The sequence below is a fragment of the Bombina bombina genome, chromosome 1 (genome assembly GCF_027579735.1).
Source record: "Bombina bombina isolate aBomBom1 chromosome 1, aBomBom1.pri, whole genome shotgun sequence".
Classification (NCBI taxonomy): Eukaryota; Metazoa; Chordata; class Amphibia; order Anura; family Bombinatoridae; genus Bombina; species Bombina bombina.
Genome location: NC_069499.1, coordinates 1,560,315,267 through 1,560,387,355, shown reverse-complemented (window position 1 = coordinate 1,560,387,355; position 72,089 = coordinate 1,560,315,267).

The window sequence follows — 72,089 nt, the reverse complement described above, 5'->3', positions numbered from 1 at the left end:
CCTCTTATAGAGACAGGTGTATGTACTCACACTCACACACCTCTTATAGAGACAGATGCACGTACTCACACACCTCTTAAAGAGACAGATGCACATACTCACACTCACATACCTCTTATAGAGACAGATGCACGTACTCAAACTCACAAACCCCTTATAGAGACAGATGCACATACTCACACACCTCTTATAGAGACAGATGCACATACTCACACACCTCTTATAGAGACAGATGCATATACTCACACTCACACACCTCTTATAGTGACAGATGCACGTACTCACACACCTCTTATAGAGACAGATGCACATACTCACACACCTCTAATAAAGACAGATGCACGTACTCGCACTCACACACCTTTTATAGAGACAGATGCACATACTCACACACATCTTATAGAGACAGATGCACATACTCACACTCACACACCTCTTATAGAGACAGATGCACGTACTCACACAGAACACACCTCTTACAGAGACAGATGTACGTACTCACACTCACACACCTCTTATAGAGACAGATGCATGTACTCACACAGAACACACCTCTTATAGAGACAGATGCACGTACTCACACTCACAAACCTCTTATAGAGACAGATGCACATACTCACACATCTCTTATAGAGACAGATGCACGTACTCACACTCACACACCTCTTATAGAGACAGATGCACATACTCACACAGAACACACCTCTTATAGAGACAGATGCACGTAGTCACACTCACACACCTCTTATAGAGACAGATGCACGTACTCACACTCACACACCTCTTATAGAGACAGATGCATATACTCACACTCACACACCGCTTATAGAGACAGATGCACGTACTCACACACCTCTTATAGAGACAGATGCACGTACTCACACAAAACACACCTCTTATAGAGACAGATGCACGTACTCACACACCTCTTATAGAGACAGATGCACATACTCACACTCACACACCTCTTATAGTGACAGATGTACACACTCACACACCTCTTATAGAGACAGATGCACGTACTCACACTCACACACCTCTTATAGAGACAGATGCACGTACTCACACACCTCTTATAGAGACAGATGAACGCACTCACACACCTCTTATAGAGACAGATGCACGTACTCACACACCTCTTATAGAGACAGATGTACGTACTCACACTCACACTCCTCTAATAGAGACAGATGCACATACTCACACTCACACACCTCTTATAGAGACAGATGCACGTACTCACACACCTCTTATAGAGACATATGTACGTACTCACACTCACACTCCTCTAATAGAGACAGATGCACATACTCACACTCACACACCTCTTATAGAGACAGATGCACATACTCACACACACACACCTCTTATAGAGACAGATGCACGTACTCACACTCACACACCTCTTATAGAGACAGATGCACGTACTCACACTCAGACACCTCTTATAGAGACAGATGCATATACTCACACACCTCTTATAGAGACAGATGCACATACTCACACTCACACACCTCTTATAGAGACAGATGCACGTACTCGCACACCACTTATAGAGACAGATGCACGTACTGACACTCACACACCTCTTATAGAGACAGATGCATGTACTCACACTCACACACCTCTTATAGAGACAGATGCACATACTCACACGCCTCTTATAGAGACAGATGCATGTACTCACACTCACACACCTCTTATAGAGACAGATGCATATACTCACACACCTCTTATAGAGACAGATGCACGTACTCACACTCAGACACCTCTTATAGAGACAGATGCACATACTCACACACATCTTATAGAGACAGATGCACATACTCACACACCTCTTATAGAGTCAGATGCGCATACTCACACTCACACACCTCTTATAGAGACAGATGCACGTACTCACACTCACACACCTCTTATAGAGACAGATGCACATACTCACACACCTCTTATAGAGACAGATGCATATACTCACACACCTCTTATAGAGACAGATGCACATACTCACACTCACACACATCTTATAGAGACAGATGCACATACTCACACACCTCTTATAGAGTCAGATGCGCATACTCACACTCACACACCTCTTATAGAGACAGATGCACGTACTCACACACCTCTTATAGAGACAGATGCACGTACTCACACAAAACACACCTCTTATAGAGACAGATGCACGTACTCACACAAAACACAGCTCTTATAGAGACAGATGCACGTCCTCACACACCTCTTATAGAGACAGATGCACGTCCTCACACACCTCTTATAGAGACAGATGCACGTCCTCACACACCTCTTATAGAGACAGATGCACGTACTCTCACACCACTTATAGAGACAGATGCACGTACTGACACTCACACACCTCTTATAGAGACAGATGCACATACTCACACGCCTCAAATAGAGACAGATGCATGTACTCAGACTCACACACCTCTTATAGAGACAGATGCACATACTCACACACATCTTATAGAGACAGATGCACATACTCACACACATCTTATAGAGACAGATGCACATACTCACACACATCTTATAGAGACAGATGCACATACTCACACTCATGCACCTCTTATAGAGACAGATGCACGTACTCACACAAAACACAACTCTTATACAGACAGATGCACGTACTCACACACCTCTTATAGAGACAGATGCACATACTCACACTCACACACCTCTTATAGAGACAGATGCACGTACTTACACAAAACACACCTCTTATAGAGACAGATGCACATACTCACACTCACACACATCTTATAGAGACAGATGCACATACTCACACACCTCTTATAGAGTCAGATGCGCATACTCACACTCACACACCTCTTATAGAGACAGATGCACGTACTCACACTCACACACCTCTTATAGAGAAAGATGCACATACTCACACACCTCTTATAGAGACAGATGCACATACTCACACACATCTTATAGAGACAGATGCACATACTCACACACCTCTTATAGAGACAGATGCACATACTCACACACCTCTTATAGAGACAGATGCACATACTCACACACATCTTATAGAGACAGATGCACATACTCACACACATCTTATAGAGACAGATGCATATACTCACACACCTCTTATAGAGACAGATGCACATACTCACACACATCTTATAGAGACAGATGCACATACTCACACACATCTTATAGAGACAGATGCACATACTCACACTCATGCACCTCTTATAGAGACAGATGCACGTACTCACACAAAACACAACTCTTATACAGACAGATGCACGTACTCACACACCTCTTATAGAGACAGATGCACATACTCACACTCACACACCTCTTATAGAGACAGATGCACGTACTTACACAAAACACACCTCTTATAGAGACAGATGCACATACTCACACTCACACACATCTTATAGAGACAGATGCACATACTCACACACCTCTTATAGAGTCAGATGCGCATACTCACACTCACACACCTCTTATAGAGACAGATGCACGTACTCACACTCACACACCTCTTATAGAGACAGATGCACATACTCACACACCTCTTATAGAGTCAGATGCACATACTCACACTCACACACCTCTTATAGAGACAGATGCACGTACTCACACTCACACACCTCTTATAGAGACAGATGCATGTACTCACACAGAACACACCTCTTATAGAGACAGATGCACGTACTCACACTCACAAACCTCTTATAGAGACAGATGCACATACTCACACATCTCTTATAGAGACAGATGCACGTACTCACACTCACACACCTCTTATAGAGACAGATGCACATACTCACACAGAACACACCTCTTATAGAGACAGATGCACGTAGTCACACTCACACACCTCTTATAGAGACAGATGCACGTACTCACACTCACACACCTCTTATAGAGACAGATGCATATACTCACACTCACACACCGCTTATAGAGACAGATGCACGTACTCACACACCTCTTATAGAGACAGATGCACGTACTCACACAAAACACACCTCTTATAGAGACAGATGCACGTACTCACACACCTCTTATAGAGACAGATGCACATACTCACACTCACACACCTCTTATAGTGACAGATGTACACACTCACACACCTCTTATAGAGACAGATGCACGTACTCACACTCACACACCTCTTATAGAGACAGATGCACGTACTCACACACCTCTTATAGAGACAGATGAACGCACTCACACACCTCTTATAGAGACAGATGCACGTACTCACACACCTCTTATAGAGACAGATGTACGTACTCACACTCACACTCCTCTAATAGAGACAGATGCACATACTCACACTCACACACCTCTTATAGAGACAGATGCACGTACTCACACACCTCTTATAGAGACATATGTACGTACTCACACTCACACTCCTCTAATAGAGACAGATGCACATACTCACACTCACACACCTCTTATAGAGACAGATGCACATACTCACACACACACACCTCTTATAGAGACAGATGCACGTACTCACACTCACACACCTCTTATAGAGACAGATGCACGTACTCACACTCAGACACCTCTTATAGAGACAGATGCATATACTCACACACCTCTTATAGAGACAGATGCACATACTCACACACACACACCTCTTATAGAGACAGATGCACGTACTCGCACACCACTTATAGAGACAGATGCACGTACTGACACTCACACACCTCTTATAGAGACAGATGCATGTACTCACACTCACACACCTCTTATAGAGACAGATGCACATACTCACACGCCTCTTATAGAGACAGATGCATGTACTCACACTCACACACCTCTTATAGAGACAGATGCATATACTCACACACCTCTTATAGAGACAGATGCACGTACTCACACTCAGACACCTCTTATAGAGACAGATGCACATACTCACACACATCTTATAGAGACAGATGCACATACTCACACACCTCTTATAGAGTCAGATGCGCATACTCACACTCACACACCTCTTATAGAGACAGATGCACGTACTCACACTCACACACCTCTTATAGAGACAGATGCACATACTCACACACCTCTTATAGAGACAGATGCATATACTCACACACCTCTTATAGAGACAGATGCACATACTCACACTCACACACATCTTATAGAGACAGATGCACATACTCACACACCTCTTATAGAGTCAGATGCGCATACTCACACTCACACACCTCTTATAGAGACAGATGCACGTACTCACACTCACACACCTCTTATAGAGACAGATGCACGTACTCACACAAAACACACCTCTTATAGAGACAGATGCACGTACTCACACAAAACACAGCTCTTATAGAGACAGATGCACGTCCTCACACACCTCTTATAGAGACAGATGCACGTCCTCACACACCTCTTATAGAGACAGATGCACGTCCTCACACACCTCTTATAGAGACAGATGCACGTACTCTCACACCACTTATAGAGACAGATGCACGTACTGACACTCACACACCTCTTATAGAGACAGATGCACATACTCACACGCCTCAAATAGAGACAGATGCATGTACTCAGACTCACACACCTCTTATAGAGACAGATGCACATACTCACACACATCTTATAGAGACAGATGCACATACTCACACACATCTTATAGAGACAGATGCACATACTCACACACATCTTATAGAGACAGATGCACATACTCACACTCATGCACCTCTTATAGAGACAGATGCACGTACTCACACAAAACACAACTCTTATACAGACAGATGCACGTACTCACACACCTCTTATAGAGACAGATGCACATACTCACACTCACACACCTCTTATAGAGACAGATGCACGTACTTACACAAAACACACCTCTTATAGAGACAGATGCACATACTCACACTCACACACATCTTATAGAGACAGATGCACATACTCACACACCTCTTATAGAGTCAGATGCGCATACTCACACTCACACACCTCTTATAGAGACAGATGCACGTACTCACACTCACACACCTCTTATAGAGACAGATGCACATACTCACACACCTCTTATAGAGACAGATGCACATACTCACACACATCTTATAGAGACAGATGCACATACTCACACACCTCTTATAGAGACAGATGCACATACTCACACACCTCTTATAGAGACAGATGCACATACTCACACACATCTTATAGAGACAGATGCACATACTCACACACATCTTATAGAGACAGATGCATATACTCACACACCTCTTATAGAGACAGATGCACATACTCACACACATCTTATAGAGACAGATGCACATACTCACACACATCTTATAGAGACAGATGCACATACTCACACTCATGCACCTCTTATAGAGACAGATGCACGTACTCACACAAAACACAACTCTTATACAGACAGATGCACGTACTCACACACCTCTTATAGAGACAGATGCACATACTCACACTCACACACCTCTTATAGAGACAGATGCACGTACTTACACAAAACACACCTCTTATAGAGACAGATGCACATACTCACACTCACACACATCTTATAGAGACAGATGCACATACTCACACACCTCTTATAGAGTCAGATGCGCATACTCACACTCACACACCTCTTATAGAGACAGATGCACGTACTCACACTCACACACCTCTTATAGAGACAGATGCACATACTCACACACCTCTTATAGAGTCAGATGCACATACTCACACTCACACACCTCTTATAGAGACAGATGCACGTACTCACACTCACACACCTCTTATAGAGACAGATGCATGTACTCACACAGAACACACCTCTTATAGAGACAGATGCACGTACTCACACTCACAAACCTCTTATAGAGACAGATGCACATACTCACACATCTCTTATAGAGACAGATGCACGTACTCACACTCACACACCCTCTTATAGAGACAGATGCACATACTCACACAGAACACACCTCTTATAGAGACAGATGCACGTAGTCACACTCACACACCTCTTATAGAGACAGATGCACGTACTCACACTCACACACCTCTTATAGAGACAGATGCATATACTCACACTCACACACCGCTTATAGAGACAGATGCACGTACTCACACACCTCTTATAGAGACAGATGCACGTACTCACACAAAACACACCTCTTATAGAGACAGATGCACGTACTCACACACCTCTTATAGAGACAGATGCACATACTCACACTCACACACCTCTTATAGTGACAGATGTACACACTCACACACCTCTTATAGAGACAGATGCACGTACTCACACTCACACACCTCTTATAGAGACAGATGCACGTACTCACACACCTCTTATAGAGACAGATGAACGCACTCACACACCTCTTATAGAGACAGATGCACGTACTCACACACCTCTTATAGAGACAGATGTACGTACTCACACTCACACTCCTCTAATAGGGACAGATGCACATACTCACACTCACACACCTCTTATAGAGACAGATGCACGTACTCACACACCTCTTATAGAGACATATGTACGTACTCACACTCACACTCCTCTAATAGAGACAGATGCACATACTCACACTCACACACCTCTTATAGAGACAGATGCACATACTCACACACACACACCTCTTATAGAGACAGATGCACGTACTCACACTCACACACCTCTTATAGAGACAGATGCACGTACTCACACTCAGACACCTCTTATAGAGACAGATGCATATACTCACACACCTCTTATAGAGACAGATGCACATACTCACACTCACACACCTCTTATAGAGACAGATGCACGTACTCGCACACCACTTATAGAGACAGATGCACGTACTGACACTCACACACCTCTTATAGAGACAGATGCATGTACTCACACTCACACACCTCTTATAGAGACAGATGCACATACTCACACGCCTCTTATAGAGACAGATGCATGTACTCACACTCACACACCTCTTATAGAGACAGATGCATATACTCACACACCTCTTATAGAGACAGATGCACGTACTCACACTCAGACACCTCTTATAGAGACAGATGCACATACTCACACACATCTTATAGAGACAGATGCACATACTCACACACCTCTTATAGAGTCAGATGCGCATACTCACACTCACACACCTCTTATAGAGACAGATGCACGTACTCACACTCACACACCTCTTATAGAGACAGATGCACATACTCACACACCTCTTATAGAGACAGATGCATATACTCACACACCTCTTATAGAGACAGATGCACATACTCACACTCACACACATCTTATAGAGACAGATGCACATACTCACACACCTCTTATAGAGTCAGATGCGCATACTCACACTCACACACCTCTTATAGAGACAGATGCACGTACTCACACTCACACACCTCTTATAGAGACAGATGCACGTACTCACACAAAACACACCTCTTATAGAGACAGATGCACGTACTCACACAAAACACAGCTCTTATAGAGACAGATGCACGTCCTCACACACCTCTTATAGAGACAGATGCACGTCCTCACACACCTCTTATAGAGACAGATGCACGTCCTCACACACCTCTTATAGAGACAGATGCACGTACTCTCACACCACTTATAGAGACAGATGCACGTACTGACACTCACACACCTCTTATAGAGACAGATGCACATACTCACACGCCTCAAATAGAGACAGATGCATGTACTCACAGTCACACACCTCTTATAGAGACAGATGCATATACTCACACACCTCTTATAGAGACAGATGCACATACTCACACACATCTTATAGAGACAGATGCACATACTCACACACATCTTATAGAGACAGATGCACATACTCACACTCATGCACCTCTTATAGAGACAGATGCACGTACTCACACAAAACACAACTCTTATACAGACAGATGCACGTACTCACACACCTCTTATAGAGACAGATGCACATACTCACACTCACACACCTCTTATAGAGACAGATGCACATACTTACACAAAACACACCTCTTATAGAGACAGATGCACATACTCACACTCACACACATCTTATAGAGACAGATGCACATACTCACACACCTCTTATAGAGTCAGATGCGCATACTCACACTCACACACCTCTTATAGAGACAGATGCACGTACTCACACTCACACACCTCTTATAGAGACAGATGCACATACTCACACTCACACACCTCTTATAGAGACAGATGCACGTACTCACACTCACACACCTCTTATAGAGACAGATGCACATACTCACACTCACACACCTCTTATAGAGACAGATGCACGTACTCACACTCACACACCTCTTATAGAGACAGATGCACGTACTCACACAAAACACACCTCTTATAGAGACAGATGCACGTACTCACACAAAACACAGCTCTTATAGAGACAGATGCACGTCCTCACACACCTCTTATAGAGACAGATGCACGTACTCACACACCTCTTATAGAGACAGATGCACGTACTCACACACCTCTTATAGAGACAGATGCACGTACTCACACTCACACACCTCTTATAGAGACAGATGCACATACTCACACTCACACACCTCTTATAGAGACAGATGCACGTACTCACACAAAACACAACTCTTATACAGACAGATGCACGTACTCACACACCTCTTATAGAGACAGATGCACATACTCACACTCACACACCTCTTATAGAGACAGATGCACGTACTCACACTCACACACCTCTTATAGAGACAGATGCACATACTCACACAAAACACACCTCTTATAGAGACAGATGCACGTACTCACACTCACACACCTCTTATAGAGACAGATGCACGTACTCACACAAAACACACCTCTTATAGAGACAGATGCACGTCAGGGGTCAAGTTGAGCGGGAACGCATGGGAATGGAGTTCTTGCACTATTTTTGCAGGAGGAACTAAGTTCCCTCTGGACAGAGAACAGAAGCACTTCAGTAAACACTGCTGCTTCTGCTGCTGGTGGGAGGAGCTAGAGCACAGTCTGATTAGAGGGATAGTCAGATCCTCTAGTAATAGGCATTAACACTTCCTACAACACACTAAATGTAAGACTGTCAGAGGTCCTGCTGTGGTATCACCCCTGTTATGAATATTATCGTTATCTTTTATTACACATTGTGCTTACATGTCTGTGTGGCTTGCTCTGTTGTTATTTAGCTCCCCTCAGCAGAAATAGGACTAATGCACCTTAAATTCAATCATTCATTGGATTCAATTTGTTTTCATTAATCAATGTGTATCAACTATATACATATAAATACAGTGTGTGTGTGTATGTATATATATATATATATATATAAAATATATATATATATATATATATATATATATATATACAGGTAGCCCTCCGGTTATGCCGGGGTTAGGTTCCAGAAGGAATGGTTGTAAATCAAAACCGTTGTAAATTGAAACCCAGTTTATAATGTAAGTCAATGGGGGGAAGTGAGGGAGTTAGGTTCCAGGCCTCTCTCAAAATTGTCATAAGTAATACCTAATACATTATTTTTAAAGCTTTGAAATGAAGACTTTAAATGCTAAACAGCATTATAAACCTAATACAATAATCCCACAACACAGACTTTACTTGCATTTTTCTACAAACAGTTCTTTCTATGCATTCCAATCTGTACTGATTTATAGACAGGAAGATCTTGTTCCTTTGCAAGCTGCTCGATAGCTCAGGTCTGATTAAACTGATTAATTTCAGCTTGCTTGGCTTGCATATCTTTGTTGCAACACAAGCGGACAGCTCCACCTACTGGCTATTTTAATAAATGCACTGCTTCTCAATGCTTTTCAATAGCAGTCACATGTTATTCTGAAACGGTGCAAATTGAACCGTTGTAAACCAAGGGCCACCTGTATATATACAATTATTAATTGTATGGGAGGATGGAATTCTAGGTGAGTTCCCACACTTTTTTTTGTAGGACTTGACCCCTGATGCCCGTACTCACACTCACACACCTCTTATAGAGACAGATGCACGTACTCACACACACCTCTTACAGAGACAGATGCACATACTCACACACACCTCTTATAGAGACAGATGTACATACTCACATTCACACATCTCTTATAGAGACAGATGCACGTACTTACACAAAACACACCTCTTATAGAGACAGATGCACGTACTCACACTCATACACATCTTATAGAGACAGATGCACATACTCACACTCACACACCTCTTATAGAGACAGATGCACGTACTCACACTCACACACCTCTTATAGAGACAGATGTACATACTCACACAAAACACACCTCTTATAGAGACAGATGCACGTACTCACACAAAACACACCTCTTATAGAGACAGATGCACGTACTCACACAAAACACACCTCTTATAGAGACGGATGCACGTACTCACACTCACACACCTCTTATAGAGACAGATGCCCGTACTCACACAAAACACACCTCTTATAGAGACAGATGCACGTACTCACACTCACACACCTCTTATAGAGACAGATACACATACACTCACACACCTCTTATAGAGACAGATGCATGCACTCACACAACACACCTCTTATAGAGACAGATGCATGTACTCACACTCACACACCTCTTATAGAGACAGATGCACGAACTCACACAAAACACACCTCTTATAGAGACAGATGCACGTACTCACACTCACACACCTCTTATAGAGACAGATGCACGTACTAGAGAAAAATGGGTGGGTGTGGGGAGCGCTCAAGAGAGAGCAGTGAGTTGGACTATAAGTGAGGAATGTGATCTTTGTCTAGATTTTCTAGTATTAATTTAAAAGATGTCTAGTGAAAAATAAAGGAGAGTTATGTTGCGAGTCGAATGTATGTTAACCGATTTTAAGTATATTCGAGTGAATGTGATTCAATAGTATGGGACGAAATTCCTGGTGAGGAAAAAGTGTACTAAGGTTCTTAGCTGTGAGTGTAACACAAAATTCATAAAATTAATAAAATTAATAAATTAAGTGAAATTTCACTATACGTGTGTGAAATGAATTAGGGGATAGAGTATCTTAGATGTCTATACCTCTGTTTCTGGTGTGATGTATAGGTTTATAGGCAAGTCTTTTGAAGAGTATATATATTCCCAGTAAAGTGTAGTGGAATATAAGCAGTACGAAAGGGTGGTATTTGTACCTCCTATGTACACTATATTACGATAAGAGTATTATTTGTACCTCCTATATATATATATATATATATATATATATATACTATATTACTATCTCAGGATAATAGAATATATGTTGTATAAAATGACATGGCAAACGTTTTATATAAAAGGTATATTTTACTTTAAAAATAGACGATAAGGTTAGCAGTATAAAACAATATAGTGTGACGTTATAAAACAAACAAACAATGTTACTAGCATATATAAAATGTTGCAACATCCAGTTTATGAGTTCCGTTCAAGCATACAAATAGGAGCAATATAAAAGTCCGGATTTTGACAACTATTGTGATGTATCAATCTGTAACAATACACATTAAAGTGTTCGTAAGTTGTGGCCACAACTCTATTATTTAATTATGTCCAGAAAGTTTCAAGCTGTTAAAATTCCCAAGTAATATCGATATTGTTATTGATATTTACCTCCCCCTTACCGGACCTCCGATATCCCTTACCTCAGTGGTGCCTTGCCTCCTCGTGATTTGGTGGGTTTTGGGAAGGTTGCCTCTGTGTAGTAAGCGGAGATGTGTTTCTTCTCCGGTCGGCGTACAGCCGTTTGATTTTCTCGGCAACTACTTCCTACCCGAGTGAGGAGGGGTGGTCATATTAAACACAAAAGATTACATAATAGAAGCCAATAGAATATTAGGAGACACGGAAACATATAGAAAATTACCATTTAATCCGATTCAGAAACAAATTAAGTAATTTGAAACAATCCTAAATAATGCAAAAACAACAGAAATTATTAATAACCAAGAATATCAATTTATAAATATCATGCACCCCAAAACACCGTTTTTTTATTACCTACCAAAAATACATAAAACATTAGACCACCCGCCAGGACGTCCTATAATTTCCGGAATCGATGCTCTCACTCCAAACATGTCACAATATGTGGATACTTTTTTACAAAAATATGTACATAACTTACCATCATATTTAAAAGACACAACAGATTTTCTGAATACATTAACAAATATAACATGGCAAAATGACTATACATTAGTCACCTGTGACGTCAATTCATTATACACCAACATAAAACACAAATTAGGAATGGAAGCTTCAGAACATTTTTTAAATACAGATCATGAAATGAAAACACCTCAAATTAAATTTATCCTAGATTGTATACAATTTATATTGGAAAATAATTACTTCAATTTAAAAAAAAACATTCTATTTACAATTAAAAGGAACTGCTATGGGCACGAGGTTTGCACCCAGTTATGCCAACTTATTCATGGGGAGGTTTGAAGAAGAACATATTCTACACTCCCCATGGGGTGCAAACCTCGTGCGATATAGGAGATTCATCGATGACATATTCCTAATTTGGAAAGGAGATCAAGAACTCCTGAACTTATTTCTTGAAGATATAAATTGTAATACTTGGGGGATAAATTTTACTCATGAATATAGTAGAGTAAGTATACACTTCTTAGACGTTAAAATAAATATTATAAACAACACAATCACTACTGAGACATACTTCAAAACCACAGATACCAATAGCTATATACATTCGGACAGCTGTCATCTGGAACGATGGATCAATAATATACCCAAAGGCCAATTTTACAGAATAAGGAAAAATTGCTCAGAGGAAAACACATTTCAGAAACAAGCGAATATGCTAGAGAAAAAAATTCAAGATAAAGGATACAAAGAAACTGTAATAAAAGAAGCCAGAATACAAGCAATAAAAAAGGATAGAATAGAACTATTCAATACACAAAAAAAGACACAAATAAAACTAAAAATCCTAATAACCAAATATCTTTTATAACAGAATACAATGAGGATCATAAAACTATAAAAAAGATCCTAGACAAACACTGGCATATAAATAGAAAAGACCCGTTATTGTCAGACATTGTAGAACAACACCCAACCCTAATATTCAGAAAAACAAAAAAACCTAAGAAGTATACTAGCACCCAGTCAGTTTAATAAGAGTATAAAGTCAAGAGATCAAGATTTATTAGGTAACCCACTACATGGTTTTTTTCCCTGTACCAGCTGTAAAGCTTGCAAATATGGCAAAAAAGATAAAGAAGTAATATCTTCAAATAATAATTTCAAATATCTTATAAAAGACACTATTAGATGTTCAGACATAAACATAATTTACCTAATTCAATGCCAGTGTAAATTGCAATACCTAGGACAAACCAGTCGACCACTACATGACAGAATAAGAGAACACCTTTCCAATATAAAACGAGGTAACTGTAAACACTTACTTTCCAAACATTTCACAGAAATACACCATAAAAAACCGATAGGATTTAAATACTGGGGCATAAAAAAAAGTACATAATGATAGAGGAGGAGATATGGAAAAAATCCTGTTACTCAAAGAAGCAGAATTAATATTCAAATTCAATACACTTACCCCAAATGGCCTTAATGCAGAACTCAACCTTAATCCATTCATATAGGATGCTCTACACCTTATATACTTAAAGGGCCACTGTAAGTAAATATTTTCTATGCCTGTTACTAACTAACTACCCCAAATACGCTTTTTATCAATAGCATTTCATTAACATATCTCTACCGTATATCAGAAATCTTGTCTGCAAATGTAATTGTTTTCCAAACCCACTCCATGGGTATCCTTTGCTCTGTACCAATCCGTTTACAATACCTAGGTTTCAAAATGGCGCTTTAAACACAAAGTTATTGGTTTAAGTATTTTGAACACTCAGTGCTGAAAATAGTGGGCAGGATAACGTGACATCATCGGCGAATAAAAGATATAACTTTTAGAACGTTATGAAACTTCGTTTGGAGAAAATATAGGTCAGTAGGTTTTAATTAATGTTTATTAACTTTAATATGTTAGTTGTTTAGCTTAAAAATTATAACAGAAAGTAATCCTTTAACATTGTTCTAACTGGAACAGATATACTTACATCAACATATCACCTCTTCTATTCCATATAAAAGATATGCATGTGTATATGTATATATATAAATGTGTGGATGTTCATGCATGTGTATATATATATATCTTTAAGGTCTAATAGATGACACTGGTCAGGTTATATCATATACAGCATGCATACTACTTTAATATATCCTCTAGTATAAAATATGACATCTACTTACTCACTATCTAGTACTTTCTTACAATGGTCAGGTTACAACATATACAAATGTATACAGGGAGTGCAGAATTATTAGGCAAATGAGTATTTTGACCACATCATCCTCTTTATGCATGTTGTCTTACTCCAAGCTGTATAGGCGCGAAAGCCTACTACCAATTAAGCATATTAGGTGATGTGCATCTCTGTAATGAGAAGGGGTGTGGTCTAATGACATCAAAACCCTATATCAGGTGTGCATAATTATTAGGCAACTTCCTTTCCTTTGGCAAAATGGGTCAAAAGAAGGACTTGACAGGCTCAGAAAAGTCAAAAATAGTGAGATATCTTGCAGAGGGATGCAGCACTCTTAAAATTGCAAAGCTTCTGAAGCGTGATCATCGAACAATCAAGCGTTTCATTCAAAATAGTCAACAGGGTCGCAAGAAGTGTGTGGAAAAACAAAGGCGCAAAATAACTGCCCATGAACTGAGAAAAGTCAAGCGTGCAGCTGCCAAGATGCCACTTGCCACCAGTTTGGCCATATTTCAGAGCTGCAACATCACTGGAGTGCCCAAAAGCACAAGGTGTGCAATACTCAGAGACATGGCCAAGGTAAGAAAGGCTGAAAGACGACCACCACTGAACAAGACACACAAGCTGAAACGTCAAGACTGGGCCAAGAAATATCTCAAGACTGATTTTTCTAAGGTTTTATGGACTGATGAAATGAGAGTGAGTCTTGATGGGCCAGATGGATGGGCCCGTGGCTGGATTGGTAAAGGGCAGAGAGCTCCAGTCCGACTCAGACGCCAGCAAGGTGGAGGTGGAGTACTGGTTTGGGATGGTATCATCAAAGATGAGCTTGTGGGGCCTTTTCGGGTTGAGGATGGAGTCAAGCTCAACTCCCAGTCCTACTGCCAGTTTCTGGAAGACACCTTCTTCAAGCAGTGGTACAGGAAGAAGTCTGCATCCTTCAAGAAAAACATGATTTTCATGCAGGACAATGCTCCATCACACGTGTCCAAGTACTCCACAGCGTGGCTGGCAAGAAAGGGTATAAAAGAAGAAAATCTAATGACATGGCCTCCTTGTTCACCTGATCTGAACCCCATTGAGAACCTGTGGTCCATCATCAAATGTGAGATTTACAAGGAGGGAAAACAGTACACCTCTCTGAACAGTGTCTGGGAGGCTGTGGTTGCTGCTGCACGCAATGTTGATGGTGAACAGATCAAAACACTGACAGAATCCATGGATGGCAGGCTTTTGAGTGTCCTTGCAAAGAAAGGTGGCTATATTGGTCACTGATTTGTTTTTGTTTTGTTTTTGAATGTCAGAAATGTATATTTGTGAATGTTGAGATGTTATATTGGTTTCACTGATAAAAATAAATAATTGAAATGGGTATATATTTGTTTTTTATTAAGTTGCCTAATAATTATGCACAGTAGTAGTCACCTGCACACACAGATATCCCCCTAAAATAGCTATAACTAAAAACAAACTAAAAACTACTTCCAAAACTATTCAGCTTTGATATTAATGAGTTTTGTGGGTTCATTGAGAACATGGTTGTTGTTCAATAATAAAATTAATCCTCAAAAATACAACTTGCCTAATAATTCTACACTCCCTGTATTACACCCACTAATACACCACCCTTTATATATCCCCTAAACAATAATATAGACCAGTAGTGATTAAACAGTTAATATTTATAGGAATACGACATTACCGGTACAACTATATTTGCATTCATTTGGACCACATTTTACCTTAATCTTTCCATTAGAGATTATACATACACCCCCTCCTTTATTTACATATTCAGACCACATTTTATATTGATCTTTTCACTAGATATTATAGAGTCATCTCTCATATGAGTGTATACATACCCCGTATTCTATAGAATCTATGTATTTATTCTTCTGAAGTTAGGATTAGCACCTCATATATTTCACACTAAAATTGTCCACTCTAATGTGATAGGAGTGTAATAACTTAATATCAACATAGGTCCTCCATACTTTTGGTATGTTGAATATATACTCTTATTTTGCACTATATAACATATACATGTAAGAGCGTGTATATATATATATATATATAGAGAGATTATAGAAATCAGCGCTAGAAGTGTATGAGTATGCTGTTAATCCTAATATATCTTCCCATCCACTACTGGAAAATATATATGTGTGCACAAGACACTTGCAGGTTAAACAGAAAACAGTCTCATTCAGTCAAATGTGGCAAGTCTATGGATATGTATTGTTCATTAATATCCACAATACTGGTTCCTGTGTGCTATGAAGAAATAGGCTGCTCGTCTGAGAGAAGAAGAATGATCCCCCGCGGGGCGAGGTTCCTCTTAGAAATCTGAAAGAGTATGAGACAAGACAAGCGCCCAGGGGCACACTTCGTGTAATACGTTCAGATCATTTACTTATAATATAGCAGTGGGAAAAATCCGCTCTCACCTGGTTCAACCTCAACTTATGAGGTATACAAAAGGCACTTCTGTTAGTGTACTCTCAGCTCTTGTAGTCCTCCTGCGTGTCCTCAGGTCTCCAGTAAATCCGTGGAGTCTGCAGCGTATCCCTGGAACTCTGCAACCTTTATTTAAAGGGGACTGGCAATTGACTCTGACTGCACGCTCTCCTCATCGGCTCGGCTACAGTCCAACTGTTGAGGGAAGGCACAGCAGCACTCCACCGGTCTCTTTCGACTCCACCAACGTCCACGCCAGCAACAACTGCAGTGCAGTCAGAGTCAATCGCCAGTCCCCTTTAAATAAAGGTTGCAGAGTTCCAGGGATACGCTGCAGACTCCACGGATTTACTGGAGACTTGAGGACACGCAGGAGGACTACAAGAGCTGAGAGTACACTAACAGAAGTGCTGTTTGCATACCTCATAAGTTGAGGTTGAACCAGGTGAGAGCGGATTTTTCCCACTGCTATATTATAAGTAAATGATCTGAACGTATTACACGAAGTGTGCCCCTGGGCGCTTGTCTTGTCTCATACTCTTTCATATATATATATATATATATATATATATATATATATATATATATATATATATATATATATATATATATATATATATGTATATATATATATATAATCTCCCGTGTACTACCAGTACAATACTTTCCATGTAATAAATAAAAAAAGATTTTTTAAGTCAACAGAGTCAACAAACTACACAATACAACGTATTACAAGTGCAAAACATAATAATATGATAAACCGCTTTGTATATTAAAAAATAAATGCTTCCACACAATTGTTTATTATAAGCATACAATGAATATGAGCTGAAACATCCGGTATGAAGGAGTTAAAAATCGGGAGGAGCATCCCATTCTTACGGGACTATAAAGGAGCCTTAGGATCACACCAGATTATACAGTCTTGATAAAGGTGCATATGCATCGCTGAAACGCGTAGAATTTGACATAAAGTGTGGATACCATTGGCTCCAGTAAGGAATTACAGAAGGAACACTCCCCCCACGACCCGGCTACCCGATTGGTCCTCCGTGCACCACGTGAAACGGACATCACACTCACTCGGGTAGGAAGTAGTTGCCAAGAAAATCAAACGGCTGTACGCCGACCAGAGAAGAAACACATCTCCACTTACTACACAGAGGCAACCTTCCCAAAACCCACCTAATCACGAGGAGGCAAGGCACCACGGAGGTAAGGGATATCGGAGGTCCGGTAAGGGGGAGGTAAATATCAATAACAATATCGATATTACTTGGGAATTTTAACAGCTAGAAACTTTCTGGACATAATTAAATAATAGAGTTGTGGCCACAACTTACGAACACTTTAATGTGTATCGTTACAGATTGATACATCACAATAGTTGTCAAAATCTGGACTTTTATATTGCTCCTATTTGTATACTTGAACGGAACTCATAAACTGGATGTTTCAACATTTTATATATGCTAGTAACATTGTTTGTTTGTTTTATAACGTCACACTATATTGTTTTATACTGCTAACCTTATCGTCTATTTTTAAAGTAAAATATACCTTTTATATAAAACGTATGCCATGTCATTTTATACAACATATATTCTATTTTCTTGAGATAGTAATATAGTATATATATAGGAGGTACAAATAATAATCTTATCGTAATATAGTGTACATAGGAGGTACAAATAACACCCTTTCGTACTGCTTATATTCCACTACACTTTACTGGGAATATATATACTCGTCAGAAGACTTGCCTAAAAACCTATACATCACACCAGAAACAGAGGTATAGACATCTAAGATACTCTATCCCCTAATTCATTTCACACACGTATAGTGAAATTTCACTTAATTTATTAATTTTATTAATTTTATGAATTTTGTGATACACTCACAGCTAAGAACCTTAGAACACTTTTTCCTCACCAGGAATTTCGTCCCATACTATCGAATCACATTCACTCGAATATACTTAAAATCGGTTAACATACATTCGACTCGCAACATAACTCTCCTTTATTTTTCACAAGACATCTTTTAAATTAATACTAGAAAATCTAGACAAAGATCACATATCTACAAATTGCACATTTAATATAGAGATATTATTGAATATCCACATATGTATATATATATGTATATGTATATTTCCAACTGATTCCTCACTTATAGTCCAACTCACGGCTCTCTCTTGAGCGCTCCCCACACCCACCCATTTTTCTCTTGCACATATCTCTGATATTGGGAGTATATCCAACTTGGAGAAGCAAGTTGAGTCTGATCTAGCACCACCTCACACACCCCTAGCACAGATGCACGTACTCACACAAAACACACCTCTTATAGAGACAGATGCACATACTCACACAATACACACCTCTTATAGAGACAGATGCACATACTCACACTCAGACACTTCTTATAGAGACAGATGCACGTAACTCACACTCACACACCTCTTATAGAGACAGATGCACGTAATCATACTCCTCTTATAGAGATAGATGCATGTACTCACACTCAGACACTTCTTATAGAGACAGATGCACGTACTCACACTCACACACCTCTTATAGAGACAGATGCACATACTCACACAAAACACAACTCTTATAAAGACAGATGCACATACTCACACTCAGGGCCATTTCTAGGGGTGGGCAGACCGGGCAGTGGCCCGGGGCTCATTAGGGAGCACTAGGGAACACTTTAAAAAAAATAAAAAAAAATTTGGATTCTGTTAAAGTGGCAGTGCTTGCTTGATAAACTACTGGTATAGCAAATGTTAAAATACACAGATCACAAGCATATACATTAATATATATATATATATATACATACAGTATGTATTTGAAAGGAAGCTGTTATGTTAATTGGCTGCATTGGATGTCAATCATACTAATGGAGCAACAAGATCACAGTGGGGTGTGTTAAGATTGGATAACTACTTAGAGCTAAAACTGAAAGTAAAAAGGAGAGGAATCACCGTGAGGAAAGCGGTCTCCTATATCATTGATCTGTGTCACTAAAGAGGTTATGTTTTATGCATATGACAAATTATACATTGTCTTTACATAATGATATGTACATATTTTTTGTTTTACTGAGCTAATTAAAAAAGGTGCTTTGTAAAACTTGGGTTTCCACATACTAAGAAACAGGTTTTCTGTTAAAGGGACACTGAATCCAAATTTTTTCTTTCATGATTCAGATTTTAAGCAACTTTCTAATTTACTCCTATTATCAGTTTTTCTGCATTCTCTTGGTATCTTTATTTGAAAGGCAAGAATGTAAGTTTAGATGCCGGCCCATTTTTGGTGAACAACCTGGGTTGTTCTTGCTGATTAGTGGATAAATTAATCCACCACTAGAAAAGTGCTGTCCAGAGTACTGATCCAAATAAAAGCTTAGATGCCTTCTTTTTCAAATAAAGATAGTAAGAGAACAAAGACAAATTATTGATAATAAGAGTAAATTAGAAAGTTGCTTAAAATTGCATGCTCTATCTGAATCCCTAAAGAAAGAATTTGGGTTCAGTGTCCCTTTAAGGACTGTTGAATAAAAAAAAATCTTTTTGACATTATGCTTTTTTTTTGTATTTATTTACTTATTGTTTAATAAAGGTTAAAGGGACAGTATACACTCATTTTCATATAACTGCATGTAATAGACACTACTATAAAGAATAAGATGCACAGATACTGATATAAAAATCCAGCATAAAACTGTTTAAAAACGTACTTAGAAGCTCTCAGTTTAGCTCTGTTGAAAAGGTAGCTGGAAAGCTCACTGCAAGTGGGAAATAAGACACTCCCCCCTCCTCCTTCTTTTGCATATGAAAAGACCCTTTGCATAATCAGGAGCAAGCTGGATTAAGTATCTGACGGTATTCTCATAAAACTTTGGGGCTTGGTTAGGAGTCTGAAAATCAGAGCAATGTTATTTAAAAATAAGCAAAACTATAAAAAAATTTAAAAAAAAAACAACAACTTAATGGTCTATATAAATAGATCATCTACAAAACATTTATGCAAAGAAAAAATTAGTGTATAATGTCCCTTTAATAGTGATGGGTGTGTGTATGTGTAATTTACTCCATAATGACAATGGCAAGTTTTCACAAACTCACATGTGAGTGCTTGTGTCTGCTAATACTAGAACAAAGGGAATAACCCAATAGGGGGCGCTACTAAGAACGGTGTAGAATATATATGTAGGCCCACGTGACCATATATGGATGTTTCAGACAAACAATCAACAAAGTACTAATATAACATAGATACAATGTAAGTGTGTGTATTCACAATATTATACCCAATCCTAGATCAGGATGATAGACAAATATACAAAGTCCAGGATAACCCAATCTGGTATAGGTATCTGTCTTCTATTGGACTGGAGGCAGCACTCGATCTTCACCCTCCAAAGGTTATAAATCTAAAATCAAACACAGGAAAGAGGCGCCGTATGTGTGAATCTGAAGAAGCCAACGACAAATATAAGACATGTGCAGGGTACTCACAATGTGAAAAGGCACTCCAATGTGCCTATAGGGGCAGGCTGGTATTCACAGCAAACCAGCTGGCTGAACCGGCTAACCAGGATACCCAAGGTAGAGGACTCTATGTCTTGATGGACTGTGTATACTGGATCCAGCAATGTGGGAACAGGAGAAGGTGTCCCACATCAGACCGGTCCTATACTAACCAGTTTCCACACTGCAGCAAGTCATGTCTACACTGTGTAGACATGACTTGCTGCAGTGTGGAAACTGGTTAGTATAGGACCGGTCTGATGTGGGACACCTTCTCCTGTTCCCACATTGCTGGATCCAGTATACACAGTCCATCAAGACATAGAGTCCTCTACCTTGGGTATCCTGGTTAGCCGGTTCAGCCAGCTGGTTTGCTGTGAATACCAGCCTGCCCCTATAGGCACATTGGAGTGCCTTTTCACATTGTGAGTACCCTGCACATGTCTTATATTTGTCGTTGGCTTCTTCAGATTCACACATACGGCGCCTCTTTCCTGTGTTTGATGTCTGCTAATACTGCCTGAGTGTGTGTGTGCCTATCTATCCATGCCTGTGTGTGTCTGCTATTACTACCTGAGGGTGTGTATGCCTATCTATCCATGCCTGTGTGTGTTTCTCCCTATTACTGCCTGAGAGAGTGTGTGTGTGTGTGTGTGTATGCCTATCTATCCCTGCCTGTGTGTGTATGCCTATCTATCCCTGCCTGTGTGTGCATGTCTCTGTCTATTACTGCCTGTGTGTGCATGTCTCTGTCTATTAATGTCTGTGTGTGAATGTCTTTGTCTATTACTGTCTGTGTGTGCATGTCTCTGTCTATTACTGTCTGTGTGTGCATCTCTCTGTCTATTATTGCCTGTGAGTGCATGTCTCTGTCTATTACTGTCTGTGAGCGCATTTCGCTATCTATTACTGTCGGTGTGTGCATATCTCTGTCTGTTACTGTCTGTGTGTGCACATGTCTCTGTCTATTAAGCACACACAGGCAGTAAATGACTGCCTGTGTGTGCATGTCTCTGTCTATTACTGCAGTGCATGTCTCTGTCTATTACTGCTTGTGAGTGCATGTCTCAGTCTATTATTGTCTGTGAGTGCATATATCTTTCTATTACTGTCTGTGTGTGCATGTCTCTGTTTATTATTGCCTGTGAGTGCATGTCTCTGTCTATTACTGTCTGTGAGCGCATTTCGCTATCTATTACTGTCGGTGTGTGCATATCTCTGTCTGTTACTGTCTGTGAGTGCATGTCTCAGTCTATTACTGCCTGTGTGTGCATGTCTCTGTCTATTACTGCCTGTGAGTGCATGTCTCTGTCTATTACTGCTTGTGAGTGCATGTCTCAGTCTATTGCTGTCTGTGAGTGCATGTTTCTGTTTATTACTGCCTGTGTGTGCATGTCTCTGTCTATTACTGTCTGTGAGTGCATATCTCTGTCTATTACTGCCTGTGAGTGCATGTCTCAGTCTATTACTGTCTGTGAGTTCATATCTCTGTCTATTACTGCCTGTGTGTGCAGGTCTCTGTCTATTACTGCCTGTGAGTGCATGTCTCTGTCTATTACTGCCTGTGAGCGCATGTCTCTGTCTATTACTGTCTGTGTGTGCATGTCTCTGTCTATTACTGTCTGTGAGTGCATATCTCTGTCTATTACTGCCTGTGAGTGCATGTCTCTGTCTATTACTGTCTGTGAGTGCATGTCTCTGTCTATCAATGCCTGTGAGTGCATGTCTCTGTCTATTACTGTCTGTGAGCGCATGTCTCTGTCTATCACTGCCTGTGTGTGCATATCTCTGTCTATTACTGCCTGTGAGTGCATGTCTCTGTCTATTACTGTCTGTGTGTGCATGTCTCTGTCTATTACTGCCTGTGTGTGCATGTCTCTGTCTATTACTGTATGTGTGTGAATGTCTTTGTCTGTGAATGCATGTCTCTGTCTATTTCTGTCTGTGTGTGCATGTCTGTCTATTACTGTCTGTGTGTGCATGTATCTGTCTATTACTGCCTGTGTGTATAGTATATTTAAAAAATAAACAGCTATTACAGTTCTTTATCAAATTATTTATGTGCAATAATCTCATAGACTTTAATAGTGAATTTTGTAAAAAAATAATATTATTATAACTTTTCTAAATAATTGTAATAGACCCCTAAATATGTTACAAATACACCCAGTGACATATTGCAATCCTTTAGAAAATCTTACTTGATGACTTCAACTTTAAAGTCTATTGGATGTTTTGTAGATACATTTTGGATAAGAATTTAAAGGGATTGATTTGCATTAAACAAATAAATATGCATAGCTATGAGAAAAGTATAAACATAATGGTAATTAGTAAAAGATATAAAGATATTTTTAGATAATATCAATATATTTGGTAAAACATTGTAGTAGAAAAAGGACATATTTAAAGGGATAGGAAAGTCAAAATTAAACTTTTATAATTCAGGATACACCAAAAAAATTTAAGATAATTCTATTATTCTTGTTCTGTTGATATCCATTGTTGAAAAGCATATGTACATATCCTTAGCAGCAGCAATGCACTACTAGGAGCTAACTGGTGGTTGGCCGCAACACACATTTGTCTCTTGTCATTTACTCACCAGATGTGTTCCGCTAGGTCCCAGTAGTGCACTGCTGCTTTGGAGCTGACCTCTAAATGATAGAGTGACATGCAAGGTCTAGGAGTCAGAATCTGTAAGGGGGGCGCATTTTGGAATTTTGCCCTGGGAGCCAGATTCTCTAGAAACGCGTTGCTTTTTAAAACCTTTTAATAAATTGTTACTACTTTTAACTTGCTGCTGCACTTCGTTTTTGGATCCATACCACTTTTTATTTACCCTTTGGATTCCATCTATTGGCCGCCGTGCCCGTATGAGCATTGTATCAGTCTATACAACTGATTGTGGCATAACATCTCCTGTGGCTACCTACTTTTATCTTTTGACTCCCTCTGGTGGGACGAGGATACTATCAGCTCCTGGAGTGCTTGGGAAGTCTGCTGGGCGACTTTTTTTGTCTCCGACTTGCCTGTACCGCACATTGTGCATTCCGTCACGTGAGTAGGATTTCACCTATACTCTCCATTTCACCATCTACTAGTCTGATCTGCACTATGTGGCGCCCTCTATTTTTTGTATTCTAGATCTACTTCTCTTGTGTCGTGGCATGTCAAATTAAAGGAGCTGCCTGAAGCTGTGGACTCTCCTTGACTCTGGAAAGTTTTATATTTGTACAAGTTCCTTAATAGGACTTATTATTGCTATTTTATTTTTTGGAGTATTTTTTTTTCTCCCTCCTTTTTTGTGATATATATATATATTTATATTTAACCCTAATAGTTGTGATCTTATTTTATTTTTATTTTTTTTTGGTTTGCAAAGCTTTATTTGGGAAGTCTAAATAACATTACAGGGGCTACGGAACATCCGAAGCTTTACATATGTACAATATGATAGATTTAAGAACAGTACTTAAAAGTCTTTTCAGTAATCTGTGTAGCTTCAAAATGTCTCAGAAGCCTACTAAAATATAGTAATGTCCTTGTCCGCCCGTAAGCGGGTATTGTCTTTAGGTCAAATGTCCAGGCTCCTGCAATTTGTGGGCTTTATGCAATGGTTTTAACTTTTCTTTTTCCTTTTAACATATGAACCTTAAACATTGAATTAACAAATGTGAACTTAACAAAAATTTCAGTTTGCATTCTTTACATTTTACACATCCACATTGGATAAGGGGGGGGGGTAGTCTATAGGGAAGAATGGGTGGGGCATAGGGGGGGGGTCAAGGGGAGGGATCTGGTTTTATCTTGGAGGATGGGAGGGGGGAGGAAAGAGTATCGGGTTGGGGGAAAGTCTAAGGAACAGTCGTGGACCGCCACAGGTGGAGAGGTACCGTCGTTGTGTTTGGTTAATGAGCTCTGTGTTAGAGGGAAACAAAATGAGTTGGGTGTGCTGAATGGGCTGAATGAGGGGGGGGGAAGGGGGTATGCTTAAAGTGGGATATCTCTCCATGTTAGAGACATGTATTCATGAATGTCAGGTTTCCCTATCTTGGTGTAGTGGTATCTCTCGAGTTGTAGTTGTGTGGTGACTAGGTTTTCCCATTCTACTTTGGAAGGTATTGTCTGTGTCTTCCATTTCTTAGGGATCAGAGCTTTGGCTCCATTGAGCATTGTGATGAATAGGGACCTATCATGTTGGTGATGAAACTTCGGGAGATCCAAGAAGAGTAGGGTTGAGGCTGTCGGTTGGATAGAAAGGCAAAGTTTTTTGTTAATCACGTCGAACACCTCGCCCCAGAAGTCTCTTATTTTTGGGCAGCTCCACCATATATGTAACATGGTGCCCTCTTCTCCGCAGCCCCTCCAGCATTTTCCTGTTGTGTGAGGGTATATCTTTTTTACTCTATGGGGAGTCAAATACCATCTACTTAGAAATTTATATTGAGTTTCCTGAGTTCTGGCCGAGATTGAGCATCTTTTTGTTATGTCAAAAGCTTTGTGCCATGATTTGGGTTTGTGTTCCTGTCCTAGTTCCCTATGCCAACCCTGTACATACATAGGGAGGTTTGTTGTGATCTTATTTTTATTTTTTTATTTTATTTTATTCTTATATCATGTATGATATATTATTTATTTTTTGATTATTGCGCAATCTATGTGCTATGTTATATGTGATGTATATCTATTTATCTAAGCAACACTTATGATATATGTTCTGGTTTAATTTTGATTGTTCATATTTTATATTGATATCTTGACAAATGTACCCTTAAAGTACATCAAGACCATTACATTATTTGGCCTAGTAAACCTGTTATTAGACAGGTTGTATACTTAACATAGGTATATTACCCATTCAATTATATATTTCTTTATATATATTTATTCTTATACATTTCCTTATATATCTATTGATTATACTTGGCGCCTCTTATAGATACTGCTGGTCAGGCATATCTTTCCCTGTCTTTTTATTGTGCATTTACTGATAATTACATTTGAATGTGTTTAGTGGCCCTTTAAGTAAAAATCAGCTCAGTTTACAAAAGTGTAACGGCTAGATTACGAGTTTTGCGGTAAGCTGAAAAAGCAGCGTTAACAGGTCCTAACGCTGCTTTTTCACTACCGCTGGTATTACGAGTCTTGCAGGTTTAGGGGCGCCGCACACTTTTTTGGCCTTACCGCAAACCGACTTACGTAAACTTCGTAAAGTCTTTTTTCTATGGGACTGTCCTGGGAGGCCAAAAAGTGAGCAGTACACTCTCTACCTCCAAGATCCCTAACGCATTTTAAAGTCAGTAGTTATGAGTTTTACACTACAACGCCATAGAATAAAACTCATAACTAAAGAGCTAAAAAGTACACTAACACCCATAAACTACCTATTAACCCCTAAACCAAGGCCCTTCTGCATCGCAAACACTATAATAAAAATTTTAACCCCTAATCTGCCGCTCCGGACATCGCCGCCACTATAATAAACATATCAACCCCTAAACCGACGCACTCCCGCCTCACAAACACTAGTTAAATAATATTAACTCCTAATCTGCAGCCCCTAACATCGCCGCCACCTACATTATACTTATTAACCCCTAATCTTCAGCTCCGGACATCGCCGCAACCTACATTATATTTATTAACCCCTAATCTGCTGCCCCCAACATCGCCGCCACCTACCTACATTTATTAACCCCTAATCTGCCATCCCCAATGTCGCTGCCACTATATTAAATTTATTAACCCCTAACCCTAACACCCCCTAACTTAAATATAATTTAAATAAATCTAAATAAAATTACTATCATTAACTACATTATTCATATTTAAAACTAAATACTTACCTGTAAAATAAACCCTAAGCTAGCTACAATATAACTAATAGTTACAGTGTATATAGCTTAGGGTTTATTTTTATTTTACAGGCAACTTTGTATTTATTTTAACTAGGTAGAATATTTAATAACTACCTAGCTAAAAGAAATACACATTTACCTGTAAAATAAAACCTAACCTAAGTCACAATAACACCTAACCTTACACTATAATTAAATAAATTCCCTACATTAAATACAATTAAAGAATCAGCTCTTTTACCTGTAAAAAAAAATACAAACAACCCCCCAACAGTAAAACCCACCACCCACAGCCACCCACAGCCAATAGAATGCCAGCTCAATCCTATTGCATCAGCCAATAGGATTTTTTTCTACCTTAATTCCAATTGGCTGATAGAATTCTATCAGCCAAACGGAATTTAAGGGACGCCATCTTGGATGGCGTCACTTAAAGTGATATTCATTACAAAGAAGCCGTCGGAAGAAGAGGATGCTCCACGTCGGATGTCTTGAAGATGGACCCGCTTCGCACCGGAAGGCTGAAGATAGAAGATGCCGTCTGGATGAAGACTTCTGCCCATCAGGAGGACCACTTCTGCCCATCAGGAGGACCACTTCTGCTGGCTCCGTTGAGGACATCTTGCCGCTTAGATGAAGACTTCTCCCGGTAAGTGAATCTTCGGGGGTTAGTGTTGGGATTTTTTTAAGGGTGTATTGGGTGGGTTTATTTTTTAGATTAGGGACTTTGTGCCGCAATAGAACTAAATGCCCTTTTAAGGGCAATGCCCATACAAATGCCCTTTTCAGGGAAATGGGGAGCTTAGGTTTTTTAGTTAGTATTTTATTTGGGGGGTTGGTTGTGTGGGTGGTGGGTTTTACTGTTGAGGGGGTGTTTGTATTTTTTTTTAAAGGAAAAAGAGCTGATTTCTTTGGGGCAATGCCCCGCAAAAGGCCCTTTTAAGGGCTATTGGTAGTTTAGGCTAGGGTTTTTTTGTTTGTTTTTTTTTGGGGGGGGGCTTTTTTATTTTAATAGAACTCTTAGATTAGGTGTAATTAGTTTAAAGATCTGTAATTTGCTTTTTATTTTCTGTAATTTACTGGGGTTATTTGTGATTTAGCTAATTTAATTGAATTTATTTAATTGTATTTAATGTAGGGAATTTATTTAATTATAGTGTAAGGTTAGGTGTTATTGTCACTTAGGTTAGGTTTTATTTTACAAGTAAATTTGTATTTATTTTAGCTAGGTAGTTATTAAATAGTTAATAACTATTTAATAATTATTCTACCTAGTTAAAATAAATACAAACTTGCCTGTAAAATACAAATAAACCCTAAGCTTGCTACAATATAACTATTAGTTATATTGTAGCTAGCTTAGGGTTTATTTTATAGGTAATTATTTAGTTTTAAATAGGAATAATGTAGTTAATGATAGTAATTTTATTTAGATTTATTGAAATTATATTTAAGTTAGGGGGTGTTAGGGTTAGACTTAGGTTTAGGGGTTAATAAATTTAATATAGTGGCGGCAGATTAGGGGTTAATAAGTGTAGGTAGGTTGCAACGACATTGGGGGCAGCAGATTAGGGGTTAATAAATATAATGTAGGTGTCAGCGATGTTGGGGGCAGCAAATTAGGGGTTCATAAGTATAATGTAAGTGTCGACGATGTCCGGAGCGGCAGATTAGGGGTTAATAAATATAATGTAGGTGTCAGCAATGTCGGGGCGGAAGATTAGGGGTTAATAAGTGTACGATTAGGGGTGTTTAGACTCAGGGTTCATGTTAGGGTGTCAGGTGTAAACATAAAATGTGTTTCCCCATAGGAATCAATAGGGCTGCGTTACTGAGTTTTACGCTGCTTTTTTGCAGGTGTTAGACTTTTTCTCAGCCGGCTCTCCCCATTGATGTCTATGGGGAAATCGTGCACGAGCACGTACGACCAGCTCACCGCTGACTTAAGCAGTGCTGGTATTGAAGTGAAGTTTGGAGCTCAATTTTGCTCTACACTCACTTCTTGCCTGTTAACGCCAGGTTTCAGAAAACCTGTAATACCAGCTCTGCAGGTAAGTGAGCGGTGACAATAAACTGCTCGTTAGCACCGCACAGCTCCTAACGCAAAACTCTTAATCTCGCCGTAAGAAAATACAATTCTTCATCTACACCAGAGAGATGTTAATGTTGTTTGATCCTTGTTTTTATGGAAACAATTACCTCTTACTTTAAAGGGACATCAAAACCAATATAGTAATTTTGTGATTCAGACAGAGCATGCAAGTTTTGAAAAGTTTCCAATTTACTTCAATAATCAAATTTGCTTTGTTCTTTTTATATTCTTTGTTGAACAGATACCTAGGCATGCATCTGGAGCACAACATGACAGTGAGCACTGCTGACATCTAGTGTTCTTGCAAATGTATAAAATCATTAAGCATACCTGCTCTTCAACAAAGAATACTATGAGAATGAAGTACATTTAATAATAGAAGTAAATTGAGAAAAATATATATTTAAAAATGTGCTTTTATAATATATATATATAATATTTAGATTTATTTTAATATAATTTAATAAGTCTAAATAAAATTACTATCATTAACTACATTATTCATATTTAAAACTAAATACTTACCTGTAAAATAAACCCTAAGCTAGCTACAATATAACTAATAGTTACAGTGTATATAGCTTAGGGTTTATTTTTATTTTGCAGGCAACTTTGTATTTATTTTAACTAGGTAGAATATTTAATAACTACCTAGCTAAAATAAATACAAATTTACCTGTAAAATAAAACCTAACCTAAGTGACAATAACACCTAACCTTACACTATAATTAAATAAATTCCCTACATTAAATACAATTAAAGAAATCAGCTCTTTTACCTGTAAAAAAAAATACAAACAACCCCCCAACAGTAAAACCCACCACCCACAGCTCCGTTGAGGACATCTTGCCGCTTGGATGAAGACTTCTCCCGGTAAGTGAATCTTCGGGGGTTAGTGTTAGGATTTTTTTAAGGGTGTATTGGGTGGGTTTATTTTTTAGATTAGGGACTTTGTGCCGCAATAGAGCTAAATGCCCTTTTAAGGGCAATACCCATACAAATGCCCTTTTCAGGGAAATGGGGAGCTTAGGTTTTTTAGTTAGTATTTTATTTGGGGGGTTGGTTGTGTGGGTGGTGGGTTTTACTGTTGAGGGGGTGTTTGTATTTTTTTTAAAGGAAAAAGAGCTGATTTCTTTGGGGCAATGCCCCGCAAAAGGCCCTTTTAAGGGCTATTGGTAGTTTAGGCTAGGGTTTTTTTTGTTTTTTTTTTGGGGGGGGGGCTTTTTTATTTTAATAGAACTCTTAGATTAGGTGTAATTAGTTTAAAGATCTGTAATTTGCTTTTTATTTTCTGTAATTTACTGGGGTTATTTGTGATTTAGCTAATTTAATTGAATTTATTTAATTGTATTTAATGTAGGGAATTTATTTAATTATAGTGTAAGGTTAGGTGTTATTGTCACTTAGGTTAGGTTTTATTTTACAGGTAAATTTGTATTTATTTTAGCTAGGTAGTTATTAAATAGTTAATAACTATTTAATAATTATTCTACCTAGTTAAAATAAATACAAACTTGCCTGTAAAATACAAATAAACCCTAAGCTTGCTACAATATAACTATTAGTTATATTGTAGCTAGCTTAGGGTTTATTTTATAGGTAATTATTTAGTTTTAAATAGGAATAATGTAGTTAATGATAGTAATTTTATTTAGATTTATTGAAATTATATTTAAGTTAGGGGGTGTTAGGGTTAGACTTAGGTTTAGGGGTTAATAAATTTAATATAGTGGCGGCAGATTAGGGGTTAATAAGTGTAGGTAGGTTGCGACGACATTGGGGGCAGCAGATTAGGGGTTAATAAATATAATGTAGGTGTCAGCGATGTTGGGGGCAGCAAATTAGGGGTTCATAAGTATAATGTAAGTGTCGACGATGTCCGGAGCGGCAGATTAGGGGTTAATAAATATAATGTAGGTGTCAGCAATGTCGGGGCGGAAGATTAGGGGTTAATAAGTGTACGATTAGGGGTGTTTAGACTCAGGGTTCATGTTAGGGTGTCAGGTGTAAACATAAAATGTGTTTCCCCATAGGAATCAATAGGGCTGCTTTACTGAGTTTTACGCTGCTTTTTTGCAGGTGTTAGACTTTTTCTCAGCCGGCTCTCCCCATTGATGTCTATGGGGAAATCGTGCACGAGCACGTACGACCAGCTCACCGCTGACTTAAGCAGTGCTGGTATTGAAGTGAAGTTTGGAGCTCAATTTTGCTCTACACTCACTTCTTGCCTGTTAACGCCAGGTTTCAGAAAACCTGTAATACCAGCTCTGCAGGTAAGTGAGCGGTGACAATAAACTGCTCGTTAGCACCGCACAGCTCCTAACGCAAAACTCTTAATCTCGCCGTAAGAAAATACAATTCTTCATCTACACCAGAGAGATGTTAATGTTGTTTGATCCTTGTTTTTATGGAAACAATTACCTCTTACTTTAAAGGGACATCAAAACCAATATAGTAATTTTGTGATTCAGACAGAGCATGCAAGTTTTGAAAAGTTTCCAATTTACTTCAATAATCAAATTTGCTTTGTTCTTTTTATATTCTTTGTTGAACAGATACCTAGGCATGCATCTGGAGCACAACATGACAGTGAGCACTGCTGACATCTAGTGTTCTTGCAAATGTATAAAATCATTAAGCATACCTGCTCTTCAACAAAGAATACTATGAGAATGAAGTACATTTAATAATAGAAGTAAATTGAGAAAAATATATATTTAAAAATGTGCTTTTATAATATATATATATAATATTTAGATTTATTTTAATATAATTTAATAAGTCTAAATAAAATTACTATCATTAACTACATTATTCATATTTAAAACTAAATACTTACCTGTAAAATAAACCCTAAGCTAGCTACAATATAACTAATAGTTACATTGTATATAGCTTAGGGTTTATTTTTATTTTGCAGGCAACTTTGTATTTATTTTAACTAGGTAGAATATTTAATAACTACCTAGCTAAAATAAATACAAATTTACCTGTAAAATAAAACCTAACCTAAGTGACAATAACACCTAACCTTACACTATAATTAAATAAATTCCCTACATTAAATACAATTAAAGAAATCAGCTCTTTTACCTGTAAAAAAAAATACAAACAACCCCCCAACAGTAAAACCCACCACCCACAGCTCCGTTGAGGACATCTTGCGGCTTGGATGAAGACTTCTCCCGGTAAGTGAATCTTCGGGGGTTAGTGTTAGGATTTTTTTAAGGGTGTATTGGGTGGGTTTATTTTTTAGATTAGGGACTTTGTGCCGCAATAGAGCTAAATGCCCTTTTAAGGGCAATGCCCATACAAATGCCCTTTTCAGGGAAATGGGGAGCTTAGGTTTTTTAGTTAGTATTTTATTTGGGGGGTTGGTTGTGTGGGTGGTGGGTTTTACTGTTGAGGGGGTGTTTGTATTTTTTTTAAAGGAAAAAGAGCTGATTTCTTTGGGGCAATGCCCCGCAAAAGGCCCTTTTAAGGGCTATTGGTAGTTTAGTTTAGGCTAGGGTTTTTTTTTATTTTTTTTTGGGGGGGGGGGGCTTTTTTATTTTAATAGGACTCTTAGATTAGGTGTAATTAGTTTAAAGATCTGTAATTTTTTTTTTTTTTCTGTAATTTACTGGGGTTATTTGTGATTTAGCTAATTTAATTGAATTTATTTAATTGTATTTAATGTAGTGAATTTATTTAATTATAGTGTAGTGTTAGGTGTTATTGTCACTTAGGTTAGGTTTTATTTTACAGGTAAATTTGTATTTATTTTAGTGGCCCTTTAATTAAAAATCAGCTCAGTTTACAAAAGTGTAACGGCTAGATTACGAGTTTTGCGGTAAGCTGAAAAAGCAGCGTTAACAGGTCCTAACGCTGCTTTTTCACTACCGCTGGTATTACGAGTCTTGCAGGTTTAGGGGCGCCGCACACTTTTTTGGCATTACCGCAAACCGTAAAGTCTTTTTTCTATGGGACTGTCCTGGGAGGCCAAAAAGTGAGCGGTACACCCTCTACCTCCAAGATCCCTAACGCATTTTAAAGTCAGTAGTTATGAGTTTTACAATACAACGCCGTAGCATAAAACTCATAACTAAAGTGCTAAAAAGTACACTAACACCCATAAACTACCTATTAACCCCTAAACCAAGGCCCTTCCGCATCGCAAACACTATAATAAAAATTTTAACCCCTAATCTGCCGCTCCGGACATCGCCGCCACTATAATAAACATATGAACCCCTAAACCGACGCACTCCCGCCTCACAAACACTAGTTAAATAATATTAACCCCTAATCTGCAGCCCCTAACATCGCCGCCACCTACATTATACTTATTAACCCCTAATCTTCAGCTCCGGACATCGCCCCAACCTACATTATATTTATTAACCCCTAATCTGCTGCCCCCAACATCGCCGCCACCTACCTACATTTATTAACCCCTAATCTGCCATCCCCAATGTCGCTGCCACTATATTAAATTTATTAACCCCTAACCCTAACAACCCCTAACTTAAATATAATTTAAATAAATATAAATAAAATTACTATCATTAACTACATTATTCATATTTAAAATTAAATACTTACCTGTAAAATAAACCTTAAACTTTACATTGTATATAGCTTAGGGTTTATTTTTATTTTACAGGCAACTTTGTATTTATTTTAACTAGGTAACATAGTAACATAGTAACATAGTAGATAAGGTTGAAAAAAGACTGAAGTCCATCGAGTTCAACCTATACAAATCTAAAATACTTACAAAAAGCTCCAGTTAAGCTTAAATAACCCCATTAAAATGTGACCCATTTAATACTAGCAATCATATCCATGAATTTTGTTTATATACAGAAATTTATCCAGACTATTTTTAAATGTATCTATGGCATTGGCATTCACTACCTCCTTTGGTAATGAGTTCCACAATTTTATTGCTCTTACAGTGAAAAAACGTTTCCGTTGCAGGAGATTAAATCTCCTTTCCTCCAACCTTAAATTATGACCTCTTGTCAGAAACAATTTTCTTGGAATAAAAAGAGCTTCTGCCATCTCTGTATATGGGCCTTGAATATATTTATATAAAGTAATCATGTCACCTCTCAAGCGCCTTTTTTCTAAAGAGAACAGACCCAGTTTGGCTAGCCTCTCCTCTTAGGTTAATTTCTCCAATCCCCTTATTAGAATATTTAATAACTACCTAGCTAAAATAAATACAAATTTACCTGTAAAATAAAACCTAACCTAAGTCACAATAACACCTAACCTTACACTATAATTAAATAAATTCCCTACATTAAATACAATTAAAGAATCAGCTCTTTTACCTGTAAAAAAAAAATACAAACAACCCCCCAACAGTAAAACCCACCACCCACAGCCAATAGAATGCCAGCTCAATCCTATTGCATCAGCCAATAGGATTTTTTCTACCTTAATTCCAATTGGCTGATAGAATTCTATCAGCCAAATGTAATTTAAGGGACGTCATCTTGGATGACGTCACTTAAAGTGATATTCATTACAAAGAAGCCGTCGGAAGAAGAGGATGCTCCACGTCGGATGTCTTGAAGATGGACCCGCTCCGCGCCGGAAGGCTGAAGATAGAAGATGCCGTCTGGATGAAGACTTCTGCCCGTCTGGAGGACCACTTCTGCCCATCAGGAGGACCACTTCTGCCCGTCTGGAGGACCACTTCTGCCCATCAGGAGGACCACTTCTGCCGGCTCCGTTGAGGACATCTTGCCGCTTGGATGAAGACTTCTCCCAGTAAGTGAATCTTCGGGGGTTAGTGTTAGGATGTTTTTAAGGGTGTATTGGGTGGGTTTATTTTTTAGATTAGGGACTTTGTGCCGCAATAGAGCTAAATGCCCTTTTAAGGGCAATGCCAATACAAATGCCCTTTTCAGGGAAATGGGGAGCTTAGGTTTTTTAGTTAGTATTTTATTTGGGGGGTTGGTTGTGTGGGTGGTGGGTTTTACTGTTGAGGGGGTGTTTGTATTTTTTTTTACAGGAAAAAGAGCTGATTTCTTTGGGGCAATGCCCAGCAAAAGGCCCTTTTAAGGGCTATTGGTAGTTTAGTTTAGGCTAGGGTTTTTTTGGGTTTTTTTTTTTTTGGGGGGGGGGGGCTTTTTTATTTTAATAGAACTCTTAGATTAGGTGTAATTAGTTTAAAGATCTGTAATTTGTTTTTTATTTTCTGTAATTTACTGGGGTTATTTGTGATTTAGCTAATTTAATTGAATTTATTTAATTGTATTTAATGTAGGGAATTTATTTAATTATAGTGTAGTGTTAGGTGTTATTGTCACTTAGGTTAGGTTTTATTTTACAGGTAAATTTGTATTTATTTTAGCTAGGTAGTTATTAAATAGTTAATAACTATTTAATAATTATTCTACCTAGTTAAAATAAATACAAACTTGCCTGTAAAATACAAATAAACCCTAAGCTTGCTACAATATAACTATTAGTTATATTGTAGCTAGCTTAGGGTTTATTTTATAGGTAATTATTTAGTTTTAAATAGGAATAATGTAGTTAATGATAGTAATTTTATTTAGATTTATTGAAATTATATTTAAGTTAGGGGGTGTTAGGGTTAGACTTAGGTTTAGGGGTTAATAAATTTAATATAGTGGCGGCAGATTAGGGGTTAATAAGTGTAGGTAGGTTGCGATGACATTGGGGGCAGCAGATTAGGGGTTAATAAATATAATGTAGGTGTCAGCGATGTTGGGGGCAGCAAATTAGGGGTTCATAAGTATAATGTAGGTGTCGACGATGTCCGGAGCGGCAGATTAGGGGTTAATAAATATAATGTAGGTTTAGGGGTGTTTAGACTCAGGGTTCATGTTAGGGTGTTAGGTGTAAACATAAAATGTGTTTCCCCATAGGAATCAATAGGTCTGCGTTACTGAGTTTTACGCTGCTTTTTTGCAGGTGTTAGACTTTTTCTCAGGCGGCTCTCCCCTTTGATGTCTATGGGGAAATCGTGCACGAGCACGTACGACCAGCTCACCGCTGACTTAAGCAGTGCTGGTATTGAAGTGAAGTTTGGAGCTCAATTTTGCTCTACACTCACTTCTTGCCTGTTAACGCCAGGTTTCAGAAAACCTGTAATACCAGCGCTGCAGGTAAGTGAGCGGTGACAATAAACTGCTCGTTAGCACCGCACAGCTCCTAACGCAAAACTCTTAATCTCGCCGTAAGAAAATACAATTCTTCATCTACACCAGGGAGATGTTAATGTTGTTTGATCCTTGTTTTTATGGAAACAATTACCTCTTACTTTAAAGGGACATCAAAACCAATATAGTAATTTTGTGATTCAGACAGAGCATGCAAGTTTTGAAAAGTTTCCAATTTACTTCAATAATCAAATTTGCTTTGTTCTTTTTATATTCTTTGTTGAACAGATACCTAGGTATGCATGTGGAGCACAACATGACAGTGAGCACTGCTGACATCTAGTGTTCTTGCAAATGTATAAAATCATTAAGCATACCTGCTCTTCAACAAAGAATACTATGAGAATGAAGTACATTTGATAATAGAATTAAATTGAGAAAAATATATATTAAAAATGTGCTTTTATCCACTTGAAAGAGTATAATTTTTTCATCCAATGAGGATTAACAAGAAGTATCTAACAGCCAACGAGAATTAGCAGGAAGTATGCAACTGATACTGCAGTATGCGTTGGAATTTTAACGATTGTTACTTTAAAAAAAATGTCAAGCTAAAATAATGCTTTTTCCCGTGGGTGATATATTTTTTGAGTACAGTGTTCCTGATGTGGTACTGATTATTTAGTGAGATGCATTTGCCATTCACACAATTCTCCAGTAACACATTGCAGGTGAATGTACAGATTTGGACAGTTTGCAAAGTTTCTCTCTCCAGTTCTTTTGGTTTAAGTGTTTCATATTCACCGACAAACACTTGTATCTTTAAGAGGAATGCTGTTATTTCAAGAGCCATATGAAAATGAATGCACAAGAAGCGAACAGAACTGTAATACTGAACTATTTAATCCTTATCATGACTCTGTATATGAATAGAAGAGGTGGATTTGGCACTGAATACTTAATCACAATTGTTGTTAGCCAGTAATGGAATACAGACTACAGCAAACAGACCGACAGATACACAACTATAGATACAAGCAGCATTGTAACCACAAGAGGAAACCTGCTCTTGTGAATAGGGAGCAACAGAGGATTAGTATAGAATCACTGCCTAATGCTTTATTGTAACGCTAAACAGGAACATATAGTATATTAGGATACTCACCTCTCACACAATGTGTTTCTAGATACAGACATAGAAAAACCCACTCATCATAATATAACAGTGTAGACACCTCTTAGATGCACAAGTATTGCAGGTCATAAACAGCCTTACACAAACACGTAAATGTATATCATAATGTAACCATAAAAATATGCATTATACAAATACACAGTATGTTGGGACATACGCACACAGTAAACCAGGTTACAACACAGTACTATTGAATCAGGCTACACACACTTACATTTCCTCATACACACATATACACACAACTACATACACAACTACATACACACATAACTACATAAACACACAACTACATACACACACCCTCACACAACTACATACAAACACAAATTATACACACACACACAACTACATACACAACTACATAAACACACAACTACATACACACACCCTCACACAACTACATACACACATACACACACACAACTACAAATTATACACACACACATACAACTACATACACACATATATACACACACAACTACATACACAACTATATACACACATAACTACATAAACACACAACTACATACACACACCCTCACACAACTACATACAAACAAACTATACACACACAACTATATACACACACAACTACATACACACACACCCTCACACAACTACACACACACAACTACATAGACGCACAACTACATAGACGCACAACTACATACACACACACACACACACACAACTACATTCACACACACAACTACATGCACACACAACTACATACACATATATACACAACTACATACACACACAACTACATGCACACACATATACACACAAACACACACCTCAAACAATCAGTAAAATAATATACACACACTTTAAATATTGGAGCACAATACAGACACTATAAAAGCCAACTATACATACACACAATATATCAGGACAAACACACACAGAATGTACACACAATAAATCAGGACAAACACACACAGGATATACACATACACACAATATAACAGGACAAACACACACAGGATATACACATACACACAATATAACAAGACACACACACACAGGATATACACATACACACAATATAACAAGACAAACACACACAGGATATACACATACACACAATATAACAGGACAAACACACACAGGATATACACATACACACAATATAACAGGAAACACACACAGGATATACACATACACACAATATAACAGGATAAACACACACAGAGTGTACACATGCACACAATATAACATGACAAACACACACAGGATATACACATACACACAATATAACAGGACAAACATACACAGGATATACACATACACACAATATAACAAGACAAACACACACAGGATGTACACATACACACAATATAACAAGACAAACACACACATGATGTACACATACACACAATATAACAAGACAAACACACACAGGATATACACATACACACAATATAACAGGACACACACACACAGGGTGTACACACACACAATATAACAAGACAAATACACACAGGATATACACATACACACAATATAACAGGACAAACACACACAGGATATACACATACACACAATATAACAAGACAAATGCACACAGGATGTACACATACACACAATATAACAATACAAACACACACAGGATTTACACATACACACAATATAACAGGACAAACACACACAGGATGTACACACACACACAATATAACAAGACAAACACACACAGGGTGTACACACACAATATAACAAGACAAACACACACAGGATATACACATACACACAATATAACAAGACAAACACACACAGGATATACACATACACACAATATAACAGGACAAACACACACAGGATGTACACATACACACAATATAACAAGACAAACACACACAGGATGTACACATACACACACTATAGCAGGACAAATACACACAGGATATACACATACACACAATATAACAAGACAAACACACACAGGATATAAACATACACACAATATAACAGGACAAACACACACAGAATGTACACATACACACAATATAACAAGACAAACACACACAGGATGTACACATACACACAATATAGCAGGACAAACACACACAGCATATACACATACCCACAATATAACAAGACAAACACACACAGGGTGTACACACACACAATATAACAGGACAAACACACACAGGGTGTACACACACACAATATAACAATACAAACACACACAGGATATACACATACACACAATATAACAAGACAAACACACACAGGGTGTACACACACACAATATAACAGGACAAACACACACAGGGTGTACACACACACAATATAACAATACAAACACACACAGGATATACACATACACACAATATAACAGGACAAACACACACAGGGTGTACACACACACAATATAACAATACAAACACACACAGGATATACACATACACACAATATAACAAGACAAACACACACAGGGTGTACACACACACAATATAACAGGACAAACACACACAGGTTGTACACACACACAATATAACAATACAAACACACACAGGGTGTACACACACACAATATAACAGGACAAACACACACAGGGTGTACACACACACAATATAACAATACAAACACACACAGGGTGTACACACACACAATATAACAAGACAAACACACACAGGATGTACACATACACACAATATAGCAGGACAAACACACACAGGATATACACATACACACAATATAACAGGACACACACACAGGGTGTACATACACACAATATAACAAGACAAACACACACAGAGTGTACACACACACACAATATAACAAGACAAACACACACAGGGTGTACACACACACAATATAACAAGACAAACACACACATGGTGTACACACACACAATATAACAAGACAAACACACACAGGATATACACATACACACAATATAACAAGACAAACACACACAGGGTGTACACACACACACAATATAACAAGACAAACACACACAGGGTGTACACACACGCAATATAACAAGACAAACACACACAGGGTGTACACACACACAACATAACAAGACAAACACACACAGGATATACACATGCACACAATATAACAGGACAAACACACACAGGCTATACACACACACAATATAACATGACAAACACACACAGGATATACACATACACACAATATAACATGACAAACACACACAGGATATACACATACACACAATATAACAGGACACACACACACAGGGTGTACACATACACACAATGTAACAAGACAAACACACACAGGATATATACATACACACAATATAACAAGGCAAACACACACAGGATATACACATACACACAATATAACAGGACACACACACACAGGGTGTACATACACACAATATAACAGGACAAACACACACAAGGTGTACACACACAATATAGAACAAGACAAACACACACAGGGTGTACATACACACAATATAACAAGACAAACACATACAGGGTGTACACACACACAATATAACAAGACAAACACACACAGGGTGTACACACACACAATATAACAAGACAAACACACACAGGGTGTACACACACACAATATAACAAGACAAACACACACAGGATATACACATACACTCAATATAACAAGACAAACACACACAGGGTGTACACACACACAATATAACAAGACAAACACACACATGATATACACACACACACACACACACAATATAACAAGACAAACACACACAGGATATACACATACACACAATATAGCAGGACAAACACACACAGGATATACACACACACACACACACTATAACAAGACAAACACACAGGATATACACATACACACAATATAACAGGACAAACACACACAGACTTTCCCATACCCTAACACAGTATATTAAGGGCACATACCTCTGCAACACTCCTTCCAGTTACCAGCCTGAGGGTCATAGGTTTGGTGCTGCCCCAGCCCTGGGTATCAGAGGATGCTCCATGCTCTCCATCACATATGTGACTCCCCTCCCTGAGCACTGCGCTGTGCCTGCTGAGAAGGGCTGCACTGTCTGCATCACACCTAGGTGCACTCCTGACATCTTCTGGTAGTTGCGCGGTACTGCACCCTCTCATCACTCCCTAAATGGTTTTACCTTTTTCTTGGAGATGTGACATTTCAAGGTAATAGAGTTTACCCATTAGCAATGAAAATATTAAGTAACTCGGATTCAAGAAAGGAAAAAAAAAAAGATTATACGAGTTCATTAAATTGATCTATGGTAAAGTTCAAAAATATCTTGTTAGATTGTGCATTCATTTTTATGACTGTCTTGTATATTAAAGGTGTCTAATAAAACAGACTGAAGGTCAGGCTGGGAGAAAAACAGCTTTTCTGGGCAGTTATAGCAGAGCTTATTTTAGTGTGGATCTAGGCTCAGATGTGCTGACCTAATGCATTTCCTTAGCACACAATTTATCTGGGTCAAACAGGCATTTACCCCCAAAACCCATATCTGGAAAATACAAATTCATTTGTTAAATATGTTAAAAAGGAATCAATTAGATCACAAAATATATGAATAAACATGTAAAGAAATTGTTTTCTGACTTTCTTTATTATTGGAATCTATTTGCAGGTTCCAACACTTTCTGTTAATACAGTTTTTGGTGGTTTGTATTTTTACATCCAGGAGTTCTCTAAATATAGATTTATGACTCAATTTATTTCAGCTTCAAAATAAAATCAATCACTTTTAGGGATCTTTTTAACAATATTTACTATTTTTATGTTTTTCTCACCGCAATAAATGGTTTGAATTCCCAAGACAGCACCATTAACCCCTTCAGTCCCATGCTGTTTGATCCAATTACCAACCTGATTAAGGAATCCCGGAGTATGTTTCTGACTCATCTCAATGTCATCTGCCATTGTATATTTAAACTCAAGATGCACACACAGGCTATGACATGAGGAGGTATAAATATAGCTGAGAAACAGTAGGTGTGACTGACAGACATGGTATTCTAGCAGCTCAGTAATTATTGGCAGAATTTACCCACTACAGCTTCCCACTGACGTCAGTTTAAGTAATATTTTGGGGGCACAGTGTAGGAAGGAGATATTAATATACTAGACTTGTGAAGATGGTTTTATCAGGGTCTGGGCTTTGCACATAATGAGAAGGAAAAAATAAATCATCAGTCAGCAGAAAAAAAAATAATTCAATTTCTTGTGCCTGTAATTTCTGTATCAAATATTAAAAACACATTTCTTAAGCTTTCCCATTATAATAGATCCATGTTTTACAATAGATCACAGATGATTATTTGTAGACCAAAATCTGTTTTTTTTATTATTATTATTATTATTATTATTATTATTATTATTATTGTTAATATAATTATTATTATTATTAGTAATAAAATATATACATGAGCAAATTTCACTATAATAAAATCACATATTAGATACAGTAACTTGAGGGTGATTCAACAGCTAAACAAGAAAAATATTTAGGGCTAGGTTACCAGTAGAGCGCAATATGACGCGTACACGAGCGTGATATTTGTGCTCCACCCAGCAATACCAGCACATGTAAATGTTTGCATTGCCCGGGAAGCCAAGCGATCACCAGAGTGCGCTTCCATAGGCTCCAATTGGAGCCTCGTTTTAATGCCGACAGCCTCAGCAAACCACCTAGTGCAGCGCAGGGAGCAAATCATTGCATTGGGCAGCAATATATATACAGGTAGCCCTCAGTTTACGCCGGGGTTAGGTTCCAGAAGGAATGGTTGTAAATCGAAACCGTTGTAAATTGAAACCCAGCGTATTATGTAAGTCAATGGGAAGCAAGGGAGTTAGGTTCCAGGCCCCTCTCAAAATTGTCATAAGTAACACCTAATACATTATTTTTAAAGCTTTGAAATGAAGACTTTAAATGCTAAACAGCATTATAAACCTAATAAAATAACCACACAACACAGAATATATAATTAAACTATGTTAAAAGAACAAAAACATTTGCTAAACAGCATTATAAACCTAATAAAATAATCACACAACACAGACTTCACTTGCATTTTTCTACAAACAGTTCTTTCTATTCATTCCAATCTGGACTGATTTATAGACAGGAAGATCTTGTTCCTTTGAAATCTGCTCAATAGCTCTGGTCTGGTTAAACTGATTAATTTCAGCTTGCTTGGCTTTGCGGCAACACAAGCGGACAGCTCCACCTACTGGATATTTTAATAATTGCACTGCTTCTCAATGCTTTTCAATAGCAATCACATGACTGGAAAAAAAGGTTGTTATTCTGAAACGGTGTAAATTGAACCGTTGTAAAACGAGGGCCACCTGTATATATATATATATATATATATATATATATATATATATATATATATATATATATATGTATCTACACATATTAACACATAAATATATATGTATATAAGAGTATACAAGTATATTTATAGTGAAAACACAGTTCCCATACACCACAATGTAAATTTTTTTCATACACCCCGCATCCCCTCACTTTAACACCAACTGCTTTGCGCAGATTATAAAAAAAAAAATGCTCATAGTATATTATTGTGAAGTACTGTCCACTTTATTTTGTTGGCAAAAGGGGTAACTTTTAACATTTTAACAAATCAAAATATAGAACCAACCAATGAGGAAAACAGTGTTGAAGTTTATTGTAGATTTGTGTAGAGACATACAGGGCCGTGCAGGCTTACAAAAAACATCCTACGCGTTAATTGCGCCTAGCGCAAAGTGAAGCCGCAAGCTCACGGTAGCATTAACCAACCACTTGTAATGGCTCGTTATTTACCGTGCGCCCGTAATCTGGGAAATTTGCCCCTTTCCAGGCGCACGTTGAGATAGCGCCTCACCTGTAATCTAGCACTTAGTTTTGTAGATTTTCAAATTTAGTAGACCGGGAAGTTCAGAGAGATGCAGAGAAATTTTAATTCATGTAGATAAGGTTGAATATGTAGAACTGACCTAATCTTAAAAAGGGCAGAAGATCTTTAATAAATAAATGTGAATGTTGACTCAATATACAATTTAACTTTATTTAATAGGGACCACATTTAGGAAATAGGATGAAAGGATATGGGTAAAGTAGGTATCAGGCAGGTAGGATATTGGGGAACAGATGGATATGATCTGGGGACAGATTTATCTGGTGAGAAGTGGATGAACAGGCAATAATATAAGGAAGTTATTATACACAGGACATAGGCTGATTTAAGGGACAAATTAGTCTGATGTGAAGGGAAATGGGGAGCCCTAACACTGACCGAAGCACATGATCCTGGGGACGGTTGGGTCTGGATAGGACAAGTTAGTCCAATCTGGTTGGGGGGCTGGAAAGAGCTGGGGGACAGATTGGCTTAATGTGAGGAGCAGGTAGAATTGGTTTCTGTCTATTTCAGTGAATAGATTGGTTTGATGTGTCTGTCAGTGGGTCTGAGCCAGGGTTCAGGTGAATTAGCGAACATATACTATTGACAAGTGGGACAATTACAACTGGACTGGGGAAAACCCTATGACAAGTACAGCTATAATAGGACAGTGACAATGCAGGTACAACTAATACCCAAATAAGCTCTATCATTAAGGAGGTTGGTGTCTGCATCAAAGAGGATTTACAGTGATGTAAAGGGCTGTCTTATTTACAAAAGGGTTAATGATGACGGTATGAGGCGGTGCAGGGCTCACTTCTGGAGGGTATTTTGCCAAATGTCTGATATTCCTTTGGTTGTGGGATGTGGGGAGTAAACAGCTTTGTCTCCCTGGCAACAAAATCACCCGGAGGCTAATACTGTGCACGGCTTCTGCCAAATTCTCTCAGATATGTAGCATATGTGCTATATACACAAGCTCCTGAATCTGCACACACAAACACACATACTCACATATACACAAACACACATACTCACATATACACAAACACACACTCATACACATGCACACACAAACACACATACTCACATATACACAAACACACACTCACACACATTCACACACAAACACACATACTCACATATACACAAACACACACTCATACACATGCACACACAAACACACATACTCACATATACACAAACACACACTCACACACATGCACACACATGCACACAGATACTCACATATACACAAACAAACACTCATACACATGCACACACAAACACACATACTCACATATACACATGCACACACAAACACACATACTCACATATACACAAACACACACTCATACACATGCACACACAAACACACATACTCACATATACACAAACACACACTCATACACATGCACACACAAACACACATACTCACATATACACAAACACACACTCATACACATGCACACACAAACACACATACTCACATATACACAAACACACACTCATACACATGCACACACAAACACACATACTCACATATACACAAACACACATACTCACATATACACAAACACACACTCATACACATGCACACACAAACACACAAACTCACATATACACAAACACACATACACACATATACACAAACACACACTCATACACATGCACACACAAACACACATACTCACATATACACAAACACACATACTCACATATACACAAACACACACTCATACACATGCACACACAAACACACATACTCACATATACACAAACACACATACACACATATACACAAACACACACTCATACACATGCACACACAAACACACATACTCACATATACACAAACACACATACTCACATATACACAAACACACACTCATACACATGCACACACAAATACACATACTCACATATACACAAGCACACACTCATAATCACATATACACAAACACACATACTCACATATACACAAACACACACTCATACACATGCACACACAAACACACATACTCACATATACACAAACAAACACTCATACACATGCACACACAAACACACATACTCCCATTTACACAAACACACATACTCACATATACAGAAAACACACACTCATACACATGCACACACAAACACACATACTCACATATACACAAACACACATACTCACATATACACAAACACACCCTCATACACATGCACACACAAACACACATACTCACATATACACAAACACACATACTCACATATACACAAACAAACACTCATACACATGCACACATAAACACACATACTCACATATACACAAACACACATACTCACATATACACAAACACACACTCATATATACACAAACACACATACTCACATATACACAAACACACACTCATACACATGCACACACAAACACACATACTCACATATACACAAGCACACACTCATACACATGCACATGCACACACACATACTCACATATACACAAACACACATACTCACATATACACAAACACACACTCATATACATGCACACACAAACACACATACTCACATATACACAAACACTCATACACATGCACACACAAACACACATACTCACATATACACAAACACACCCCCATGCACATGCACACACAAACACACATACTCACATATACACAAACACACACTCATACACCTGCACACACACATACTCACATATACACAAACACACACTCATACACATGCACACACACATACTCCCATATACACAAATACACACTCATACACATGCACACACACATACTCACATATACACAAACACACACTCATACACATGCACATGCACACACACATACTCACATATACACAGACACTCATATACATGCACATGCACACACACATACTTACATATATACAAACACACACTCATACACATGCACACACCCATACATGCACATACATATACACAAACACACACTCATATATATGCACACACACATACTCACATATACACAAACACACACTCATACACATGCACATGCACACACACATACTCACATATACACAAACACACACTCATACACATGCACACACCCATACATACACATACTTAAATATACACAAGCTCCTGAATCTGCACACACAAACACACATACTCACATATACACAAACACACACTCATGCACATGCACACAGAAACACACATACTCACATATACACAAGCTCCTGAATCTGCACAGAAACACACATACTCACATATACACAAACGCACACTCATACAAAGGCACACACCCATACTTACATATATACAAACACAGATTCATACACATGCACACACCCATACATACACATACTCACATATACACAAACACACACTCATACACATGCACACACCCATACATACACATACTTAGATATATACAAACACACATTCATACATACACATACTTAGATATATACAAACACACATTCATACATACACATACTTACATATATACAAACACACACTTACATATGTATATATATGTGCGCACATAAATACATATACACAATACACAATATGTGTATACACAATACACACACAAACACACATACTCACATATACACAAACAGACACATGCACACATACACATACTGTACATGCACATACTTACATATATACAAACACACACTTACATGCATGCAAATATATATATATTTATATACTGTATATGTGCACACATAAATACATACTCACACACGTACACACACATATATAAATATATGCACATACATACACACACACTCACGAACGTACGTACGTATGTACGTACATACATACAAATATACCCACACATACTTACAAACACACCCACACACACACATATATATATACATATATATATATATATGTGCACATAAATACATACTCACGCACACACACAAACATATAAAAATATATGCACATACATACACACAGTCACGTACGTACATACTTACATACATACAAGCACACACACACACGCTCATACATACAGGGAGTGCAGAATTATTAGGCAAGTTGTATTTTTGAGGATTAATTTTATTATTGAACAACAACCATGTTCTCAATGAACCCAAAAAACTCATTAATATCAAAGCTGAATAGTTTTGGAAGTAGTTTTTAGTTTGTTTTTAGTTATAGCTATTTTAGGGGGATATCTGTGTGTGCAGGTGACTATTACTGTGCATAATTATTAGGCAACTTAACAAAAAACAAATATATACCCATTTCAATTATTTATTTTTACCAGTGAAACCAATATAACATCTCAACATTCACAAATATACATTTCTGACATTCAAAAACAAAACAAAAACAAATCAGTGACCAATATAGCCACCTTTCTTTGCAAGGACACTCAAAAGCCTGCCATCCATGGATTCTGTCAGTGTTTTGATCTGTTCACCATCAACATTGCGTGCAGCAGCAACCACAGCCTCCCAGACACTGTTCAGAGAGGTGTACTGTTTTCCCTTCTTGTAAATCTCACATTTGATGATGGACCACAGGTTCTCAATGGGGTTCAGATCAGGTGAACAAGGAGGCCATGTCATTAGATTTTCTTCTTTTACACCCTTTCTTGCCAGCCACGCTGTGGAGTACTTGGACACATGTGATGGAGCATTGTCCTGCATGAAAATCATGTTTTTCTTGAAGGATGCAGACTTCTTCCTGTACCACTGCTTGAAGAAGGTGTCTTCCAGAAACTGGCAGTAGGACTGGGAGTTGAGCTTGACTCCATCCTCAACCCGAAAAGGCCCCACAAGCTCATCTTTGATGATACCAGCCCAAACCAGTACTCCACCTCCACCTTGCTGGAGTCTGAGTCGGACTGGAGCTCTCTGCCCTTTACCAATCCAGCCACGGACCCATCCATCTGGCCCATCAAGACTCACTCTCATTTCATCAGTCCATAAAACCTTAGAAAAATCAGTCTTGAGATATTTCTTAGCCCAGTCTTGACGTTTCAGCTTGTGTGTCTTGTTCAGTGGTGGTCGTCTTTCAGCCTTTCTTACCTTGGCCATGTCTCTGAGTATTGCACACCTTGTGCTTTTGGGCACTCCAGTGATGTTACAGCTCTGAAATATGGCCAAACTGGTGGCAAGTGGCATCTTGGCAGCTGCACGTTTGACTTTTCTCAGTTCATGGGCAGTTATTTTGCGCCTTGGTTTTTCCACACGCTTCTTGCGACCCTGTTGACTATTTTGAATGAAACGCTTGATTTTCGATGATCACGCTTCAGAAGCTTTGCAATTTTAAGAGTGCTGCATCCCTCTGCAAGATATCTCACTATTTTTGACTTTTCTGAGCCTGTCAAGTTCTACTTTTGACCCATTTTGCCAAAGGAAAGAAAGTTGCCTAATAATTATGCACACCTGATATAGGGTGTTGATGTCATTAGACCACACCCCTTCTCATTACAGAGATTCACATCACCTAATATGCTTAATTGGTAGTAGGCTTTCGAGCCTATACAGCTTGGAGTAAGACAACATGCATAAAGTGGATGATGTGGTCAAAATACTCATTTGCCTAATAATTCTGCACACAGTGTACACACAAACATACACATACTCACATGCACACACACACTCACATATACATACACTTAATCACATGCGCGCACACACACTCATACATACACTCACACACATATACATGCACATACTCACATGCACACACAAACTCACATACATACACACATATACATACACATAAACAAATACACACATACTCACATGCACACACACATATACATACATACAAGATTACTGTGTCACTTCACCTCCATTCTATACTGCCCCATATTCATGTTAACTGCACATAAACACAATGTTGTCTCTGCCACACAACTTGTCTGATTTTCCTGACTACATACATAACTGTGTAATTACATCTCCACCATATCCTACGGCCTCTCTGCTATTCCTACTGCCCTAAAGCTGTGTTACTGAACCTTTACCCTTATACAAACTACCGCTATTCTGTCTGCCATGCAGCCTTATTGTTACTTCCCTATTGGTATCACACGCATGCACTAACTTTCCATCCTACTCTGAACACACACACAATACCCCAGTTGGAAATTGCAGACACTCCAAAACAACAAATGTTTGATGTGTTCAGAGGAGCTATTGAGTACAGTACAGTACTAGTATGGACTAACAAAAACAGCAGAAATCTAAAGAGGAAGATAAGAAACAGAAAGTTAAAGGAAAAAGGGAAACGAGAAAGGTAGAATGGAAGGGAAAGGAGAAGTTGGGAGAAGGGGAGGAAGGGAGGGAGGAAGGAGGTAAGGAAGGGAGGAAGGGATGGAGGAATCAGGGAAGGGAGGGATGGAGGAATCAGGGAAGGGAGGGAGGAAGGAGGGAAGGAAGGAAGGAGGGAAGAAAGGAAGGAGGGAAGGGATGGAGGGAGGGAGGGAGGAAGAAAGGAAGGAGGGAAGGAAGGGAGGAGGGAAGGAAGGGAGGAAGGGATGGAGGAATCAGGGAAAGGAGGGATGGAGGAATCAGGGAGGGAGGAAGGAGGGAATGAAGGAAGGAAGGAAGGAGGGAAGGGATGGAGGGAGGGAGGAAGGAGGGAAGAGAGGGCGAAAAGGGTGGGAGGGAGGAGGGGAGGGAGGAAAGGAAGGAAGGAAGGGAGGGAGGGAGAAGGGAAGGGAGGGAGGAAGGAGGGAAGGGAGAAGAGAAGGGAGGGAGGAAGAAGGGAATAAAGGGAGGGAGGAAGAAGGGAAGGGGGGAGAAGGGAAGGGAGGGAGGAAGAAGAGAGGGAAGGGAAGGAAGAAGGAGGGAAGGGAGGGAGGAAGGAGGGGAGGGAGGGAGGAAAGGAGAGAGGGAAGGAGTGATGGAGAAAGGAAGGAGGGAAAGAAGAAAGGGAGGGAGGGAGGAAGGAAGGGATGGAGAAAGGAAGGAGGGAAGGAAGAAAGGGAGGGAGGGAGGAAGGAAGGGAGGGAGGAAGGTAGGTAGGTAGGGAGAAAGGGAGGGAGGGAGGAAGGAGGGGAGGGAGAGAGAAGGGATGGGAGGGAGGGAGAAGGGGAGGAGGGAAGGGAGGGAGGCATGAAGAAGGGAAAAGGAGGGAGGGATGAAGAAGGGAGGGAGGGAGGAAAGAAGAAGGGAATACAGGGAGATAGAAGGGAATGAAGGGAGAATGGAAGGGAGAGAGTGAGGGAAAAGAAAATATTTTGTTTTTCATAATCTCTTATTTATTTGTTTCTGGACAAAGCAAACAGCACAGGAGGCGCAGGGTTTACTGTAGTCTCAATAAGAGGTTTAACAGAGGCAGGAAAGATACGCTGCTTCAGAGCAGGTTATTGCCCTGTGAAATCTGTTCCAACACTGTCAGCACAACAAACAAGGAATGAAGTCTGATAGGGAAAATGTGTTATTACTTAAAGAGACATGAAACACATCTCCACCGTATCCTACAGCCTCTCTGCTATTTCTACTGCCCTAAAGCTGTGTTACTGAACCTTTACCCTTATACAAACTACCGCTATTCTGTCTGCCATGCAGCCTTATTGTTACTTCCCTATTGGTATCACATGCATGCACTAACTTTCCATCCTACTCTGAACACACACACAATACCCCAGTTGGAAATTGCAGACACTCCAAAACAGCTAATATTTGATGTGTTCAGAGGAGCTATAGAGTAGAGTACAGTACTAGTATGGACTAACAAAAACAGCAGAATTCTAAAGAGGAAGAAAAGAAACAGAAAGTTAAAGGAAATAGGGAAACTAAAAAGGTAGAATGGAAGGGAAAGAAGAAGTTGGGAGAGAGGGGAGAAAGGGAGGGAGGAAGGAGGGAAGGTAGGGAGGAAGGAAGGTGGGAAGGAAGGAGGGAAGGGAGGGAGGAAGTAAAGAAGGAAGGAGGGAAAGGAGGGAGGAAGGAAGGTGGGAAGGAAGAAAGGCAGGAAGGAAAAGAGGAGGGAAGGGAGGAGGGATGGAGGAATCAGGGAAGGGAGGGAGGAAGGAAGGAAGGAAGGGAGGGATGGAAGAAGGAGGGAGGGAAGGGAGGGAGAAGGGAAGGGAAGCAGGGATGGAGGAATCAGGGAAGGGAGGGAGGAAGGAAGGAAGGGAGGGATGGAAGAAGGAGGGAGGAAGGAGGGAAGGAAGGGATGGATGAAGGAGGGAAGGGAGGGAAGGAAGGAGGGAGGGAAGGAAGGGAGTAAGGAAGGAAGGGAGGGAGAAAGGAGGGAAGGAAGGGAGGGAGAAGGGGAGTGTGGGAGAAGGGAAGGGAGGGAGAAGGGAAGAGAGGAAGGGAGGGAAGAAGGGAGTGAGGAAGGAGGGAAGGAAGGAAGGGAGGGAGGAGGGAAGGGAGGGCGAAGGGAAGGGAGATAAAAGGCAATGGAGGGAGGGAGAAGGGAAGGGAGATAGAAGGGAATGGAGGGAGGGAGAAGGGAGAGAGAAGGGAATGGAGGGAGGGAGAAGGGAAGGGAGGAAGGAAAAAGAGATGGGAGGGATGGAGGAAGGAGGGAAGGGAGGGAGAGAGGGAGGGAGGGAGAAAGAAAGGAAGGAGGAAAGGGAGGGAGGGAGGAAGGGGGAAGGAAGGGAGGAAGAAAGGGAGTGAGGAAGGAGGGAAGGAATGATGGAAGGAAGGGAGGGATGGAAAAGGGGAGGGAGGGAGAAGGGAAGGGAGGGAGGAGGGGAGGGAGGGAGGGATGAAGAAAGAAATGAAGGGAGGAAGAAGGGAATAAAGGGAGGGAGGAAGGGAGGGAGTGAGGGAAAAGAAAAGAATAAAGGTAGGAATGATCAAACATAGGTGGTGCAAGTAAAAAGGAAACACAAACAGACATAAATTAGATCAAACTTTCAATACATTTTGAAAATATTTTGTTTTTCATAATCTATTATTTATTTGTTTCTGGATAAAACAAACAGCACAGGAGGTGCGGGGTTTACTGTAGTCTCAAGAAGAGGTTTAACAGAGACAGGAAAGATACGCTGCTTCAGAACCGGTTATTGCGCTGTGAAATCAGTTGCAGCACTGTCAGCGCATCAAACAAGGAATGAAGTCTGATAGGGAAAATGTGTTATTACTTAAATGGACATGAAACACAGTTTTTTTTTTCTTTCATGATTAAAATAGTGCATGTCATTTTAAAAAGCCTATTAATGTTCTTCTATTATCTAATTTCTCTTGATAGCCTTTGTTGAAAGTTGCTTATTGGTGGCTGCACATACATTACTCATGTTATTGGCTCACCCAATGCATTCAGCTAGCTCCCAGGAGTGCATTGCTGCTCCATTAACAAAGGATACCAAGAGAATGAAGCAAATTAGCTAATAGAAGTAAATTGAAAAGTTGTTGTAAATTGTATTCTTTATCTGAATCATGAAAGAAAAATGTTGGGTTTCATGTACCTTTTAAGTTTAAGTTAATATTTTATGGCATATACCTAGATAAGCAAACTGCCCACCAGTCTCTCTCAAGACCAGACCTGCTTTCTTAGCTGTAATTCAGAACCTTACGCCTAGATTTAGAGTTGGGCGGTAGCCGTGAAAACCAGCGTTAGAGGCTCCTAACGCTGTTTTTTACCGCCCGCTGGTATTTGGAGTCAGTCAGGAAAGGGTCTAACGCTCACTTTCCAGCCGCGACTTTTCCATACCGCAGATCCCCTTACGTCAATTGCGTATCCTATCGTTTCAATGGGATCTTTCTAACGCCGGTATTTAGAGTCGTGGCTGAAGTGAGCGTTAGAAATCTAACGACAAAACTCCAGCCGCAGAAAAAAGTCAGTAGTTAAGAGCTTTCTGGGCTAACGCCGGTTCATAAAGCTCTTAACTACTGTGCTCTAAAGTACACTAACACCCATAAACTACCTATGTACCCCTAAAACGAGGTCCCCCACATCGCCGCCACTATATTTAAATTTTTTAACCCCTAATCTTCCGCTCCGTACACTGCCGCCAACTACGTTATCCCTATGTACCCCTAATCTGCTGCCCCTAACACCGCCGACCCCTATATTATATTTATTAACCCCTAATCTGTCCCCCACAACGTCGCCTCCATCTGCCTACACTTATTAACCCCTAATCTGCCGACAGGACCGCGCCGCTATTATAATAAAGTTATTAACCCCTAATCCGCCTCACTCCCGCCTCAATAACCCTATAATAAATAGTATTAACCCCTAATCTGCCCTCCCTAACATCGCCGACACCTAACTTCAAGCATTAACCCCTAATCTGCCGACCGGAGCTCACCGCTATTCGAATAAATTTTTTAACCCCTAAAGCTAATTCTAACCCTAACCCTAACACCCCCCTAACTTAAATATAATTTAAATCTAACGAAATAAATGAACTATTATTAAATAAATTATTCCTATTTAAAGCTAAATACTTACCTGTAAAATAAACCCTAATATAGCTACAATATAAATTATAATTATATTGTAGCTATTTTAGGATTTATATTTATTTTACAGGTAACTTTGTAATTATTTTAACCAGGTACAATAGCTATTAAATAGTTAATAACTATTTAATAGTTACCTAGTTAAAATAATTACAAAATTACCTGTAAAATAAATCCTAACCTAAGTTACAATTAAACCTAACACTACACTAGCAATAAATTAATTAAATAAAATACCTACAATTATCTACAATTAAACCTAACACTACACTATCAATAAATTAATTAAATAAAATACCTACAATTACCTAAAATTAAACCTAACACTACACTATCAATACATTAATTAAATACAATACCTACAAATAACTACAATTAAATAAACTAACTAAAGTACAAAAAATAAAAAAGAACTAAGTTACAAAAAATAAAAAAATATTTACAAACATTAGAAAAATATTACAACAATTTTAAACTAATTACACCTACTCTAAGCCCCCTAATAAAATAACAAAGCCCCCCCAAAATAAAAAAATGCCCTACCCTATTCTAAATTAAAAAAGTTCAAAGCTCTTTTACCTTACCAGCCCTTAAAAGGACCATTTGTGGGGCATGCCCCAAAGAATTCAGCTCTTTTGCCTGTAAAAAAAAACATACAATACCCCCCCAACATTAAAACCCACCACCCACATACCCCTAATCTAACCCAAACCCCCCTTAAATAAACCTAACACTAAGCCCCTGAAGATCTTCCTACCTTATCTTCACCTCGCCGGGTATCACCGATCGGTCCTGGCTCCGAAATTTTCATCCAACCCAAGCGGGGGCTGGCGATCCATAATCCTGCGGCTGAAGAGGTCCAGAAGAGGCTCCAAAGTCTTCATCCTATCCGGGAAGAAGAGGTGATCCAGACCGGCAACCATCTTGATCCAAGCGGCATCTTCTATCTTCATCCGATGAGGAACGGCTCCATCGTGAAGACCTCCAGCGCGGATCAATCTTCTTCCTCCGACGTCCAACTGAAGAATGAAGGTTCCTTTAAGGGACGTCATCCAAGATGGCGTCCCTCGAATTCCGATTGGCTGATAGGATTCTATCAGCCAATCAGAATTAAGGTAGGAAAATTCTGATTGGCTGATGGAATCAGCCAATCAGAATCAAGTTCAATCCGATTGGCTGATCCAATCAGCCAATCAGATTGAGCTCGCATTCTATTGGCTGTTCCGATCAGCCAATAGAATGCGAGCTCAATCTGATTGGCTGATTCGGATTGAACTTGATTGAACTTGATTCTGATTGGCTGATTCCATCAGCCAATCAGAATTTTCCTACCTTAATTCCGATTGGCTGATAGAATCCTATCAGCCAATCGGAATTCGAGGGACGCCATCTTGGATGACGTCCCTTAAAGGAACCGTCATTCTTCAGTTGGACGTCGGAGGAAGAAGATTGATCCGCGCTGGAGGTCTTCACGATGGAGCCGTTCCTCATCGGATGAAGATAGAAGATGCCGCTTGGATCAAGATGGTTGCCGGTCTGGATCGCCTCTTCTTCCCGGATAGGATGAAGACTTTGGAGCCTCTTCTGGACCTCTTCAGCCGCAGGATTAGAATAGGGTAGGGCATTTTTTTTATTTTGGGGGTCTTTGTTATTTTATTAGGGGGCTTAGAGTAGGTGTAATTAGTTTAAAATTGTTGTAATATTTTTCTAATGTTTGTAAATATTTTTTTATTTTTTGTAACTTAGTTCTTTTTTATTTTTTGTACTTTAGTTAGTTTATTTAATTGTAGTTATTTGTAGGTATTGTATTTAATTAATGTATTGATAGTGTAGTGTTAGGTTTAATTGTAGGTAATTGGAGGTATTTTATTTAATTTATTTATTGATAGTGTAGTGTTAGGTTTAATTGTAACTTAGGTTAGGATTTATTTTACAGGTAATTTTGTTATTATTTTAACTAGGTAACTATTAAATAGTTATTAACTATTTAATAGCTATTGTACCTGGTTAAAATAAATACAAAGTTGCCTGTAAAATAAATATTAATCCTAAAATAGCTACAATATAATTATAATTTATATTGTAGCTATATTAGGGTTTATTTTACAGGTAAGTATTTAGCTTTAAATAGGAATAAGTTATTTAATAAGAGTTAATTTATTTTGTTAGAATAAAATTATATTTAACTTAGGGGGGTGTGAGGGTTAGGGTTAGAATTAGCTTTAGGGGTTAAAAAATTTATTAGAGTAGCGGTGAGCTCCGATCGGCAGATTAGGGGTTAATACTTGAAGTTAGGTGTCGGCAATGTTAGGGAGGGCAGATTAGGGGTTAATACTATTTCTTATAGGGTTATTGAGGCGGGAGTGAGGCGGATTAGGGGTTAATACATTTATTATAGTAGCGCTCAGGTCCGGTCGGCAGATTAGGGGTTAATAAGTGTAGTTAGGTGGAGGCGACGTTGGGGGCGTCAGATTAGGGGTTAATAAATATAATATAGGGGTCAGCGATGTTAGGGCAGCAGATTAGGGGTACATAGGGATAATGTAGGTGGCGGGGGTGTACAGAGCGGCAGATTAGGGGTTAAAAATAATATGCAGGGGTCAGCGATAGCGGGGGCGGCAGATTAGGGGTTAATAAGTGTAAGGTTAGGGGTGTTTAGACTCGGGGTACATGTTAGAGTGTTAGGTGCAGACGTAGGAAGTGTTTCCCCATAGGAAACAATGGGGCTGCGTTAGTAGCTGAACGTGGCTTTTTTGCAGGTGTTAGGTTTTTTTCAACTCAAACAGCCCCATTGTTTTCTATGGGGGAATCGTGCACGAGCACGTTTTTGAAGCTGGCCGCGTCCGTAAGCACCACTGGTATTGAGAGTTGCAGTGGCGTTAAATTATGCTATACGCTCCCTTTTTGGAGCCTAACGCACTGAAAACCCAGCCATTTTGTGAACTCTAAATACCAGCGGTATTTAAAAGGTGCGGGGGGAAAAAATGCACGCGTAGCTAACGCACCCCTTTGGCCGCAAAACTCTAAATCTAGGCGTTATTTATTGCAGCACAGAGCTGAGTGGAGCTGTCCAAAAGGGTGGTGCTGAATTCTCACTTTACTGTGGATCTACCGCAGCTATTCGCACAGCAATATCATCTCAGAGTATCAAATATAGTGCACACAGCTAGTAATCATACTACTTACACAAAGGGCTAGAAGATGAGGGGGGTAAAGATAGAAGCGGTGATGTTGAGCAAGGAGAGATACTGAGAATACTAGAGAGGGAAAGGGATATAGTCAGAGAAATGATCTATATGAAATGTAATTAAATAACAAGAAATAAAAGTGCTGGAGAAATGGTACTGGGGATAAAGGATGAACTACTGAGATGTGTCAGAGAGGAGATATCAGAATAGAATAAAAAGGATGGGGAAGATGAGAGGAAAAAAGGAGTCACGAGAGACAAGGACAGACAGATAAATACAGGAGGGGAGGCAAAGGACAGAGAGACAGAGGAAACAAGCAAGGAGAGAAATAAGGAGAGACACGGTTATAGGGAGAACGGAGGGTGAGAGATAGGAAGTCACATTAGCAGAGGAGAGGTATATGGAATTAGTGTCATGAATTGGCAGGAGGGGGGATGATGGAATTATTGAAGGAAAAGGAAAAAGTAACAGGGGAATGGGGATGAGATGGTTCAGAGGAAGAGAGAGAGACAGAACAATAAAGGATTAATGGGTATAGGGACAGCAAGCAGGGGGAGGGAGACACAATAACAAGCTAATAAGGATATGTGCAGAGAAACAGAAGAGGAAAAATAAAAAAAGTGGAAATATATGTAGCAGGAAGTGTGATAGGCAAAAAGGAGGGAGACAGAGATACAAAAATACCTTCAAGAAGACTGTATGTATATATATATATACATGTGTATTTGTATGTATATAGGCTGACCATATTGCTGCTTTAAGAAGGGACACATATGAAAAATACTTATGTCAGGGTTCTTATACAAAACATTTCTTTAAACAGCCCTGAAAACAGCCCTGACATATGTATTTTTCATATTTGTCCCTTTTTAAAGCGGCAATAAGTTCGACTTAATTAATTATTGCAAATAGATTTTTTCAAATTTCCCTCTATTTGTGTTACTGTAATGGATGTGGATTTGGTATAGCATATACTTAAATAAAGATAGGAATAATCCTGAATGAATAAATTTGATTATATTTGTCAATTCATTAGCTATATACCAAGTCCAGATTCGTTGCTGTATTGGGTGTTAAAAAACACTCTACACTTTTTCATGAAATCTTTCATACATTCTTTATCAACATATTTGGATGCAATTAGTTTTACAATATTTATAATGGAGGAATTGTATGGTTACAGCTTTTTCCACTATCTATTAAGGTCTTTTATAGATTTATAAGATATTAAAACTGTTGCTATCTATCTAGTTATAATTTACTATTGTTACAACATTAGTCTGGCTAAGTATTTCTAAATTTGAATTTATATTAGATATAATAGACATAATTTTGTTAGAATTATGTTCCTCTAGCTAGGAGTTCTATCCTATTATATTTAATCAAGATTGAATTGTAAGTTACGAATAAATAATAGGGAGGAGTGACAATCTCAACATGATTTTATTGCAACCAATGAGAATTTAGAGAAGGGTACTAAAGGTTTAATGCAGGTGTGCCCATTAGCTATGATTACGGCTGTGTGCCGAAACATGTCAGCTATTTGTTCTCATGTTTGATTTTTGTTTTTCGTTCTATTTTTATGCTGGTACCCCCATGTTTTAATGAGTGTGACTACACTTGAATAAAGTTTATGTTTTTACCGCTATTTTGCACTTTTTTGCTGAAAAACTTTGGCCTTGTGGATTCGTGAACTTTTTCAGGTCAGCAGTTGTGCAATAGTGGTGCTAAAAGTGCTCCATTCATACCCCAGTTTGGCGTGGACAGCTAGACTTCTCTATTGAGGCTTGCTATCATTCAAGAAAGTTGTCCCGGATTCTCTCCAATCTGATTGGATGAGTACGTACACGTGGTACGTCACACACGCATCTACACGTATTCACGCTGTTTCCAGTGTTTGGATATCGGAAGGGCATCGGAAGTGCAGAGGGCTGCTTCGATGCTGAAGTAAGAATACGGACATAGTGGTGGCTAACAACTTCCAGGACGCCAAGAGAAATCACTTATCGAGGAAATACCCGGTGAGGTCGGTAAGTGGGTAGCCGCATATCGGTTTCTTGCATGAGTAAGACACTTTTTAAGGAAGATTGTGTATTAGACCCACACCGACATTTACTCACAACAGTGATTACGCTCCATGATTGATCTTATTGTTTCTGACGAGACTGTTGTTGCCTCTCATATGAAGTCTTAGGGCAATAGCCATGTGGGGTTAATAAAGGATAAGACTATCTTTGGACATATACATATATTTAATGAAGGATTGAAAAACACTTTCTTTATTTTGTTTATATATATATATATATATATATGTATGTGTGTGTGTGTGTGTGTGTGTGTGTGTGTGTGTGTGTATATGTGCATATTCATATATATATATATATATATATATATATATATATGTAGAGCTGGGCCTAGCACTCACGGTAATCCTTAATAGACCGGGGTACACTAAAAAGTACAAAATAAGTCCCAAGTAAGGAAGGCACTCTCCGGATTTAAACAATGGTACATTTTAATCCAATGTGACGTTTCAGGGTTTTCACCCCCGTCCTCAGACCAATTACAATACCAACTGTAAGTGCAAACTTAAATAATACTCACCCCCCAGTGCACACCATTCACTCGTGAGACACGGCAGGTGCGCGGCTGGTGCGTACGTCATCAGGCGGCACCCGTTGCTTACCAACCAGCCGTGTAAACTAATACGGCTGAAGTAAATTCCATTACCAGTGTGGCTAAAACTAAGTGCAAATTAAAATAACTAAATCACAGCCTAAAGCATGAAAACGTAAGAACAATGTTACTGGGACAATACATCCCCTAACATAAGACATAATCAAATACCTACAGGATAAAGAACTAAAGACCTGACTTATTGTGAGCAATTTAATAACTACTGAGCGATCTATTAGTAGACTTTACATATACGCTATATTCTGGTAGTCTAAGCTGCAAAGCGCAGCTATACACAGACAGGCTAAAAAATAATAAATATTAAACAAAACAAAAAAATAAGAGAAATAAGAGGAAGAAAAAAAGAAAAATAGATAAATAAGTTAAATTAAAATAAAGTAAAAATAAATAATAAGAAGGCGTGGATTCCCTTAGACTTTCAGATATTAAGAACACGCACCCCAGGAGCTCTATGTTGGGTCACCAAACAAAATCGCCCCCTTTGGTTATGCGAGTACCCGCTATACCAACAAGATTTTGATCAATGGGACTCATTGCTAAGTAGGCTACCCAGACTATCCACACTGAGGTCTCTCCTAACTCCCATATCACTGAATTCGGAGTTGCAGGGAGGATTAGACCTCAATCTACACCATTTGACTAGATGGGATATGGGCTTCACAATCCCAATCCACAAATTGCTTAAAGATGGGAGAATCAAGGATAGACAGGAGCTGGAGGGAGTCTCGAGTGGAGTTTTCGCTAAATGGCTAAAATATAGACAGATTCGACACTTCTTATACACTTATATATATAAAGATAATCTAACAAGACCCCTGACCCCCTTTGAAAGATTCTGCTCCTTAGAGATCCCTGCACACCATACACTCTCTTGGGCTAGGAAATTTTTTACTAGAGGCACAGATATCCAGATGACCTGAATACGCAGCCAGATGGCAGGGGGCGTTGGGTAGAGAGATCCAGGACTCGGACTGGAAGCTTATATTAAAGAACACAAGACACTTAGAAGCTAATTACAAAATTTTAACACGTTGTACTTGACACCGGTCAGGTTAAAGAGCATGTTTTCTGGGTCATCTGATGTTTGCTGGAGGGGGTGTGGCTCAAGGGGAACCCTACTCCATATGTGGTAGAGCTGCCATAAGTTGAGACCCTTCTGGGGAGAGGTTGAGATTTTTGTTAGGAAAACACTGGGGCTGGGTACAGACTTTAAGCTTGAGCCAACACTAGCGCTGTTGAATCTGTTACCTAAACATAAGTGTAAACTTAGAACTAAATTTACGCAAATAGGACTGAATTCTGCCAGTTCCCTTATAGTCAGGCTGTGGAAATCACAAATCACCCCCAAATTAGGAAAATGGATATCACATATTGAAAACACTCTTGCATTGGAGGAGTATGGGTATCTTAGGTTAAATAACCTTGAATTTTACCACAGTCTTTTATTCACCTGGGATTGTGGTAGGAAGGAGTGGGGGAATTCCTCTACGCCTTCTCCGGGGGGGATGTAACACTACCTAATAGCAAATATACCAACAAATGGGTTTGGTTGGTGAACACCATGGGTATGTAGTCAGAATATAGAGAACAAATAGTCTAAAAGTGGTCTCAACCGATTATTTATTTATTTATTTAATTATCTACTTGCCTCCATTGCTATTATAACATACTAAGATATACTCTATGTATCTAAATCTATTTATAACTAATATTGGCTCCCTGATTTTGGAGTTCTGGCCAGAAAGGTGGAAGTTCAATGTACTAACATTATAATTACTTGACCTAGTTCTACTGTTATATTCATTTACTTAATGCACTGTAACAGATATGACAAAAGTGTATTCATATTTCTGTATCTGGATTATTGAAGCAATTTTTATTTTTGTCATTTATAATCTGTTTATAAAACGAAATATAAAAATAATAAAAAATAATAATAAAATAAAACTAAATAAAAAGAATAAATAAACATAATAATAATAAAAAAAATAATAGGAATGTAAAAATACACATAAAAATGAAAATAGATATAGACACAAAAAAATAAATCAGCTATTGAGGTTCCATTCTCTAACCTAAAATTACAAAAATCTATGCCATTCCAGATTTGTATTTAGTCCCTTAGGAGCAAGAGTTTCTAATTTGAATGTCCATCTGGTTTCCCTCTGTAGGAGTATTTTGTTCCTGTCTCCTCCTCTTTTTAACACAGGCACATGACCAATTATAAAGTATCTTAAATCTGAGATATTGTGTCCACACTGTTGGAAGTGGCGCTTGACGTATTTAACTGCGATGATTGGCCATCCTAATCCTCAGATTATCGCTCGTCTATCAAACGTAGAATAAACTGCATGAACGTGCATTTGGATCCTTTATAAGGATCCAAATGCAGAAGTAAGAAGCAGCTCGTGGTCTTCTGATATTTTTGGAGTCGGATTGATTCCTGTAAAAAAAACTTTACACACTAAAGGTTAGATTACAAGTGAGGCACAAGCGGTTTTGCGCAAGTGATATAGTCTTTTCACAAGCCTTTTTCATTGCGCTGATATTATAAGGTGAGCAAAATCATGATTGCACTAGCGCTCTCGTCATTTACGCTTCAATCCTAACCGCAAAAGGAAACTATGTTTTTCATTCCAAAATATAATAATAATATGAGTAAGTTTAAATCAGAGGTGCAGACCCAATAGGGAATAATTTTGTATTCAATGAAGAAAGAAAATAAGGATCAATAGTCCTTATGAGAATATAGGGATTTCAGCACACTCATTAACCAAGTACACTCCCAAACCAAAGGGATACCTAACAATTATAGAATTGCACATGTGATACTCAGCAGGGCTAGTGAATAATACTTGCAGACCACCATGTGTTTTAAAACACAGGAAATTTATTAAATACACAAATTGAAAGAATTTAAAGAGAAAATCGAAAAATACAAAACAAAATTAATTTAACTTTTCAATGAGAGATGTCTGTTTTGGGGAAAATAAAAAATGAGGAGCTTAATTGATGTATAATAGTTTTAAAAAAAGGAAACCTACAACACCTCTATCAGAGGACAACCCCACAAACTATAATTAGGGATTTGTTGTCATGAAAGATAAGTGAGGATCTATGTAGTAACCTCAAAACCGAAACATATATGGTTAATTCAAACCAAAAGTTACATACACATGTGTGCATACAAAGCTTAATTTCCCATCAGCCAATAGGATTTTTTACCCTTTAATTCCGATTGTCTGATAGAATTCTATCAGCCAATCGGAATTCAAGGGACGCCATCTTGGATGACGTCATTTAAAGGAACCTTCAGTGTACGGCTGGGACCGTATGAAGAGGATGCTCTGCACCGGATGTCTTGAAGATGAAGCCGCTCCGCGTCGGAAGGATGAAGATAGAAGATGCCGTCTGGATGAAGACTTCTGCCCGCCTGGAGGATGACTTCTTGCCGCTTGGATGAAGACTTCTCCCGGCTTCGTTGAGGACTTCTGCCCGCTTGGATGAAGACTTCTCCCGGCTTGATGAGGATGGATGTCCGGTCTTCAAAAACTATAAGTGGATCTTCGGGGGTTAGTGTTAGGTTTATTAAGGGTTTATTGGGTAGGTTTTATTTTTAGATTAGGGGGTTGGGCAACGAAAAAGAGCTAAAGGGCCCTTTTAAGGGCAATGCCCATCCAAATGCCCTTTTCAGGGCAATGAAGAGCTTAAGTTTTTTAGATAGGATTTTATTTGGAGGGTTTGGTTGTGTGGGTGGTGGGTTTTAATGTTGGGGGGTTGTTTGTATTTTTTTACAGGTAAAAGAGCTGATTTCTTTGGGGCAATGCCCCACAAAAGGCCCTTTTAAGGGCTATTGGCAGTTTAGTTTAGGCTAGGTTTTTTTTATTTTGGGGGGGCCTTTTTATTTTGATAGGGCTATTAGATTAGGTGTAATTAGTGTAATTAGATTAGGTGTAATTAGTGGTTTTTTTTGTAATTTAGGTAATTGTATTTAATTAATGTAATTTATTTAATGTTAGTGTAATGTTAGGTGTTAGTGTAAGTCAGGTTAGGTTTTATTTTACAGGTACATTTGTATTTATTTTAACTAGATAGTTAGTAAATAGTTAATAACTATTTAATAACTAGTCTACCTAGTTAAAATAAATACAAACTTAGCTGTGAAATAAAAATAAAACCTAACGCCTAGATTACGAGTTTGGCGTTAGCCTTAAAAAGCAGCGTTAAGGGGTCCTAACGCTGCTTTTTAACGCCCGCTGGTATTACAAGTCTGACAGGTACAGGTGTACCGCTCACTTTTCTTCCGCGACTTTTCCATACCGCAAATCCCCTTACGTCAATTGCGTATCCTATCTTTTTAATGGGATTTGGCTAACGCTGGTATTACAAGTCTTGGAAGAAGTGAGCGGTACAGCCTCTACCTCCAAGACTCCTACCGCATATAAAAGTCAGTAGTTAAGAGTTTTATGGGCTAACGCCGGAACATAAAGCTCTTAACTAAAGTGCTACAAAGTACACTAACACCCATAAACTACCTATTAACCCCTAAACCGAGCCCCCCCCCACATCGCAAACACTATAATAAAATTACCCTTAATCTGCTGCCCCTAACATCACCGACACCTACATTATATTTATTAACCCTTAATCTGCCACCCCCAACGTCGCCGCCACCTAACTACAATTATTAACCCCTAATCTGCCGTCCGGACATTGCCGCCACTATAATAAATGTATTAACCCCTAAATCTATTTTTAATAAATCTAAATAAAATTACTATAATTAAATAAATTATTCCTATTTAAAACTAAATACTTACCTATAAAATAAACAAGTTACATTGTAGCTATTTTAGGATTTATTTTGATTTTACAGGCAACTTTGTATTTATTTTAACTAGGTAGAATAGTTATTAAATAGTTATTAACTATTTAATAGCTACCTAGTTAAAATAAATACAAATATACCTGTAAAATAAACCCTAACCTAAGTTACAATTACACCTAACACTACTCTATAATTAAATTAATTACCTAAACTACCTACAATTAAATACAATTAAATTAACAACAAATAAACTAAATTACGAAAAGAAAAAACCACTAAATTACAGAAAATAAAAAAGAAATTACAATATTTTAAACTAATTACACCTAATCTAATCCCCCTAATAAAATAAAAAGCCCCCCAAAATAATAAAATTCCCTACCCTACACTAAATTACAAATTACCCTTAAAAGGGCCTTTTAAGGGCTTTTTGCGGGGCATTGCCCCAAAGTAATCAGCTCTTTTACCTGTAAAAAAAAATACAATACCCCCCCAACATTAAATCCCACCACCACATACCCCTACTCTAAAACCCACCCAATCCCCCTTAAAAAAAGCACGTTTTAGCCAGCTTACCGCTACCATAAGCAACGCTGGTATTACATGGAGAAGTGGCGCTAAATTTGCTCAACGCTCATTTTTCTGAGGCTAACGTAGCCATTCAGAAAACTTGTAATACCAGCATTGTTTAAAGTGAGCGCTGGAAAAAAAAGGCTCGTTAGCAACGCAAGTTTTTACCGACAAAACTTGTAATCTAGCCGTAAGATAGCTACACTGTATCTATTAGTTATATTGTAGCTAGCTTAGGCTTTATTTTACAGGTAAGTATTTAGTTTTAAATAGGAATTAGTTAGATAATGATAGTAAGCTTTATTTAGATTTATTTTAATTATATTAAAGTTAGGGTTAGACTTAGGGTTAGGTTTAGGTGTTAATATATTTATTTAGTGTTAGTGCTGTGGGAGGCCAGAGGTTTAGGGGTTAATAACTTTAGTATAGCGGCGACGTTGGGGGCAGCAGATTAGGAGTTAATAAGTGTAATGTAGGTAGCAGCAATGTCAGGGATGGCAGATTAGGGGTTAATAACTGTAATGTAGGTGGCGGCGATGTTAGGGGTGGCAGATTAGGGGTTAATAAGTGTAATGTAGGTGTCAGCGATGTCGAGGGTGGCAGATTAGGGGTGTTTAGACTTGGGGTTTATGTTAGGGTGTTACGTTTAAACATAAATTTTCTTTCCCCATAGGAATCAATGGGGCTGCGTTACGGAGCTTTACACTCCTTTATTGCAAATGTTAGGCTTTTTTTAGCCAGCTCTCCCCATTGATGTCTATGGGGAAATCGTGCACGAGTATGTAAAACCAGCTCAAAGGTATTTGTGTGTGGTATGGAGCTCAACACAACCATATTACCCGGTAACGCAGGTTTTTGGAAAACCTGTAAAAGCAGCGCTATTAAAGGTGAGCGGTGGAAATAACTTGCAAGTTATTACCGAGCCGCTCATAACGCAAAAATCGTAATCTGACCAAATATTAATTACAGTGGGGAAAAAACTTGTGATGAGAGAGGCCTGTAATTTTCATCATAGGTATACCTCAACTATGAGAGACAAAATGTGGAAACAAATCCAGACAATCACATTGTCTGATTTGGAAAGAATTTATGGTGGGAAATAAGTATTTGGTCAATATCAAAAGTTCATCTCAATATTTTTTTATATATCCTTTGTTGGCAATGACAGAGGTCAAACATTTTCTGTAAGTCTTCACAAGGTTGTTGTCACACACTGTTGCTGGTATGTTGGCCCATTCCTGCATGCAGATCTCCTCTAGAGCAGTGATGTTTTGGGGCTGTCACTGGGCAACACAGACTTTCAACTCCCTCCAAAGGTTTTCTATGGAGTTGAGATCTGGAGACTAGCTAGGCCACTCCAGGACCTTGAAATGCTTCTTACGAAGCCACTCCTTCGTTGCCTGGGCGGTGTGTTTGGCATCATTGTCATGCTGAAAGACCCAGCCACGTTTCATCTTCAATGCCCTTGCTGATGGAAGGAGGTTTGCACTCAAAATCTCATGATACATGGCCCCATTCATTCTTTCATGTACACGGATCAGTCGTCCTGTTCCCTTTGCAGAGAAACAGCCCCAAAGCATGACGTTGCCACCCTCATGCTTCACAGTAAGTATGGTGTTCTCTCTCCTCCAAACACGACAAGTTGTGTTTCTACCAAACAGTTCTACTTTGGTTTCATCTGACCATATGACATTCTTCCAATCCGCTTCTGGATCATCCAAATGCTCTCTAGCATACTTCAGACGGGCCCAGACATGTACTGGCTTAAGCAGGGGGACGCATCTGGCACTGCAGGATCTGAGTCCCTGGCGGCGTAGTGTGTTACTGATGGTAGCCTTAGTTACGTTGGTCCCAGCTCTCTGTAGGTGATTCACTAGGTCCCTCTGGGATGTTTGCTCACCGTTCTTGTGATCATTTTGACCCCACGGGGTGAGATCTTGCATGGAGCCCCAGATCGAGGGAGATTATCAGTGGTCTTGTATGTCTTCCATTTTCTAATTATTGCTCCCACAGTTGATTTCTTCACACCAAGCTGCTTGCCTATTGCAGATTCAGTCTTCCCAACCTGGTGCAGGTCTACAATTTTGTTTCTGGTGTCCTTCGACAGCTCTTTGGTCTTCACCATAGTGGAGTTTGGAGTGTGACTGTTTGAGGTTGTGGACAGGTGTCTTTTATACTGATAACAAGTTCAAACAGGTGCCATTAATACAAGTAATGAGTGGAGGACCGAGGAGCCTCTTAAAGAAGAAGATACAGGTCTGTGAGAGCCAGCAATCTTGCTTGTTTGTAGGTGACCAAATACTTATTTTCCACCATAATTTGCAAATAAATTTTTTCCAAATCAGACAATGTGATTGTCTGAATTTGTTTCCACATTTTGTCTCTCATAGTTGAGGTATACCTATGATGAAAATTACAGGCCTCTCTCATCTTCTTAAGTGGGAGAACTTGCACAATTGGTGACTGACTAAATACTTTTTCCCCCACTGTATATATATATATATATATATATATATATACACATAAACATAGACATAGTCATATTCATTTATCTAATTTGTGAGCTAGACTTCATACATTTACAAAATATACTTAAATAAGTATTCATGTCTTTATGGTTTATCATTTGTGCATTGTCCTTTAAAGTTGGGCATATAGGTTTTAACATAGGGAGATAATTTATATATACATCAATCTCCATATCTTTCATTTATCTGTATACATACATGCATATACATACATCTACACATATTCATATATACATATACACAATATATATATATATATATATATATATATATATAACATAATTTATGTAAGAACTTACCTGATAAATTCATTTCTTTCATATTGGCAAGAGTCCATGAGCTAGTGACATATAGGATATACAATCCTACCAGGAGGGGCAAAGTTTCCCAAACCTCAAAATGCCTATAAATACACCCCTCACCATACCCACAATTCAGTTTAATGAATAGCCAAGCAATGGGTGATAAAGAAAGGAGTAGAAAGCATCAACAAAGGAAATTTGGAAATAATTGTGCTTTTTACAAAAAATCATAACCACCATAAAAAGGGTGGGCCTCATGGACTCTAGCCAATATGAAAGAAATTAATTTATCAGGTAAGTTCTTACATAAATTATGTTTTCTTTCATGTAATTGGCAAGAGTCCATGAGCTACTGACATATGGGATATCAATACCCAAGATGTGGAGTCTTCCACTCAAGAGTCACTAGAGAGGGAGGGAATAAAAATAGAAACAGCCATATTCCGCTGAAAAAATTAATCCACAACCCAAAACAAAAATAAGTTTATTTCATCTTTGAAAGAAAAAAACTTAAATAAAAAACAGAAGAATCAAACTGAAACAGCTGCTTGAAGAACATTTCTACCAAAAACTGCTTCCGAAGAAGCAAATACATCAAATCGGTAGAATTTAGTAAATGTATGCAAAGAGGACCAAGTCGCCGCTATGCAAATCTGATCAACTGAAGCTTCATTCTTAAAAGCCCACTAAGTGGAAACTGATCTAGTAGAATGAGCTGTAATTCTCTGAGGCGGGGCCTGATCCGACTCCAAATAAGCTTGATGAATCAAAAGTTTCAACCAAGAAGCCAAGGAACTAGCAGAAGCCTTCTGACCTTTCCTAGGACCAGAAAATAAAACAAATAGACTGGAAGTCTTCCTGAAATCTTTAGTAGCTTCCACATAATATTTCAAAGCTCTTACCACATCCAAAGAATGTAAGGATCTCTCCAAAGAATTCTTAGGATTAGGACATAAGGAAGGGACAACAATTTCTCTACTAATGTTGTTAGAATTCACAACCTTAGGTAAAAATTGAAAAGAAGTCCGCAAAACTGCCTTATCCTGATGAAAAATCAGAAAAGGAGACTCACAAGAAAGAGCAGATAGCTCACAAACTCTTCTAGCAGAAGAGATATCCAAAAGGAACAACACTTTCCAAGAGAGTAGTTTAATGTCCAAAGAATGCATAGGCTCAAATGGAGGAGCCTGTAACGCCTTCAGAACCAAATTAAGACTCCAAGGAGGAGAAATTGATTTAATGACAGGCTTAATACGAACTAAAGCCTGTACAAAACAGTGAATATCAGGAAGTATAGCAATCTTTCTGTGAAATAAAACAGAAAGAGCTGAGATTTGTCCTTTCAAGGAACTTGCAGACAAACCCTTATCCAAACCATCCTGAAGGAATTGTAAAATTCTAGGAATTCTAAAAGAATGCCAGGAGAATTTATGAGAAGAACACCATGAAATGTACGTCTTCCAAACTCTATAATAAATCTTTCTAGAGACAGATTTACGAGCTTGTAACATAGTATTAATAACTGAGTCAGAGAAACCTCTATGACTTAGAACTAAGCGTTCAATTTCCACACCTTCAAATTTAATGATTTGAGATCCTGATGGAAAAACGGACCTTGAGATAGTAGGTCCGGCTGTAACGGAAGTGGCCAAGGCGGGCAACTGGACATCCGCACCAGATCCGCATACCAAAACCTGTGTGGCCATGCTGGAGCCACCAGCAACACAAAATACTGTTCCATGATGATTTTGGAGATCACTCTTGGAAGGAGAACTAGAGGCGGGAAGATGTAAGCAGGATGATAACACCAAGGAAGTGTCAGTGCATCCCCTGCTTCCGCCTGAACATCCCTGGACCTGGACAGGTATCTGGGAAGTTTCTTGTTTAGATGAGAGGCCATGAGATCTATCTCTGGAAGACCCCACATCTGAACAATCTGAGAAACAATCTGAGAAAACACATCTGGATGGAGAGACCACTCCCCTGGATGTAAAATCTGGCGGTTGAGATAATCCGCCTCTCAATTGTCTACACCTGGGATATGCACCGCAGAGATTAGACAGGAGCTGGATTCCGCCCAAGCAAGTATCCAAGATACTTCTTT